General features: G+C 38.0%; 1 protein-coding gene across 1 annotated transcript; it reads left to right on the top strand.

Annotated features, from left to right (window-relative positions):
• Nucleotides 1–12,556: 12,556 nt before the first annotated feature.
• On the top strand, nucleotides 12,557–54,573 carry ABCB5 (ATP binding cassette subfamily B member 5; the record flags this gene model as incomplete). The annotated part of the gene is made up of 29 exons (XM_081970662.1): nucleotides 12,557–12,562; nucleotides 13,476–13,581; nucleotides 14,659–14,743; nucleotides 14,826–14,883; nucleotides 15,451–15,598; nucleotides 17,339–17,405; nucleotides 17,999–18,190; nucleotides 18,544–18,715; nucleotides 20,118–20,242; nucleotides 21,058–21,235; nucleotides 22,521–22,634; nucleotides 23,786–23,896; nucleotides 24,243–24,368; nucleotides 24,574–24,777; nucleotides 27,656–27,826; nucleotides 32,994–33,155; nucleotides 34,388–34,663; nucleotides 36,030–36,176; nucleotides 39,132–39,236; nucleotides 39,958–40,035; nucleotides 43,444–43,527; nucleotides 44,934–45,137; nucleotides 46,552–46,652; nucleotides 47,392–47,532; nucleotides 49,681–49,837; nucleotides 50,639–50,836; nucleotides 52,546–52,752; nucleotides 54,091–54,237; nucleotides 54,376–54,573. The coding sequence occupies 29 exons, from the start codon at nucleotides 12,557–12,559 to the stop codon at nucleotides 54,571–54,573; spliced, it is 4,068 nt and encodes a 1,355-aa protein (XP_081826788.1).
• Nucleotides 54,574–72,089: the final 17,516 nt, after the last annotated feature.

The raw sequence follows: 72,089 nt of genomic DNA, 5'->3' as shown, positions 1-72,089 counted from the left end.
TTGAAATGTCAAAGCAAGTGAAATTAATTTGATTTTAATGTCATTGGTTGTCTGACTGAATATCTGCTATCAAATTGACTGCTTAGATTTTCTGCAGGATGATGATCTGTTTCTTTTTGAGTCTCTCAATGATATACCCACTGTCTTTGTACAGTTAGTTCTCAATTTATGATTGGTTGTTTAGTGATCATTCAAGGTCAGTGATGCTAACCTTTTTCCCATCACGTGCCAAAAACAGAGGGAGCGCAGGGGGGACATGGATGGGCATGCCCCCACCCATAATCCGATGCACACAACCCCCCATGCATGTGACCCCCCACATGCATGCATGCCGGACCTCCCCGTGCATGCGACCCTCCCCCTCCCCCCACTTTTGGTGTGCGATGGACCCATTTTTTGCCTTTCCCAGGCTCTAGAGCAGTGGTTCTCAACCTGTGGGTTTGGACCCCTTTGGGGGTCGAACAACCCTTTCACAGGGGTCGCCTAAGACCATTGGAAAACACATATGTTCGAAAAAATATGGAAAACAGAAAATAATTTTATGGTTGGGGGTCACCACAACATCAGGAACTGTAATAAAGGGTCTCAGCATTAGGAAGGTTGAGATCCACTGCTCTAGAGGCTTTCTAGGAGCCTGGGCAGAGTGAAAACAGCTGAAAATGAAAGGCAAAGTCAGCTGGCCAGCAGGTGCATGTGCTTTGGAGCTGACAGGGTAATGCCTCACGTGCCATAGGTTCACCATCATGGTTCAAGGTTAAAATGGACTTCTACAAAGCTACTTATGATCTAACTTCAAAGTTCCAACATTTATCTCCCCTGTGGTCACATATTCACATTTTGTGTGTTTGGCAACGAGACTATATTTGCAGCTGTTTGCACTGTTCTGTAATCATATCATGTGATATAAGACTTTTTTTGCCGGAAACCAGTGTTTACTTCTGATTTCTCGCCCCACAAAAAAAGCCATTGTGGGCAATGGATTTGTTTAACAGCCCTAACATTCATTCAATGGCTGCTGCATTTGCTTAATGACCATGGTGTTGACTTAACCATCACTGCAAAAAGGGGGACAACATTGGACATGGTGATAAGATGATACATTTAGTGGCTGGTGTGACTTAAGACCATAATTCCAGATCAGAGATGGATTGCTCCTGGTTCGGCCTGGATCGGGCGAACTGGTAGTGGTGGCAGCAGGCTCTGCCCGCCTATCCAGACTATTCTGTGCATGCGCAGAAGCATCGCTCACATATACAAGCATGAGCGTCACCACGCGAGCATGAGTGAACCATAGTGCCAGGATTTGCAACCCACCTCTGTTCCAGACTGAATTTTGGTCATAAGTCAAAGACCACCTGTAGTGAGCTCATGTCTGCTTGCTCGTCACCCCCTTCTTGTCTTTCCTCTTCCTATTCCTTACATAATGGATTTTTCCAGAGAGTTGGTATGTTCAGACTTTGGTCATTTTGAATTTAGTCATTTATGCCTTGAGTATTTGTTTTCTGAATATTGATGGCAATTTCAGATGTTTTCTCCAATACCAAAACTCACAAAATTCTATCCTGCTTCTTCAAAATTCAACTTTTTTTAAAATAAAGCATCTTAATGAAAAAACATTGCCTCAATGATTCTGATCTTTGTAAGTAAAAATATATTTTGTTATCTGAATGCATTTTCCCAGACTTTTATTGCTATTTTACAGAGTGCTAATCTTCATCACATATATTGACTGCTGATTTCTTGATAGTTAATCTCGAAGAACAGACACTATTTACTACTAAAATGTCTTTGGAATATCAATTGAATAATCATACTTCCTTAAAATCCTCAATTCCTAGTCCAAATCAAAGAAAGTTTTGATTCACTTGGACATTTTTGGTGGGAAGAGATTAGCCATGTGAAGAGGGAGGAAAAAAAATTAATGGGGCTGCAATACAAGTATGTCAGGTTTCTCTGCTATTTTGCAAGCAAGAATGCAGAAAATCATTGAAGAGGGACCTTTGCATGCAATGTAATCATCTCATGATGATTACATGCTTTGTCTCATTTTGTGTTGGTCATTTCAAACAGAAGAAACATTTTGATTTTAGCTAAATGTGATGCTTCAAGAAAAGCCAGAGGAAAAAAAGAGACAAAGTCTTGCAAGTCTGCTACCTTGCCCAAAGGTACTGGGGAATAATCACTTTTCAGCACCTTTCAGAAAAGCATCAAAGTGGGAGCTATTCTGATGATTTCTGTCCTGCAATTATATTTAAACACAATATAAATAATTGTCATCTTAAAATACCAGTATTACTTTTCCTAGTCTTTTAATTTCACTTATCTTGGTGAGAGTGTCCTGTATGTCAGAAAGGGAAAAGATAATGACTTCAAAAATGATTTATTTTTATTTTTTTTGAAAATTGATGTAGTATAATATAATCTTCAAAAGTGCCTCTAAGAAGAGTAAATCCCAATTCCATACCTCCTAGATCATGGGATGCAGATTGTTTTTGGATTAAACATTCTATCTTGTATGGAATAGAATCAGCAAGTAAAACTAGTTTTTAGTTTACTTTTGATGTGATAGTCCAAATATTCCAGAACTGATTGTTATTGGATCCTTATCATGAACAGAGTACTGCCTGTGTCATGGAAATGACTGACACTGATAAATTAACACACTCTTTCTTTGTTTTTTTAAAAAGCATTATGTACCAACCAACACTATGATGGCAGTGGAGGGCAATATTCACAAGACCAACTAATGATTACAATACAATACAATACAATATAATGCAATGCAATGCAATGCAATGCAATACAATACAACACAACACAACACAATACAATACAATACAATACAATAGTAGAGTTGGAAGGGACCTTGGGGGTCTTCTAGTCCAACCCCCTGCCTAGGCAGGAAACTCTATACCGTTTCAGACAAATAGCTATCCAACAGCTTCTTAAAGACTTCCAGTGTTGGGGCATTCACAACTTCTGGAGGCAAGCTTTTCCACTGATTAATTGTTCTAACTGTCAGGAAATTTCTCCTCAGTTCTAAGTTGCTTCTCTCCTTGATTAGTTTCCACCCATTGCTTCTTGTTCTACCCTCAGGTGCCTTGGAGAATAGTTTGACTCCCTCTTCTTTGTGGCAACCCCTGAGATATTGGAACACTGCTATCATGTCTCCCCTAGTCCTTCTTTCTCTTAAGCTAAACATACCCAGTTCCTGCAACCGTTCTTCATATTACCATGGCATATGGAAGATTGAGAAGAGTGTATTGTGAAAAACATTAATTAATGACATGAAAAGGAAAGGAAAAGAAAGGAAAAAGAGATGTACATGTAGATCTGAGTGATGACGGAATGTCTTGTGGAGTTATGAGAATATCTGCTTTTGGTTGCTTACCCTCTCAACTACTGTTTTACTAATCTGAATATGCATTCTCCCTAGAATGGGAAGTACCATCAATTCCTTACTAACTCTTCTTCAGATGTAAACTCCTTTCTGTTTGCCTTTGTGACAAGGCAGTATTTACCCACTGAGAATATATTAAAGTAGTTCATATTTGGATTGAGAAATACACTACAGGGGTAATAATCTTGGAATGTTGAATCATTACACATATGTAATTGTTCTTGAAATGCATTCTGTTGGCATAGTCGCTAATTTGTTCAACAATGACTACACATAAAAATAGAATTATGTAAGTTGATGACAATTGAAAGCTGACTGGCTGACTTTTGGTCCAGCTACTCTTTCTCAACCCAATCCACCTCACAGAGTATAGTTGAAGGAAAATAGGATGCAGGAGCACTATTGGTGCTGCTCAGAGATGTAGAAAATAAAGATGGCATAACAGCAACAAAACTAACATTTCTATGAATTGTGATACTTAAGGATCCATAGATGTTTTGGGGGGAAAGTTATGCAACATTGAGAATGATGATGACTGAAGAGAAATCAGGTAATTTCAGTGACTGGTTGAGAATGAAAACCATAAATTTATAGAATGAATGAGAATGATGACTGTTTGGTGAATATCTATTTAGAAAAAAAACTAAGTCTTTCAAGTATGTGGTTTAATAGTATGCTATTCATGTTATTATATGACAAAAGAATGAACATAAAAGACAAATTAATTTAATATTTGATAATGAAAGATAGAAAGAATTAGTGGATATTGATTAGAGGTAGTCTTTGGGTTATCTTTGAGACCAAGATTGCCTTTGCCAAGCAATGTCATTTTAAAGCACACCATTAAATGACTACTTAATTTATCAACAACATTCTCTAGTGTGGAGTTAATTGGTTATTCAGTAGTTGGCAAACCACATTGACTAATCAGTCAAAGTCCATATTCCTTTCTCTTAATCCTTTTGCTTACAAGAAGAGATGATGGAATTTACACGTAGACATCACATTCCATGCAGCAAAATATTAGTAGAGAGTCACGTATCTATATCATGAAGTGATCATGAAGTGTCCATGAGGTGTCCATGAGAAAAAGCATGCATCTGTAAACCAATCAATAGTTGCCAAGTATATTTTCTGTCCAATGAACTTTTGCTATTCTGAGAAGGGAGCCCTGAACAATGCTCTGGGTGGGTGCCCTTCCCATCAGGGTGCCTTCCATCAGGTGGCCTTCCCAGCACAACCTTATTCCTGTCTACGCCTGCTTTTTCTACATCACCAACATCTAGCAGTCCCAGTTGTTCTTGTAACATGAAGACATGTGGGCTGTGTCAAATGGGAACTGGAAGAAGTCAGTGTTTGTAGACCCTATGGTTGATGAAGGATACTGTGAGGAATTTCTGGAAGCCTCAGGGAGGATTAAGTGTGAATTGTGGATGGCAGGGAGGGGGATGCTCTGGTAAAATGCAAGTGCAGCAGGAGCATAGGATGGAAGACATGGCATCATATAAGTGCAAAAAAGCCAGGTGGCTTACCAAAGCAACTTGCAATCTTCCCTGCTGTGTTCTGCATTAACTTTGCCTGACTTTGCTTGGAGGAAGCCAGCAAGAAAGATCATAAATGGCAATCAAGTGACTGAATCATCCTGCAAGTGCCCAGATCATGATCATATGGCTGACAGGGATGGTACAATAGCTGGAACTTCATTAATTGGCTGCATCTCTATTTTCCAGCATCACTGTAACTTTCAATAGATGCTGAATGAATGTACATAAGCCAAGGACCATCTATGAAGGATCTGAAAATAAAACAGAGGGGTTTTTATCCAGACATTATGAAAAGAGATTTCAGATGTAGAGCAACATTGTATATGCCATTCTGAGTGAGGATAATAATCACTGCAGTCTACTCAACTGTGATGAATTCAGGCTGATCTAGATATACCGTAATATTCCAAATCATTTCCAAAGGACTGTACTATAATTATAATTTCTACAAATGTTAGAACAGTCTTTCTATATTTATAATAGTTATCTTGATGCATCCATTTTTTGTCATATGCCTAAGAAACACAATCCTATATTATCACTACAATATGATATTCAACTCAGTGGCATTTAAATCTGCGTAAAAAAATTTTTGTCGAGATGTGCCAAAAATGTGGGGAACATGGGGGGAGGTCACATGTGCACATGCCCACACCCATAATACAATGCCCTCTCCCTGCACATGTGCGCACAACCCCCCCCCCATGCATGTGTGCAGGCCTCACTGAAGCCTCCAGATCTCTGGGAGGCATGTTGGGCCTTTTTTGGCCCCCTGCAGGCTTCAGGAAAGCCTCCTGAAGCCTCCAAAGGGGAAAAAACAGCCCCGTTGGACCATTTTTCACCCTACCCAGGCTTCAGGGAAGCCTTCTGAAGCCTCTGACGGGCAAAAAATGGTCCAACATGCAAACTGGAAGTTTGGGAATGGACTCCAGGTTGCCTGTTGGGTTTTTTTTTATTCCCTCCGACTATTCAGGAGGCTTGCCTGAAGCCTCCAGAGGGTGAAAAACAGCCCAATGGGCAAATTGGAAGTCCATCCCCAAACTTCTGGTTTCTACGTTTGGCAGTTTTTTGCCCTCCGGAGGCTTCAGGAGGCTACCCTGAAGCCTCTGGAGGTTGAAAAATGGCCAAAAATCAAGACTGAAAATCAGCTGGCCAGTGCGTGCATGTGTGCTGGAGCTGACAGGACAACGCCTCGCGTGCCCTCAGAAATGGCTCCACATGCCACCTGTGGCATGCGTGCCATAGGTTTGCCATCACAGGACTAGGTATAGTATATTATGCTTTCTCCTCTTCTCCTTTTATGGTATAAAGTAGACTTTACTGACCTAATAAAAAGTTGCAGAGCGTGTCTTGGTCTGAAATATGAACTGCCGTGACCTTACAGTTACAGACAAATTCATTTATTTTACCAGACTTTTTCCTAAAGTCTGTGTATTATATGCATCTACTCAAGGTCAATTAAGATGCATTTTCTAGTTTCTCAGAACCAAGTTAAATAATAATCTGCAACTGATTAATTTATTCAGCATGTATTAACACACTAATAATAAAGCCTATCTGGACTTGGTCAATTCCATACAATATAATTTCATGATGGAATATCTTTTAACTATTTCTCTACAATCTTCCACTAGTATGGAATCTATGAACTACAATGTCTACTTACTTCAACTAACAAAGGTCTATTTCTTTCCAACAAACTTCTTACTTTTTTAAGGTAATTTCCTCAGTATATTCCAGAAATCAGCTTCCTTCAACTCTTCATTTCTAATCAAGGATAAAGTGTAGTGTTTAATAGAAACTTTTCTTAATGTTCAATATATGTGAGGTTTTTTTTTTCATGATTCTTGAATATCCCAGAGTATGCAAAAAGCCAATAGTAGCTGAAGTAGAAGGACAAAAAAAATGCAAATGGAAAGAGAAAGATGTTCACATTTCCCCTATAGCTAGGGCAGCCTAATCCAGTATGTTTCTGATGAAAGAAATGTTATTCAAAATCAGTGTTTTAGAGAAATGACAAGGTGTACTTTGCAGAACACTCTGTTCTAAATTATCCAGGTATGAGAACATTAATTGTTCAATAATAAAACAATCATACCAACAAACATTTGCTATTTGAGATAAAACACATACACCAGTCTTAACATTGGCAACTAGGGGGAAAATCTTCATCCATTAGGGCAACCTTAGGCTAACTACAAAGCACAGGACTGCCTCCAAGCATTCAGTTCTGCCTTCCAGGGGAGAGGAATTGCCTTAGGACCCAGTACTCAGTGCTACTTGGTTGAAGATTATTTCATGCTATTTGGCTCTACAGTCAAACAGTCTGCAGAGATTTTAGTGCCAAGTAAAAGTGAGGGGGAAAGAAAGTAATAAAAGCTATTCAAATATGATACAATGCTATGTCTGCAGACATGCATGGTGTACTGGGAAACATGTAAAATTACAAAGTGGTTTGCTAAGGGAGGGTTGATTGTGAAGTGTGATTGGGCAGATGCTTGACAAAATTCTGATGGAAAGGGAGGAAAAGTTGACAATAAGCAACAGTTGAGAAGCATTCAGAGATGGCCTTAATAATCCGGGAATATTTATAAGGTAGCATTTGACATTGGTTGTACTTATTTTAACTTTTGAAAACTGACAAATAAGATTCAACAGTATTTGATAACGGACATGATTCCCTAATCAAATCCATAAACCTCTAGTCCTAAACACATTTAACAGAAAATAACCCAGAATGGAGAGGGGGGTGGGGAGAGAGACTGACTTTCACTGAATGGCAATTATAGCTAAGGGAAATTGTTCTGTATGATCCAGAAAATATCAAACCTTTACTTTCTTAATGGAATTCATGAAGGGAAAAAACCCCGGAGGCAAGTAAATCATTACTGAGATTATAAACTAAACTGCATTTCTCAAAAAGTCTGTTTCGTTATGATCGGCTACCTCTATACATTCTGGTTTGTTTTAAAAGACGAGTAAAGGGAGACAATGATTTTTCTCTCTCTGATCTTAGGAAGGCTTATTAAATGGAAGGGCTACTTTTGAAATCAAGCAGCTTTTTTGTCCCTTATTGAAACCCGATCCGGGAGGAGAAGTTGAGCTCTCTGGGCGTGACTCCCGAATAGCTTCGAGCGAAACCTTGCATTAACCTTGCTAGGCAAAAGGCAGGTACCTAAACCCACCTCATCACCAGGCGAGGGCATTTGCCAGCTTTCCTTTGACGCCGAAGGAGGATCCTCGCTTGGCTTAGTACTTGGAGTTTATAGCTGAACTACCCCGCGTGCGTTTCTCTAGAAGATCATAGGTGAGAAGATGCAGAATTGAAATCTGAGGCCGGGGAGGTGGTGGGTGAGAATGCAGACTTGATAAGTGAGGGCAAATTACAGAAGAGGATCTTCTTGCCACCGTGAATGGTTGTGAAAAAAAGGAAATTCGGTTAGGATATGGCACTCTCACCTCCTTTTCCTCGCTGGTAAAGGACAATTTTAATAACCTACTGTCCCTCGTACTTGTCCTCTTCGATAACTTTTGAGCAGAGAAAGAGCGTTGTCTAAAAGACTCGGAACCGTTTTGTGGATAGCGCATTCCCTACACGTCGGGTCTGTGTGTATTGAGTGCTGCTTTCCTCAATCTCGCGCTCTCCAATTGTGTTTTATTAATTCTCCCACAACTATACCTGCTGTATACTGTTGGTATTGTAATCACCATCAGGAAATCAAGGGGTTGGGTATTTGTGTCTGCTTAGAAGGCAATTAAATTCAGGATTCAGAGAGGGATATGCACAATTAAGGAAGAGAATGGCCACCCCAGTATTGTAGGAGGTTGCTGCCCCAACGAACTCAGCCAATGCCATGTTAGTTGGAGTTACAGCGTTTAATACTCAGCATCTGGAAGAGTCATATTTTAACAGCACAATATACGGATAAATAAATATGTATCTAAATAGCTTAACAATGAGTGTGTCCTCTGAGTGCTTACTCATTCTATGAAGATGCATCATTATGTTTAATTTTTTTAAAGTACACCCCTTCTCCTTTTCTGAACTTGAAACAAGAAGCTCCATATGTCTGCCTGCCTGCCTGCCTGCCTGCCTTTAAGTCAGCCTTGATTCTTGTCTGACTGCCTGGACAAGTATCTACAGTTTTCTTAGCAAGATTTCAGAAGTGGTTTGCCTTGTATGTTTTGTGGGACTGAGAGAGAGAATGACCCCAGGTCACCCACTTGACTTTGTGCCTAAGGCAGGACTAGAAGTTATGCTCTCCTAGATTCTAATCTGATGCTTTAACTCCTACAAAAACTGGCTCTCCAACTCAACTACAGTAAGTACTTTAAATTATGAATTTCTCAGCATTATTTGATTTGCAAATTTAATAATTGCTATGGACTACAATGACATTTGTACAATTTGGTTATAGATGGACAATGAGGTTATGGTCTATATGGAATGTATTATGTGAGCAATCCTATTTTTAAGAAGTACTACACATTTTGTCCTTGTTTAAATATATTAAATGGGAGTGATATGCTTAGCTTAAACAATAACTATTGAAACAGATTTGGATTTTGGACCACAAAGAAAGGAAGTAAAGATTATAGAAAGTTGTTTTGTGTCTTACTCTTTCCATGTTCTCTCTATACACATACACTGCAATCTGATTCATACTTAGTTCTGTAGTGGCTTGCTTTGTTTAGGTGAAGTTTATTGTAGGATTCAAGCCATTATGTTTGCAGTTTTGACGTCTGGAAAATGCATGGTTTATCTAAATCTTGAAAAACATGGTTTCCACTATTTCAGTCCATGTTAACTGGAAATGGTAACCAATCTGGGTTAAGCCAATATGCATAACATTAAGAGTACCATGGACCAATATTAAAGAACTACCTAGGTTGCGAAGTAGGATAGCCAGATAGCTATCTACATAGATGGAAGGATGGATGGATGGAGATGGATGGATAGATAGACAGCTAGAGAGACAGACAGAGACAGGCAGAAAGATGATAGATAGATGATAGATAGATAGATAGATAGATAGATAGATAGATAGATAGATAGATAGATAGATAGATAGATAGATAGATAATGGCTAGCTGGCTGGCTGGCTGGATGGCTGGCTGGATAGATATAGGTAGAGAGATAGTATTTTCACCATGTTATGAAAACCCAAGTTGATCATTTAGCAAACCATAATTTAGAAAAAAATATGCCTCAATTTAATGCATGATCCAAATCACTCTGTGTTGATATATAAATATGTACTGTATTTTTTGGAGTATGAGATGCACCAGAGCATAAGACGCACCAAGGTTTTGAAGAGGCAAATTTTTTAAAAAAAGTTTTTGCACTCTGCAGACTTCTCAAAAACGGCCTGTTTTTCACGGCCTGTGTTTTTTTTCCAAAAAAGGAAAAAAGGAGGCTTGTATAGTTCTCTTGGGGGATGCTCCCCACCAAATGAGCAAAAAGCAGCCCCCTCCTTTTTTTTTTTTTTTTTGCAAAAACGGGCCCATTTCTTGTCAAAAAGAAGCATGCATAGCCTTTAGGAGACTTATAGAGTGCTCCTGAGGAATGTGGGGAGGGCAAAATTGAGCAAAAAATGGCCCATTTTTCACACATTTCTGCCCTCCTCAGAACCCAGGAGCACTCTGAAAGCCTGTCTCCTAAAGGAGCACAGCAAATTTGATGAAGGGGGTAAGGTTTCAGGACGCAAAAAAATGCTGTATTAAGTTTATAAGATGCACCCAAATTTTCAGCCTCTTTTTTGAGGGGAAAAAGGTGTCTCTTATACCGAAAAATACGATAGTTTATATTTCATGAATTTCTGAACACATGTGTCAATAAATGTATTGGCCTTTCATAGACCTCAATTCTCAATTTTTTGCTACAATTAAAAGAACTGTCCCACAAAAAGTTACATTTTATCTGAGATGCTTTAGCAAAATCTTCTTGACATACTACCTTCAGAATTTTGAACTATAACTCTCATCTTTCCAAGAATGAGCTGGATGTGATCAGAGACTTTATCCAACAGATGTGGATTGCAGTTTGTGGATTGAAGCCATGAGTATGGTACTACTTAGCTAATGCCAGTATTTTAAGTGTAACGTCAGTGAAGAAAAATGCATAAAAAGAAAGTTGGAAGGAAGAGTAAGAATAACCTTTAAAAGTTGTGCGATCTCAGCCTCTAGCAGGTCCAGCCAATAAGATAAATGGGGGAAAACATACTGTGTTCATAAGTATCTCCTCATAAGATTTCCTGTGACACTTGATTTGTTTTTGTGTGAAAGAAGATACTGGAATAAGCAGGTTTTGAAATTGGAAAACAGCCTTATAAATTCATACGACATTTATCTGGTTTTTTTTATATATTTATTAACCATTATGTGTATGGAACATTAATACTTTTGTTTCAATTTGCTATTTTCATTATGTTAACTGAGAAATTATATTCAGTAATTTTAAGTACTGTAATAGAAAAAAAAAGTTTGGATGAGAAGAAATGACAAGGCAAGGAGAGGAGACAAGTCATGAAGCTAGTATCACCTATCACCCAAAATGAATTCTCATTCTTTCTGTGATTCATCATGTTTCGAAGTTTCTGTTGACTTAATAGGAAAGCAGGCTTTGGCTAACAAGGATTTAATTCAGGATGAAGAGTCTTATCTGTCATTACTAAGATTTGTTAAAGAAGACAGAAGGATTTGGCCTCAATTGTAATCTGTCTGGTATAATATTTATATTGATGTTTGAGGAGGAAGGTTCTGCTTGAATTCTATTTTCCACTTCCAAGGAAAAGAATATATATCTTTCAAGCTAAGATATACTGTATATTCATATCAGTGGTAGAATTCAATTTTTATATTACCAGTTCTGTGGGCGTGACTTGGTGAGTGTGGCATGGTTTGGTGGGCATGGTATGATGGGCATGACAGAGGAAGGATACTGTAAAATCTCCATTCCCACCCCACTCCAGGGGAAGGTTACTGCAAAATCCCTAATCCTTCCCAATCAACTGAGACTCGGGAGGCAGAGAATAGATGGGGGCAGGGCCAATCAGAGGTGGTATTTACCAGTTCTCCAAACTACTCAAAATTTCCACTACCAGTTTTCCAGATCTGGTCAGAACCTGCACCTCTGATTCATACGTATTATATCTTATAGCTTGAAAAGGGTGTTTGAAAAGCTGGTATCTTAAAAGAAGCTTCATTCTCATTTGCCTCAAAAGAAACAGCAAAAACCAGGGCTGCAGCTATGCAAAATATACTTCCCAACTTTCTCAAGGTCCAAACTAACTCCTGAGCTGGAATAGTACTGGTTGAGACCATGTACTAATAGGGTGCCTGGTCATCTGCTATTTAGATTTCAGTTGAACTTTGGCATTAAACATTGAACAGGAAGTGGACAGAAAGAGAAGACTAATCTGGAAAGTTGATAAGGAGTTTAGTAGAATCTCCAAAGATGATGTTTTCTTCTGAGAACTTGGCCTATTTCTTGAATATATATATATTTTAAATTAAGTGAGCAATCAATTAAATTATAGAGCTTTGGGGGAAGCAAATTCCTTAGCAAATCATTAGTTTTCAACAAGGCATGTCTTCCCTCCATAGAAACATAATGTGGGTAAGAACAAATAGTAGGAGAATGTTCTGCTATTACTTGAAAAAAACCATATGACTGGTTAAGGATTTGGTTATCTTGGTTATTGGGAAAAATATTCACAGAGATATCTTGCCTGAAGAATGTTTAGGAGACTTTCTTCTTTTCACACAAATTATCTAAATATGTTTATTAACAAACTAATTAAACAAATGTTTAAATGTTTTCCAAACCTGATATTCTGAAGTCACTGTTGTTTATGGTATCCCTAACTTTATGTTTAAAAAAAAGATGATCAATATAAATCACAAATGGTCAATATTTTAGGGACTGAGGACAAATGGGAAAACGTTTGAGGTTTTTCTATGTTATTATTTTAATTGAAATTTATATTTCTGGAAGTTTACACTACTTTTAAACTCTTTCCGCTCTCAAACTGGGAGGAAATTGGCCTATCAATTTCCAGAAATTACAAGCAAAAGGAGTACCAAAAAGAAAATGTTCTTGCAGGCTTGGAAGTCTTAGGTTGCCAATTCATGCTACCCAGATCAGGAAATATATTTTCAAAGTTTAAGTAAAATAATCAGATGATGCTTTGCTGAGACAAAAATATGGAGTATTTAGAACTACATGCAAATCAGAATGGAGTATGAAATTTGAGTTTCCTTGTCTCAAGATGAAGATGACATAAACCGTGGTAAAATGAATTTTTGGAAAACCTTGAGATTATGCTGAAGAAGATATACATTTTAATCCCTATTTTATGAAGGGAAATATGATAAGCAGTAGTTGAATTGTTGATTTCAACACTTTTCAGTATCTGGATTGTGAGAGGATATTTTCATTAAATTTCAACATTAAGAAAAATAATAAAAGTGTTTAATATGAACTTTAAAATGAGGATATTATTTCTGAAATATAATTTCTTTTGATGTAGATTTTGTTTTTGAAACTGATTGGTTCTTCAACTGAAATTGGGCCAGAGAACAAATCAATGAAGGATCATTCTAGAAGTTACACAGTAAATGATGTTTCTATACCTGGTAAATCTGATATTTCTAATTATTTATATTCACATATCCTTTTCTAGGCTATGCATAGTAAATATATCATTATATTATAACTGATCATTATTCAAGCAAACTACTATGTCTTTTGAAGTTAGAAATTTCACAAATTACAATGATCTTTCCTATACCTGAAAAAAATGGGGTTTTCCCTTTTAGAACAGAGTACTACAATAGTAAGATAATGTCCATAACTTAGACCTGTGGGATAGGAGTCCTTTGAAATTTACTCTAAGAAACATTTGATAAAGGCTAATTCCAGACATCATATTAGCTCATATCCATTAACATATTAAAGTTCTGTTTTAATAGCTGTGCTTTACATTATGAGGTCTTTAGCCTATAGTTTACACTTTGGGAAATAGAAACATTTAAACATTGTTGAAGTAATTTGAGATTAAAGCATTTTATTTAGTTCTAATTTGCATTCATATTCAGTAGATGTTAAATGAAATAGTCAGGAATTCTATCTTTTTTGCCTTATATATGAACAATTTCCTACTCTGCATAAATATCTTTTTAAAGTTTCATGTGAAAATTTTATAATGATGGATATATTTAATAGAAGAAAGCCAGTTAGTTTTGCCCTAGTAATTATTGCTGTATAACAATCCACTTTTAATCCATGCTTAATTTCTTAATGGCATTTACAACTGTAGTGAAATTCAAAATGTTTTATTACCGGTTCCATGGGCATGGCAGGGGAAGGATACTGTAAAATCTCTACTCCCACCGCACTCCAGGAGAAGGATACTGCAAAATCTCCATTCTCAACCCGCTCCTGGAGGAAGGATATTGCAAAATCCCCATTCCCACTCCACTCTGGGGCCAGCCAGAGGTGGTTTATGCCGGTTGTCCGAACTACTCAAATTTTCCGCTACAAGTCCGCTCCAGAACCTGTCAGAACCTGCTGGATTTTACCCCTGATTTACAAGGTTGCTTCATAAGCATGCCAATTCTACACCTTTACAGTAATTTTTGCAGCTTTATTTTTGTATGGGTAGGTAGATAAGATATTTGTAGGATGTTAAATGTAATCTGCTTTCCCATTAGAAATTTCAAGCAATGGCTGTGACAATCCTGCTTTCCAGCTGGATGAAACTTCTACACAAAAGGATGGTTTAAAAAATAAGAAAACGTAAGTTTAATTTAAGCACTTGCACATTTAATTTGCTAGGAATTGTTTCAGTTGACTTACTCTCCTGTTCAAATCTTTTTAGGAAGAACAATGAAAACTCCAAGAAGAAAGAAAAGCAGATGGTTGGATTTTTTGAACTGGTTAGTTTGTAATCCTATTGATATGAGTTCTCTTTTATTTATTTATTTATTTTTAAATAGTGGAGCAGATCAGTTAAATATATACATTTTTAACCTAGTTCCATTGTAACTTGCCTATTTCCCTCTTTTTAATCTAAAGGTTCTTTTAAAATAAAATGGGGTAGGGAAGAAGATATGTGGAATATCAAAATTAGGCACCTTCAGAACCAAATTGCCTAACAATGCAATGACAGTTGGTAAATGCTTGATGTTGAGCATATACATTAAATCTTCCAGTAAAAATAATGTGTAAATGCTTCTGTCTTATTATCATACAAATCTGTTACAAATTATTCAATTACTGGTTAGCAAATATGGAAACAAAATGGCCAGGATCAGAATACAGCTGAGTTTAGAGGTAAAAGATAAACATTTACCCTAAGTTTTTGTAATATGGCTTCCAAAATGTAAGTTGGATACAACTTAAGTAGGACTTAGACAGATAACTGCCATCAATGAGACAATCTTGTCTATAAAGCAACATGGAACCTTCTGTCACAATTTCATTTAAATTCTGTATCCATTTAGTTTAGTTTTGCAGATGCTCTAGATACTATTTTAATAATTGTGGGATCCATCGCAGCTGTTGCAACAGGAACTGGACAACCAATTATCATCATTATCTTTGGCCAGATGACAAACAGCTTTGTGGTTACTAGTTTAAATGTGTCTACAGGTAAGATCTGTGTATCACACTAAGTGATAATATATTGAATTATAGCACCAAACCAGCTAATTGTAGCTTATTAAATGTTTAGTGCAGGATGTGAATCCATTGACAGAGAAGTAAGCTGGGAAAAGAAGACTGAACACTAGTGAAAAATTGTTGAAATGTAGCAAGAAAAACATTGCCCCACATATTCAGAATTTAATATAAGAAATTAGTCATTAGGTACCCTAAAATCATTTTTGACTCTTAGGGACTGCATAGATAGATATTTACCCATGATTATCTATCCCTAACCTGTTATTTCATGTCCCCCAATGGTGCACTCTTTGCCACTATAACTGAATTAAAATGATAGTATATCCACTCTGATAGATGGCCATATCCAATTGACCACAGAAAATCCTGGTAAAGTTAGACCAAGTTCAGGATAAGAAATTATTATTAAATTTGAAGGCTATGAGTCAGATTGGAAAAAGCATCCTAAAGGAAAGCAATGGCAATCCCTTTTCTGTTTTTGCCAAAACAAAGCAAGAACCCTGGTGTGGATATATCTATATAATGCTCAAGAATCTGGGATTTTTGTTATTGTATATAACAGTCAATTTGCAATCTGGTATTGCTTGATTTTGGGATCAGATCTAGAAAGTAACAATTTATCTTTAAGAAATAAATACTATTTTTCTTGGACATAGGACTTTAACTATATGTCTGTGGAGATTCTCAATCAGCCTAGGCAGGGGTTTGGACTAGAAGACCTCCAAGCTCCCTCCCAACTCTGTTATCCTATTCTATTCTATCCAAGTCATAATTGTCTCAAAGGTACTTTTTTTCCCTTCAAAAGACATCTGGACTGGTGGGTTTTTCCTTGAGGAAGAACAATAAAACATTTTGCTCCTCATCCAAGAAGCTTCATCAGTTCTGATGGCTGGGGGATGGAAGCAGTGGTGGGTTCCTACCTGTTCGGACCGGGTCAGCCAAACCGGTAGTGGTTTGGTGGCATGGGTCACTGGAACTGGCAGTGACCCAGGCCTGCCACACCTCCGAACCGGTTCTCTGGGTGGCATCGTAGGCACTGCCATCTTGTTTTTTGCTTCTGTGAGTGCACGGCCACGAGTAAACTGGCAGTAGTGACTGCAGGAACCCACACCTGGATGGAAAGATAGGTTCTGACAGGATGGGAGGGTAATGGAAGGATTGTATTTCTTTGCAGGCAAATGGTTGTTAGCACTTTAAAAGAGGGGTAAAATAATCCATCTATGTTGAAATTGAATACCTCTCCTTCTTCAGAAGGGGAGAAATATGACATCACTTATCTCCAGTTTAATAACTAGCCCTTGCAGCAATTCTAATAAGATTCCACAACTAATTGCACCCAGGTATTCTTGAAGGTACAAATAAACGCTCAAATGATCTCAACAGGTTTCAGAGAGTGCTAATGACCAGATAACAGCAAAGAAATACAATCCTTCCATCTCCCACTCCATCCTATGAAAACCTATCCTTCTACCCACTACCCGCCACCTAGTCTCAACTGTCAATACCTATCTTTTCATCTCCCCATTTATCAGAACTGATGAAGCTTCCTGAATGAGAAGCTAAATGTTTTCTTTTTCTTCCTCAAGGAAAAAAACAATCCAATTGCCTTTTGAAGAAAAAAAAATCTTATAAAAAATAATTGGACTGCATTGCTGTTTAATATCTATAAATTATCTTCTAATACTACTGTTGTTATAATCTTCCTTATAGGAAGTGCAGAAATGAATAATTCAGCATGTCCTCAGGCTGCTTCAGATATAGAAAATCAAATGGCCTCGTATGTACCAATACAGCTTTGTTCCTCTTCTTATTAGTAACTGACAAATTGTAACTTATATTCAATTTTATGGTTAACCTATCTGATATTGAATTACATTGAATTTACTATTCTGTTATAAATATAATATGCCTGGTGGTGCAGTGGTTAGAATGCAGTACTGCAGGCTATTTCTACTGACTGCCAGCTGCTGGAAGTTTTGCATTTCAATGCTCAGGGGCTCAAGCCTTCCATCTCAGGTAAAATGAGGACACAGATTGTTGGGGACAATATGCTGATTCTGTAAACCACTTAGAGAAGACTGTAAAGCACTGTGAGGGGGTATATAAATCTAAGTGCTATTGCTGTGTAGCAATTTAATAGTGTCCTTTTGTTATATAATAAATGTTTGATTTTATATTCATTATCACTGATTGACTTTATTGATGGTTTGCATGACTATTAGCTTTCTATGAGTATGCAAATCAGTTTCTATTTCCCCTTTTTTGTCCACAATAATATACTTTGCATTTTTAAATTGGGAGCTATATTTGGGGGCTGAAAAAGTAGAAAACATAAATGACAAATGTATTGACTCTTCATTTGTTCCACAGTCATGCATACTACTTCGTTGGAATTGGCTTTGCTGTACTGCTCTGTAGTTTTGTTGAAATCTGGACCTTTGTGACTGCTTCTGCAAGACAAACATCAAGGATACGGGATAAATTCTTTTTTGCTGTTCTTCACCAAGAAATGGCCTGGTTTGATACCACACCAATTGGAACATTGAATACGAGACTGACAGAGTAAGGAGGATTTTTTTAAAATGTGAAATTTGGGGAAGACATTCACTGCTATGGACCAAAAGAGGACCAATTTCCATGGTTGCTTTACTTGTATTTCCATATCATCAATTAGCCACATTCACTAGTTATATTTACTTATTTGTTTTTAAATGTTTTCCAGCCTTAGAGCAGAATTTTCAGAGGGATGCTTATAATGGAACTTGCAAACACCCTCACCCCATCCCTATATGCATGCATGCATGCATGCATGCATGACACCCCCATGCTCCCCTCCCTCCCACATGAGCTGATTTTTAAAAATATGTGAATAAAGGTAATTGACAGTAACTTTTCATCCTCTGTTTACATTGCAGGGATATAAACACCATTCACAAAGGTATCGGAGACAAGATTGGTATAATAATCCAAGATTTTTCAACATTTCTGACGGGAGTTATAATAGGATTTGTATATGGATGGAAACTGACCCTGGTGATATTGTCTGTTACTCCTCTTGTTGCTGTTTCTGGGGGCTTATGGTCATATGTAAGTTTCTGGGAATACACATATTAGCATAACAGAGCTGAACAATTCTTTCCTGATGTAGGAAATTCACTACTGCAAATTTTCAAATGAACAATACCATCCTATGCTGAAACATTTCTAGTGAAGCAAAGACTACAATCTTTTAAAACAATTTATTTTACTGTCAGTTAGGTTCTGCCAACACAATTCCTCCTCCATCCAATATTCAATTAACTGGGGAGGGGGGTGTTGTAGGCTAATTCTGCCAACTGCCAGCTGTTCATCTCCCATCAGACCAAAGTTGGCTAAGCCTTCCATCTTTCCAAGGTGGGTAAAATGAGGATCCAGATTGTTGGAAGCAATATTCTGACTTTGAAGCCACTTAGAGAGAGCTGTAAAGCACTCTGAAGCAGTATATAAGGCTAAGATCTATTGCTGTTTAATTTGAATAATTTTCCTTAGGATTTGAGCGATTGGCTCTTATTTTAGACCATGGAAACAAAATTGTTTTTCTTTTTCTTTTTGTTTAAAAAAAGATTTATAAATGAAATATATATGGCAAGGGAAAAATGTGGGTGCAACTATCATCATGCACAAAAGTATCTTTCTTTTTCAACATGGTTCTAAAATAGCCTTCTTTAAATTGTCCCGAAGTTAGGAAGGCTGGACCTTCAGAACTCCCTAAAGGATATTTCCTAAAGTAAGGACATGAAGGGAACATTCTCTTGCAGATCTTAGAAAAGGATTTCCCAACCTTGGCAACTTTTAGATAGATGGACTTCAACTCCCAGATTTCTCCAGCTAGCATAACCTGAAATCCACAAGTCTTAAAGTTGCCAAGGTTGGGTAACCCAGTCTTAGAGGATAGGACTTGAGTGGTCCCATAGATATCCAGATTCAAACAAATAAGGGCTTTAAATATGATAACAGTATTCTAAATTGCACACAGAAACATAGAGGTAGCTGGTGCAGCCCAAAAAGCAGACATATTCCATTGGCAAATCCTCCTCCTCCCATAGTTGCTTAAAGCATTGTGTTTTGGTTCAACTATAATTTATTTGTACAATGTTACAAATTAAAACAAAAATAGCTAAAATCAGCTTCAGCAAGAGAGCCTTTATAAAATGGGTGGCTTATAAATTTTGTATATATTCACATTGAGAAATAAAACATATAAACACTCTTCAGTTTTTCTGTTAGATTACATAAAATCAGTTTCTCCAGTCTGATGCTCTTCCAATGTCTTTCCAACAGTAATGACCAGTGCTCATCCTGCCTAAAGAAGAATGGCAGTATTTTCCAACATATTTAGAGGGAAATAGACAGGAAAAGCTATGTAAAATTATTATACTATTGTAATCATGAATAGAATAGAATAGAATAGAATTCTAGAAATTGAGTTTAATTGTATTTTTTTAACCAGATACTATCAGTATTGACTACAAAGGAGCTACTGGCTTATGCCAAGGCGGGGTCTGTGGCAGAAGAAATTTTGACAGCCATCAGGACAGTTATTGCTTTCAATGGACAGAAGAAAGCTATAGCAAGGTAAGATGACATTTAAATATTCATGGGGCGGTGACTTATGCCAAGATACCAATCAGTTTATCTGAGATTCATTTTTATCTTAAAGTTGCCTATGTTAAATAGTAGTGCTTCTGCAATTTTCCCCAGATCTTTATGAGCTAGAACAGGATCAAAGGATCAAAAACAGGTACACTCACATTAAGCCTTTTCCAAACCTTAAATTTCCAGTCACCAACCTGTTTGATCCTTCTATAAATAATTATTCTTTGGACATGAGAAATTGTATATAAATCCCCCCCCCCCTATCTCTTTCCAAAAGCCAAACGGAAGCAAAAAAGATCAAGAATAAAAGCAATTCTCCAATGTAGTATACAAATATACTTCACCTACTTAGATTAATGTACCCAATAGTTCTCAGAATCAGGATGGCAACTTGCATTATGTATCCCCTCTTGTTTATACAGTTAATACATAAAACTATCTCCTAATGTTTAAATTACCATGCAAGATAAATATTTTCTAGAAAATTCTGGAGATTAAATGTACTCACCCGACATTAAGATTCATAATGTGATCTGGCTTGTTCCTTTAATTTGTACCAAATTTCAACCAATGTATAACATCAACTTCTTCAATGGAACCTGGATAGAATGTCCCTGTTTTTCTCAGGGAAATATATTGTAAAAAGAGAGAGATCCAAGGAAACATCAGTGAGATTTCAATAGCCTCAAAAAGTGAATATTTTTAAAGGAATTATTAAAAGGTACAAATATTTGCTTACAGGAAAAACATATCATGAAACTGTTCTAAGTCTAACATGCTGGATCTGTTATCAGGTATGATAAAAACCTAGAAGAGGCTCAGTCTATTGGAACAAAAAAGACTATCACCACCAATATTTCAACTGGTGTATCCCAGTTTTTGATGTATGGATGTTATGCCCTCGCCTTCTGGTATGGAACCAAGCTCACAGTAGATGAAAGGGATAATTATGATATTGGAACAGTATTAATTGTAAGTGTACATTTTCTATTGAACATTAATGTTTAAAATAACTATCTATCTAATAAATCTATTAGATAAATCTAATAAATCCAACATCTAATAAATCAAAAAGTTCTTTCACGCCTTGTCGGCTCAAGAAAAAGAAAACCATTGTCAGATGATTTTAATAGAATGATTCTAATAAAATCAGATACACACCTGTCTTGAGACTCTGGTTGTAGCTAAAATGCATAAGGCAGGGATGCAAAATATTTTCTAAGACAAAGAACACCTTCCTCAAAACATAGTGGATGAAGTTATCTGAATTAATTCTGTTGGCATTAAAAGTAGTGAAAAACAGATTAAATCTATGTATAAACATACAGATATATAGATAATCCTATACTCAAGTACCAATTAAAGCTAATTAATGTTAGGTTGCCAAATGAATGATCTAAGAGATTTAAACCATTCACAGCTTTACAAAGCTGCTAGTATTTACACCATTTACTTTGATTCCTAATTAAAGAGACTATTATTTTACTTCTAATCTGTTGATCATAGTAAACCAGTTAATGAAAATGTACATAAGAGATGTGATTAAGTATTTGAGACACCCAGAATCCCAACACTTGATACTAAAAGTGCTGTCAGAAGCATCTGAAGAGATAAAAATAGACTATGCAACCAAGCCCCACATTTTTGCCTTGTGTCATGCATGTGATGCACATGAGAATGAACTGGTTTTTACAGACATACAGTACACACAAAAAGAAATACAATTGTATTTCTCTATATTCTGCACTGGCTGGCCCACAAATTGTTACCCGTAGCATTCGGTTGCTTTTCTTTTCCAAGCAAAATATTAATAATAATAATCTCAAGATGGTGGAGGTGCCAATAGTTAAAGGAATTCATTGTAGAGCATATAAACATGATCATTTATTTGCAGCATATACTCAGCAAGATTATCTGTGCTGGAAATCATATTATTAATCTTAAATTATTCTTGGTGGAAAAATTACTTTTGAATTAATGTAGCATTCATCAAAACAGATAAATAGAACATCGGTGCTGACTGATTATATGAAACAATCATATTATGAATTGTTATTATTGTAATACTATTTTAAAATCAAGCTATGAGTACTATAATAATATTGTGGATATAGAGACCATGCACTGCCAGAGTTGCTGAGCTATAACTCTAGGCACCCTGTACCCTCACACTGTCTGTTATTACTCTGCGGGTTTATTAATTGAATCCACAGAATTGACCACTTGTATTAACTATTTTACCTCTTTTACTTGACAGGTTTTCTTTGCTGTGCTTATTGGTGCATTTGCCCTTGGACAGACTTCCCCCAATTTGGAGAATGTGGCCAATGCTCGTGGAGCAGCCTACCACGTCTTTAAAATAATCAAAAAGGTATCTACGGGCTATGATATATAAATATACTTACGGCTATTTGAGCACTTCATTTCTGTATTTCTTTGCATTTTCTTAAATAAGAGAAAAAACCCCATGGCATATTCACTTGAAAGATTTAATACCATGTCAATTCCTTGTTAGAGAATTTAGAATCTAATTGTAAATAAATCTAAGTTTGAGTTGTTCAAATTTGACAACTTTAAGATTGGGAATTCTGGGAGCTGAAGCCCATATATCTTAAAGTTGTTAAATTTTAAAAAATACTTAACTAAATTATATGAGAATATCCTGCTTTGGAAAGAAAAGCTTTTGGCAATAGTGGCATGAGAATAATGGAATTTCAGAGGTTCCTAGAAACCTAGAATCCCACTGCCTTTCTTAGCACATTCACATGAATAAAATAAGAATATAGCTTGTAAACTATTTCAGCATTTCAAATAGTGGATGAACTGAACTTAAAGATTTTTTTTTCTTATTCTATTCTATTTTATTTTCTTTATTTACTATTATAACTTCAAAGCAGCAAATTGTCTATTGGGTAGTTATGAATGAAAGTATATGAATTGAAGGTGAGAACAGAATTGTTTCCTATCTTTGTTTCAACCCTTGGTTAAGTCTTAGAATACTTAATTTGTTGGTTTTTGATGTAGTGGAATTACTGGCAGAAGGAGAGGAGACCCCTCTAGGAGGAGTAAAGAATTGGTTAGGAGGAGAAAATGTCTGAGGTCAAATCCTTAGGTCTAGATATGCCATTTCCCAAGGGAAGGCAGAAATCTGGTAAGATTCTTGTAAGTAGGTGTTCTGCAGTAAAATATCTACTTGAACCTATTCACAAGTAGTTGCTTTCCCATGACAATTATATGAATATAACAGGATGCACAAATGACATTCTTAATATGGATATTTCTAATTAGTCTTAATTGGTATTGATTCACATATAGTCAAACCCCGGCTTTGAAATTTATAGGAAATCTATTTCTTATTTGAAAAAGCAGCTATAGTTCCCAGAAATGCATTTCTGTAAGAAGAAAAGCAATGCATCATTTCCCATACTTTACATCTCATACTTATTTAACATTGGACAAAAAAATTCCTGTGTTATATTGTATTTATAAAAATTATAGATTTCTTTCTAATTATTTTTCCAGCCTCGTCCCATAGATAGCAGTTCCACTGATGGATTCAAGCTGGATAAACTCAGAGGAGAAATTGAATTCAAAAATATCTATTTCAGTTACCCTTCTAGACCAAATATTCAGGTAAGACAGATTCTTTTTTCTTCCTCTTTTTATCCATTTAAAAGAAATGTTTAAAGCGGTTTTCTCTATGATCAGGGAAAGGGCCTAAGAATGTTTTGTTACAAGTTTCATTGCAAAATAAAAACACTCTAGCAATAATAAAAATGTGTAATTATAGAAGATAAAGGATCTTTCTTAGATATCTTAAACGAGTCCTTCATTTTTAGAATGTTTAACTGACTAAAAATATTAAATAAAATATTAGATAATCTTCAAGAATATTTTTCCTGTATTGCAGGCATGATTTATAGTACTGTATTAAGCCTAAAATATTTTAAATATATATTTATATTTTGAATAATTCCAGATTCTTAAAGGTCTGAATTTAAAAATACAACCCGGACAAACCATTGCTCTTGTTGGTTCCAGTGGTTGTGGGAAAAGCACTACTATTCAACTCTTGCAAAGATTTTATGATCCACCACAAGGACAGGTTCGTTTTAATCCAAGGGCAACTGTGATATCTTCTATTGGGGCTTCTGGATTTGCCTTTCCAATTTAAAAAGCCCTAAATCAGGGCTGACATGCAGCATCTAAAAACTGTATTATTATATTAGTAATAAATATCTACTTGATTACTCTAGTAAGCAAACATCTACACTGATGGCTCTTACAAACCTCTATTTTCTTTCCTTCAGATTACCATAGATGGGCATGATGTTCGAACCCTTAACATCAAGTGGATGAGAGAAAACATTGGCATTGTAAGCCAAGAACCAGTTTTGTTTGCTACCACAATTGCAGGCAATATTCGTTATGGCAGAGAGGATATTACTGATGCTGAAATTGAAGAAGCAGCCAAAGAAGCAAATGCTTATGACTTCATAATGAAGCTTCCTGATGTAAGTAGCACAATTTTCATATTCTTGTAAGGATGACCCTCTAGCAAAGATGGAATAATCTGTTTTCCCTCCCTCATTTATGTGCTCTACCACACATTTTTTCTTTAAGCACAGCATACTTTATCCAACTAACCTTAACACTTGACACTTCATTATGTAGATGATTTATTTGTATCTAATATCTATAGCCAATCAGACGTTGTTAAGCTAATAATTCTCATTATTACTCACTGTAGGAATGTCTGTAATGATTAAAACAACAACAATCCTGGAACAGAGATCTCTGCAAAAAGCTTAAAAATGCAGAATGTTGGGATCAAAGACCCACCCTGTTTATCCACATGAGAAAACATACAAAAGGGAGAAGGCTTCAATTGCTATTTTGCCTGTTTTCACAAGGGCATCAGAGATGGGTTGCTCTCAATTTGGCCTGGATTGGGCAAACTGGTTGTAGCGACAGCAGGAACCTCCGCCCACCTGCCCAGATGCTTCTGTGCATGCACAGAAGCATCATGCATGCAAGCACGCTCAGGAGGCAAGAGGCAAAGATGAATTTTTTAAAAGTACCAAATAAATATATTCAGAAATTAAAGTTACATTTTATAATTAATATTGAAGTCAAACTGAACTTCGTAAATCAAAACTATATATTAAGTTGCCACAGCTATTGAAATTTCATAGGTCATCACACTTTTATTTTTATGGATGTATGAAGTGAATCTTGGCAGTCATGAAAAAAGGCAAGTTAATTCCTTGATTAAAATTAAAATATAATTGCAGTTCTTCAATTCTGTTATTAAATTTTTCTTTTTTCTGGGGATTTGAGGTTATGTTTTTCTTTAAATTAGACACATTGTTTCTACCAGGAGTTCCTACTGACTTTTGACAGTATTGCTTTGGATAACTTAGTTACAAAAAGAGGAGGAGGGAGAAGAGGAGGTGCCATGTATTCTGTTGACTGTCCTTCTGGAACTCTGAAACAGTAACTGATATTGTAAATCAGAATTTGAGCTATTAATCTTTACAACATTATACTACATTCATTCAAAGTTATATATTTGCGTATGTTGTATATCCCTTTGAGTGTTTCAATATATCTCATCATCAAGATTGTGAAAAATATTTAATATCATGCTCGTCAGGTATTAGAAGCTTCTAATAAAGTTTCTGTTTCTGAGGTCTATTTTGTTCTGTAATAAGGCCTAATTCCCCAAATAGTCCCAAATGCAAAATACATCCAAGTAAAAATTCTGAACCTTGTTTTGTGTTCTACAGCAGAATAACATTCATGACCCTTGCATACAAATTCTGTTTTTTCACTCAACTGTCAAAATTAGAGTGGATATTATGGGCAATCAATTTTTTTTCTATAGTGTTTAGCCAATCATGTCAGAAATCTTTACTCTTTTTTCTGCAAATCTCCCAGAGATAATCTATTATATTAAATGTTTTGCTTTTGAAAATAATATGGAAACCTCAGAGGATGCAAAGTGTAATTTTAAGCCACATGAAGAAATGCAAAATGTCTTTGTAGTGACGGTCAGACTAGTAAATATACAGAGGTCCCAGAAACAAGAATCTCACTGCACCTTCTTCTTTCCTCAAGCTCACCTTCTCTTCTAAGCCTTGATATTTTGAAATTAGGTCAATTTTTAAAGGGTTATTATATAATTTTCTTTGGTTTTCTTGCTAAAATAACCCTCAGATCACATACCTTTCACGGTAGACTCTTAAATTAATGTGAAATCAAAGGCATTCTCATTCATCTTACATGGGTGTTTCCAAAACTTTTCTTGAATGAGATTATTAGCTGCTATGTCTTCTGAATATTCAATCATCATAGTATGATATGTTGTTGTTGTAATGAAGATTGAACTAGCAGTCTCAATTGTGCAGCTCTTACAGTCAATAGGTAATTATATTTAATGACTGACTTTGTTTAATTATGGTTAATTATAAGGTGGGTTTGTGCATCTGTGTATACTCTGAGTAGACACACTCTCTTTTGAGAAATGGCAATTTTTAATCACACTGGAAACATTAAGTATCAATGCAGTAGCTCAGAAGTAGAATAATGAAGTGTTGTATTTATATCACATTCATACAAATGAATTAATGTTATTCAGTACATGCCAGTGGTGGGATTCAAATAATTGAACAACCCGTTCTCTGCCCTAATGACCAGCTGGGTAGGCGGGGCTTGGTGGTAATGTGTCTGGGTGGGCGTGGCCAACTCAATGTCATTCACGTCGATGGGCACTTCGCCTTAGCTGTTACAATGTAATAAGGGTTAACTGGAGAGGCAGTTTCTGTAAGCAGGGCAATAAAGTTTAGGCTAGAAACAACACCAGAATGTTTCCTTCCTGCCTTCCTTACAGGATTAGCCCTGTAAAATGGAAAAAAAAACAAAATAAGATTTCTTCCAACAACCGGTTCTCCGAACTGCTTAGAAAGTTAACAACCGGTTCTCCCGAATAGGTGCGAACTGGCTGAATCCCACCACTGGTACATGCCAACATGGGATTTCCTTTTTTTTTCTTTAAGAATCTTCCTTGTCTTTCATATCAAGCTATACCTGAGATTTTGAGAGAAAAACTATTGGCACAGTTCATCTGATCAAAATGTCAAGAGAGCAACAAAGCCATTCCTATATTCAAGAGAAAAAGTCTGCAGATAGAAAGTGTTCTGTTTGCTTTAAAACTGTGTGTGTGTGTGTGTGTGTGTGTGTGTGTGTGTGTGTCCCATGTGCACTTGTAGGCACCTATTGTGTGTTTGGCTAATATATTCAATATGCTTGCTTGAATACTAATAATCTTTTTTCACTTAGAAATACCTATGAGCATACACAGTGTTCATTTCTATATTTTGAATATCCTAGAAATTTAATACCATGGTTGGAGAAAGAGGCGCCCAGCTCAGTGGGGGTCAGAAACAGCGTATTGCTATTGCTCGTGCCCTGGCCAGAAACCCCAAGATCTTGCTGCTGGATGAGGCCACCTCTGCTTTAGATAATCAGAGTGAATCTATAGTCCAAGCAGCACTTGATAAGGTAAACATGCCTGGTTAAATATGATTGGGTAGCGCTTCAGCTATACATAAAGAATGACTTTAAGGAATTAAAAGTATGTTGGTGAATAAATGCAAGTAAACACATCCACAGGTGATCAAATTATTTTCAAAAAAGAAAAATTTTACTCAAATATGTATTATTTAGTAAAAGATGTATTCAATAATGAGACTGTGTGATAGTTGAATTGAAACAATAAATGAAATGAAGCAGTGAAGTACAAATAAAACAAGGAAAACGAAACAGAGACACACCATTGTTTTCAGGGCACAGATAAATATATATTCAGTTATGTTGGTGTACACTTCAGGCAATCAATTAAAGGAAAAAGTATGTTGAAGAGCATATATAGCTTCCTCAATAGTACGAAGATCTTCTGCATTCTAAGAGAAAGTGTAGTATTGGGGTAGGGTGAAATTCAGCAGGTTCTGACATGTTCTGGAGAACCGGTAGCAGAAATTTTGAGTAGTTCAGAGAACCAGCAAATACCACCTCTGGCTGGACTTGGGGATTTTTCAGTATCCTTCCCCTACCATGCACACCAAGCCATACCCACAGAACCGATAATTTTAAAAAATTGAATTTCACCACTGCATAAGGATCTAACAAAGTTTGCAGGATGGGAAAAAACTGAAGATTTGTTTAAAAGAAGTCCAAAGTGGGAAACAGTTAGTGTTTTTTAAACAAATGTTTTTGCCAGTTGCTTATATGATAAAGCATATCTGAAATGCTATGTCTATTGTAATAGTAAAATAAGAATCACCTAACAGTAAAAGTGCTAAAATATATCAATCTTTCAGTGTTTCAGAATGGAGAATGATAGGCACAGCACTTATTACAACTTTTTACCAGACTCAACATTGTTTGGATTTAAAGATTATGGATTTACAGATTATGTACAAATAAAACCTATATCCTGCCTATATTGGATGGCTTTTTTTAAAAAAAAAATCCATTTTACACTAATACCTTAAAGATACTAATGATATTTTTAACCTTATAAAATAAAAAGCAATAACATACCTAAAGCTTATCATTTCATTTAAGAGCTTCCAACCATTTTACAAGGCTCAAAACTGAATTTCTAAAAAGTATTATTAATGGATAGTGCACAGATGGGTGTGCTTTTATTAGTGCTTGTATTTGTGTGTCTATGCGTGTTTTCCTGTAACATAATTCAGTATTAGTCATTTTTGACAAGGTGATTCATTAACCATTCATCTTGTGGTTATTCTGTTAATACCAATGAACTTTCCAGTGAAAAGAGTCAGTAATTTCCCTTTAGCATTCCAGTTCTTGCTTTCTTTTATGAATCAGGATATTGTTTCCGTTTCTAAAAGGACTCATTGCAAAGAGAAAGTTAGCAGGCTTAACTGAAGCTACACTACCCAAAATTATCCCATGATTAATCTATCAAATCTACCGAACCAGGACCTTTGTTTAATCAGATCCAGATGATGATGTCTCCCATTATAGTGAAATCTGCATGATGTAGACAATATTTCCATTATTTTAATAAGCCCTAACTATAGAATGATCTAAAATATAAAAATGAATGATAATGAGTATTTTCATCATTCTTGGAATGTGAGCAGATCAAAATCCAATCTAGACATAAAATCAAAAATCTAAGATGATAAATTCAGGAAAGCCTGAAAATTTGGAAAGTGACTCCTTTATTTATTTGATAGCTACTTAGATATTTTGAATGCTCCCAAGTAGTTTTCAATTAAGAAATAGTGAATTATTTACATAACCCATATTAATAATTAATATTATTAATAAATTATTAAATAATATAATTATAATAAATTACTAATTAATTAATAGTAATAAGTTAGAACAATTAATTGTCTCCAGAAATTGTAAATGTTTTTAAGAAGAGATTGGATAACCATTTGTCTGAAGGTGTGTAGAGTTTCTTGCCTAAACAGGGGTTTGGAGTAGAAGACATCCAAGGTTCCTTCCAAGTCTTGTTTTTCTAAATTCTAAACCACACAATAAATACATATTATAAGATTACAATGAAACCATAATACTCTCCCCAACAAAAAGTTGCAATCATTTCCACAAAACAGAAAGTGTATGTCTGTTGAATTTCTCTGGTCCCAGTGCTGGGGTCAGGAACAATATGCACTAGACAAATATATACTAAACAAAGTGGAGAGACAAGGGATTTCTTTTTTTTTGAAACACTGTAAGCCAGAGTGAATAGCTAAATGTCTATGATTCTCAGTCATCAAAATCATGGTTCTCCCAAAGGTGGTTTTTTCAAAAGGCAACTGCACTTTCTTGGTTTTACCTTAAAGGTGTTTCACTCCTCATCCAAGAAACTTCTTCCATTCTTGGATAGAAGCAAAACATTTTCAAGGAAAACCAAAGGAGGTCCAGTTGCCTTTTGAAAAAAAACATCTTCGGAATTGTTAACTAGAGATCTTGAAAGCAGTCATCTTCTGTTGCCAAATGGCAAACCAAAAACTGTATGGGTCTTTTACAGTTGTCCCATACTAAACCTAAATTGGTGTGAAGGAATAGCCATGATTTAAAGCACTCTATCAGTGATGAAAAGTATAGCATGATATTAACCAGGTTAGTTTAGCTATGTGAATTTTAAATTTGCATTATATGATCAACCATATCTAAACAACTATGGATTGCAATACAATACAATACAATACAATTGTAGAGTTGGAAGGGACCTTGGAGGTCTTCTAGTCGAACCCCCTGCCTAGGCAGGAAACCCTATACCATTTCAGACAAATAGCTATCCAACATCTTCTTAAAGACTTCCAGTGTTGGGGCATTCACAACTTCTGGAGGCAAGCTGTTCCACTGATTAATTGTTCTAACTGTCAGGAAATTTCTCCTCAGTTCTAAGTTGCTTCTCTCTGCAAATTTGATGAGTTCCCCATTTATTCCCTCATCCAAATCATTGATGAAGATGTTGAAGAGTACTGGGCCTAAAACAGAGCCTTGGGGTACTCCACTGCATACTTCCCTCCATGTAGATGCAGTTCCATTGAGGACTACACATTGAGTGTGAATGGTCAGCCAGTAACGAATCCATCTGGTCATGATGCTGTCTAACCCACATTCTTCTACTTTATCTAGTAGTAGGTTATGGTCTACCTTATCGAAAGCCTTACTAAAGTCCAAGTAAACTATATCGAGGGCATTCCTCTGGTCCACTAATTTTGTCACATTATCAATGAATGCAATAAGATTAGTCTGGCATGATCTGTTTTTGACATATCCATGTTGGCTTTTGGCTATTACTTTGTTTGCTTCTAGGTGTTCGCAAATTCGTTGCTTGATTATTTTTTCCAGAATCTTTCCTGGTATTGAGGTCAGGCTGATAGGTCTGTAGTTTCCTGGATCTAATTTTTTCCCTTTTTTGAAGATGGGAACCACATCAGCTCTTTTCCAGTCCTTTGGTAGTTCCCCGGTGTTCCAGGATCTCTGAAAGATATAATTCAGTGGTTCTGAGATCTCGTCTGCTAGTTCCTTCAGAACCCTGGGGTGTAATCCATCCGGTCCTGGTGATTTGAACTCGTCTAGGGTAGACAGGTGCTCACTTACCATTTTCTTCCCTATTTCAATTTGTGTTCCTAATCTGATTTTTGTGGTGCTGCTTTTGATAGGTTGGACTGTTTTATCCCTTTGTGTAAAGACAGATGCAAAACATGAGTTAAATGGTTCTGCTTTCTCCCTGTTGCTTGTCACCTTCTTGCCACTTTCTCCTAGCAATGGACCAATTGTTTCCTTAACCTTTTTCTTGTTTTTAACATGTTGGAAGAAGCTTTTTTTGTTAATTTTTACTTTTGTGGCAAGCCTTTCTTCATTGTGAGCCTTAGCTTTCCTCAGTTCATCTTTACAGGCTCGGGCTATTTGCTGATATTCTGCCTTAGTTATGTCCCCCTCCTTCCACTTTTTATACTTACCTTTTTTGTCTTTCAGTTTGTCAGATAGTTCTTTATGCAGCCATGCTGGTTTCTTTTGGGAGTGTTATTTTTCTTCTTCATTGGTATTGTGCTAGATTGGGCTTTTGTAATCTCATTTTTCAAAATTTCCCAAGCTTCTTGAGTTGTTTTCCCCTTGAGGATTCTCATCCATGGAATTTTTCCCAAGCTCTCTCTAAGTTTATTGAAATTAGCTTTCTTAAAGTCCAAGACTCTAGTTTGACTTTGTTCTACTACTTGTGTTTGCATAATGTTGAATTCCAATATTGCATGGTCACTTGCCCCCAGGGTTCCTATGGCTTCAACACCTTCTATCATTTCCTCTCTGTTAGTGAGAATTAAGTCCAATATGGCTGATCTCCTTGTTCCCTTCTCTACTTTTTGGAAAACAAAGTTGTTTGCTAGGTTTGTTAGGAACCTGTTGGATCTTCCACTTGGTGCAGTTTGTTTCCCAGTTGATGTCAGGGTACTTAAAATCTCCCATTACTATTGTGGTGTGCTTCCTACATACCTTAGTTAGCTGACTAGCAAAAAGTTCATCTACTTCCTCTGCTTGGTTGGGTGGCTTGTAGTATAGACCTATGGCAATGTCATTTCCCCCACAACCTTTAATATTGACCCAAATGCATTCAAGATAGTTCTCATCATTGTTGTGCTCTATTTCTGTAGAGACGTAGTTATTTCTTCTATATAGTGCAACTCCACCTCCTCTTTTATTTGGTCTATTTCTTTTAAATAATTTAAATCCTTCTAGCTGTATATTCCATTTGTCGGTTTCATCCCACCAAGTTTCTGTAATGGCAATAATATCGTATCTGCCTTCTTTTACTTGAATTTCTAATTCGTCCTGTTTATTCCTCATACTCTGTGCATTGGTGTATAGACATTTGAGTCCATTTTGATTGACCTTGTGTTTACATATACTATATATACTATAATAAATATACCATATGTTGACCGAAAATATGAAATATAAATAACCACTAGAATGTTTGGTTAAACCAACTAAGTGGGTTAACAGCAAAATATTTGAGAAATATAAATCATTTATATCATAAGCTAAAATTTTAATAGATCTGATCTCTATACATGAAGAAATATAGGATGGTATTATGAAAAAGAATAATATTTTTTTTGATAAGGTGCTCGTTCTTTTTTTGCATTTCTTTTTCTTTTATCCCTCTTTGAAGGCCAGGGCTGGGCGCACCACCATTGTAATTGCTCACAGACTCTCTACAATCAGGACAGCTGATGTTATTGCTGGCTTTGAGAAGGGTGTTCTCATCGAACAGGGGACACATAGTGAACTCATGGCACATAAAGGAGTTTACTATGCCCTTGTAATGCAGCAGGTAATGAAATTCAGTAGCTTGGTTTAAATGTGATACTATATGCTTTATGAGGATAATTCCCAGGTGTGCTCTTTCTGCCCTTTCCCACATCCTAACTATGAGAGTCTGGAATTGTCCATTTTGGGTAAAATGCAATGTAGCATTAACCACACAGCGGGAACATTCCACCTTTATAAATGATGTTTTAAAACTATCTTGTTTCAAGAGAAGCTATTATTTGTCCAGGTTTACATATTGATAACTGTGCTTTGACTAAATGTGGAGACAAATGTTATAGCTATTCAAAATAGGGTACAGGAACATATAAACCCACTGTTCCGTAATACTGAATAATAGTCAAGCAAAGTTAATGAGATGTTATTGGCTGCCTCCATAGGTCAAAGAAATATTACCCTTAAGCTACATGTACACCTGAAGAATTTATGTTTATGGTTGTTGTTTTTTAATTTAAACTCTGAATGTTTACCAGTTGTTTGGACCTGGCATATTACAGAGTATTAACATTCACCTCCAGAGTAATCTCTTTTTCCAGGGGTGGTTTTCACTTACCTTCCCTACCAGTTTGCAAATGTGTGCGCTTGTACACAAAATGTCCCTAAATAGGATGAAATAGAGCCAGGGTGGATGGGCAGACTGACCCGCAATTTGCCCTACCGGTTCGGGCAAACTGGTCCAAACTGGTAGAACATCACCTTTGTCTTTTTCCCAAGAATGTCACTGGATTCTGTATGGATCCAGATATGTTAGAAAATGAACAGACATGGGTAAATGCAGTTAAGATTCTGTTACCATAGCCCAGTATTTCTCAATCTTGATTGCTTTAAGGTAGATGGATTTAAGTCCCAGAAATACCCAGCCAACCATGACTTTTTTTTGTGTGCTATAGTCATTAAGGAAATCACACAATTGTTAAGTGAATCCAAGTTCCTCCATTGACTTTGCTCGTTGGAAGCCAACTGGCAAAGATGTAACCCTGGGATGCTGGATTATTGTAAATTCATTTCTGGTTGCCAAGTGCCCAAATCACAATCTAGTGACCATGGAAATACTGCGATAGTTGTAAATGTGAGGCTCAATCATAAGTCATTTTTTTCATTGCCATTGAACTTCCAACAGTCACTAAAGCAATGGTTGTAGGTCAAGGACTATCTGTAGATTTAATTCTCATAAGTTGTAATTAGAAAAATGATAATTTATTTTTTCTAAGTTGTTTTCTTTTTATAAATGTTTAGAATTACCAGGAAGAAGAACCAGAGAGTGAAACATCAAATGAAGAGACAGAATTTGAGACTGAGGATGAAAATAGTGACATTTCACAGAAAGAAGATTTATATGAAACAGCAGATCTAAATGATTTGGGGAGTTCTAATGGTGGCACAGAAGTAGCTAAGTATGGAAGTTTACGAAGAGTATCTAACAGACCTTCACTCAGTAGGGCTTCTACTAAAAGATTTTCTGAAAGAAAAAGGAGAAGAAAACAGAAGAAGAAAGCAAAGAAAGTCCGTGTGGTTAGTATTAAAATTATTTCTAAAATAACTTATTTGTTAAAAACATGACTCCTCTGTAAGTATTTGGTGGAAATTGGTATCCTTGCCTTTTGGTTCTAGTAACAAACCAGAGTTATAAGAAAAGCTTTGTTCTAAATGCCTTGTATTTATCCATGCACTTGATTTTATTTTTAGATAAATTCATGAGCAAAGAAACACCAGTTGTTAGAAAAAATTGACATTGAATTTCATTTATCCCTGCCCTGTGTTTGGTAATTATGATAATGTATATATCAAACAATATGAACAACTTGAGAAAACCAGTTAGGAAATGTGTTTCACTTCTAGATTTTGGAATTATATTATATTTCAAATATGCTACATTAAAATTTCATCTGAAACATATGACACTAAAATAATAAGCACTGGAAGTTAATGTACAGTTAACAAGATCCTAAGGCCATGATGGCGAACTTATGGCACGCGTGCCATAGGTGGCATGGAGAGCTCTCTCTGTGGACACGCAATCCATCACCCAAGTTCAGCTTCCACCACATATGCACGTGCACCTCCCTCTGGTCAGTTGATTTTTAGATCTCTGTTGTGCATGCGTGGGGGCAGGGTGCATGTGTTAGACATGTGCACATGTGCAAGAGATGGGGGAGTGGGGGTTGTGCGTGCATGCGTGGGTGAGCAGGTGTGCAAGGGGGATTGCACTATGGGTTATAAATGCAGGGAAGCCTATGTGGACCAAAACGGGGCACAGGTTTGCGGTACAGGCTCCCTGTGGACCATCTTTGCTCCCAGGGGATTGCAGGGAGGACTACTAGGCACAAAATGGGGCGCAGGAGGCAGAGCGACCCCCTATAGGCCGGTTTTGCTTCCATGAGGCTTCAGGGAAGCTACTAGGCCCAAAACGGGGCACGCGGGGAATGCGAGGGGATTGTGTATGCATGCACAGGGGGAGGGGGAGCAAAGGGGGGTTACACATGCATTGTAGGGAGTGGGACATGGGGAGAGAGTGCACATGCATTGCATTCTGAGTGCAGGTGTGCACAGGTGCTGTTATAACAACAAAAAGGTTAGCAGTCACTGTTCTAAGGCATACAGATTAGTAGCATAAAAGAATGATTCATGCAGAAATGTTGCCATTCATGAGGGCTTTCTCTTACTTTTAGTGACAGATTTTCAGATAAATTGAGTTTTTGTTCTTTTTTTTAACACTTGTATTCATTGTCTGACATCATAGAAATGATTGGGCTTGAACACAGATGTCGGTTTCCTTTCTGTGCTGTACAGTTTGAGTAATTCTTAGTGACAGTTCACCCATCAATTGCATTACTGCTTGCAATCTTGTTGTGATAAGGGGAACTTTTTCTCTTTACAGAAAGAGACTCTCCCAGATGTTCCCTATTCCAGGATCCTGGCTCTGAATAAACCTGAATTCTGCTACATAGCAGTTGGGGTCGTTGCTGCTGCCATTGCTGGAGGTGTTACTCCTGCCTTTGCAGTTCTGTTTGGTAAAATCATTGGGGTATGTTTAGAACCATTCAATGCTTCTATTTCCTTTTTCTCTTTGTAAGGCTTTACCAATGGCATTTCAATTTTCTCATCATCCCAGTTCAACTATCTTTCCAAAAATACATTCTAAATCATTCCTCCCAAATGAAATTAATAATCTTAAATCCATGTGATTGAAGTATCCTCCAAGATGGTATAAAACAGGAGAGAGTAGTCCAGAACATAATATTACTGAACTCTCTCTTGTTTTATCTGGTTTGCATTTTGAATTTTATTCTGATATGGTCATCATACAAACAGATATATAAATTGAATTCTAATAGAACAATAAAATGCCTTACATAACTCATTTCAAAAGCCACTGGCAAGGAAGCCACTGGCAAGGAAGCTGAGAAAGAGAGAGAAGAAAGGGAAATATACAGAAAGAGAGAGCAAGAATGGAATCCCCACTTCCTTTTAATTTGGCCTTGCAGAATACATCTGCCCCAGGTAGTCCTTGATTTATAACCATTTGTTTAGCAATCATTCAAAATTATGATAGTGCTGAAAAAAAGTGACTTGCAATCATTCCTCACACGTTATGTGATTGTGATTCAGGCACTTCGATACAGGGGGTTTTCAACAAGCAAAATCAATTGGCAGATTATGTGATTTGCTTAAAAACTACAATAAAAAATATCATAATTTGGATGGAAATCACAACGACTGTGAAGTTCCAGAATCCAATTCTGGTTATAACTTGAGGATTACTTGTGGATTATTCTTCTGTAAATGCAGTCTTGGGGATGGGGGAGTATTGCCCATGCACTATAAGATGAATGAATAGCAGTTTGCCAAGTTGATGATACTTGATTAGCTTTAATAATACGCCACAATTCCAGCCCAGTTCCAATATGTTTAAATATATTAAATATATTCAACTTTAAATCTAAATCAGTAAAATAATCTTTTTCTCAAAAATGGTCTAGAACAGTCCTTTGGTCAAGTGTCCCTTTCTTGAAACTTTAGAGCACCCCTGTCTCTGGAAAAGATCAGAGGTATACACAGGAGATGATAAAAAAAGTCAAGATGGCAACCTAGGCAGTGCAATTGAAGATTCATATATAAAAATAGGTGTTAATTACACTTCTCAGCTGCCATCTTGACCATTTTTCAGCATATCTTGGGGAAAACTCTGATCTTCTCATCAGGATCTCCCAATGATAGAGTGCTTTCTCTACATAAGAAACAAAAACATTAATCTGGTTCAGCCAACAAATTATATATCAGTATTTTATTTCCCACACTGAACATTATTTTTCATGGGAAAGGAGATATAAATTAAAAATAGAATTGATTGAACAATTTTATTCACCAACGGATGCAGTATGCCATAGTTCATGAAAGCCTATGCTTCTAAGTAAATATTGTTAGCTGGAAAAAGTGCTTACCATACTTCTAAATTTCTCCTGCTAGGTTAATGTGGTTCTCCTCCTACAGTTATTTGGTATGTTGGTTCTATCCATATCACAAACACCTTCGGGGAAACTGTCATCTACAGATATTTCAAATAAATAAAATTATTTGTAACTTTTTATTCTTATAGTAATCTTTTCCAATCTTCTACTTTGCCCTAATTAATTTCTACCTTTGAATTTAATGATTTTTTAAACATAATCTTCAAGGAATGAACATGACCCAGACTTCTATTTTTAGAAAGTCATGAGATTCAGCTACAAATTCTGTTCTGATGGGGAGCTGTTCTGACCCCCCTTCCTCTGTTGCCCAAACAGAATACACTCCGGAACAGTACAAGGGAACAAGGTTTATTGCACAAACAAACAAGAGGTTCCGTGGCAGCAAGCCTCCAAGACAAAACTCACAGGAACAGAACACAAAAGCAGCTATCCAGCTTGCTAGAATTCCAGACTAGAACTTCTGGCTTAAGTCTTCTGTTGACTGCTGCAAAGGGCGTATGCACAGTCAACCCTTTTATAACCTGGAAAGGGAGCCTCCCAAACAGCAGCTGAGAGCTCTTTACCGCCTATAATTACACCCATGCTCCTTGTGTCTATGGGCACGGCGGTAACGGGCGTCCAGAAACTCCCTGCTGAGTTCTGACTCACTGTCTCGTGAGTCTTCCCCGCTGCTCCAAGGCATGGCATCGGGAGCCCCCCTCCTCTGGCTCTCACCGCTGCTCCATGCCTCAGGCACCTCCTGGTGGCCGACCAGACTCTCGGATCCCTGCTCAGCATCCGAATCCTGTCCAGGGTCGCCCATCTCCTCTGGAGCTGACTCGTAGGGACCCTCACTCTCGGAGTCTGGTGGCAGCGGCAACGGCACCTGCTGGGCCACAACGGAGCTATCCAGAGGTGGGTTGCTGAGGGTAAGGCCCGGTATGGCCATACCGGTAGTGGCCAGTAGTGGCCAGGAGCAACTGAGAGCGTACAGGTACGGTGGCTCATTTGAACATTCTATAGCTGTTTTTATGGGAAACAGCAAAGTATGCATGCAAGCACAGTGCGCGGTGCCTGCACAAGCCCCAACAAGCAGCTGGTTGTCAAAGGTGAGGTGGATTACACATGTGTGCAGTGCACATCAGGCACATGAGCAGCACACATGCAGGCGCATGCACGAACAGACCGTGATCAACGTACTGGTAGCAACGGTAAGAGCAACCCACCACTGGAGCTTGCAAAACTCCATGCAATCACTAGACAGCGGTAAAGATGTCAACTTTTTAATATCACACTGCTGCTATGTAACGGTTATTTCTTATAATCTGAATTAGAGATTAGTGGTCATTGAATTAGAATTGGTTTTAAATTCTTCATGTAAAATATAGTCTACTGTTCAGAATAGCTGATGGTAACATACAGGGAAATCGGGAAAATTAATTTGCAGGAAATGGTCATAATTTGAACTAAATAGAAAGTTTAACTGCAATGGCTTCTTGTGCTGATGATTAAAACTATGCTTTGCCACTCAGGCTTTCCAAGAACAAGATGATGTAAAGAAGAGTCAGAATACAGTCCTATATTCTATCATGTTTCTGGTGTTGGGAGTGATCAGCTTAATAACTTATACAATCCAGGTAAGTAAGACCTACTTAATAAGAAATTATCACAAAGGAGCATCCTATAAGAAAGAGAGGAGTGTATACAGTACAAAATTAATCATATGAAAAAGACTTTTAATTTTAAAGACATGGACCTTTGACGCTATGCTTTATTAGATGGAATCCCATAAATCATTCCAATCCCATAAATAACATGTACATCATTCTTGCTGCTTTGGCTATCTTAATATATGCATCCAGGTCGTCTTAACATTGAATGTGTTTCTTTGTTTATCTTTTTATTCTAATTTCATCAGACTGTTCCTCGGCAGAACAGTAGCATTTAGATTTATATGCTGCTTCACAGTGCTTTACAGCCTTTTCTAAACAGTTTACCAAATCAGTATATTGCCCCAACAATCTGGGTCCCCATTTTATTGACCTCAGAAGGAGGAAGGCTGAGTCAACCTTGAGCCTGTCAGGATTGAACTCCTATCAGTGGACAAAGTTAGCCTGCAATACTTCATTCTAACCACTGTGCCATCACACGCAATCATTACTATAATTAGTGATTTCCTCACCCCCTTAATCTTTGATATGGTTCTGCCTTTATTTCTTGAATTTGTAGTTAAGTTCTGCATTAATAAATACATGAAACTGCCAACCCCTCATTTAATGGATATTCGCCCTTCAGATCATAATGGTCCTTTTCTAAAAAAAAATAAGAAGCTAAAAGTTTTGTCTTTATCTTTTGCAGGGATTCACTTTTGGGAAGTCTGGAGAAGCTCTCACAATGCGGTTGCGCTCTCTTTCTTTCAAAGCCTTGCTGCAGCAGGTAACAAAACGGAGCAGGAAAGGGAAAGAAAGAACATTTGGGGACAGGTTTGGATCACCAATAAAAGATACTGTATTTTTTGGAGTATAAGATGCACCAGAGTATAAGATGCACCAAGATTTTGAAGAGGCAAATTAAAAAAGTTTTGCACTCTGCAGATCTCCCCAAAATGGCTCATTTTTCATGAAAGCAGACCCGTTTTTTTTTTCAAAAAAGGGCATGAATGGCCTTTAGGAGGCTTGCAGAGTGCTCCTGGAGGGTTGCCCCCCCCCGCCCCAAAATGAGCAAAAAAACCAGCCCAATTTTTGTGAAAATGGGCCCATTTTCATTAAAAAAAAATCTTCATGCATAGCCTTTAGAGGGCTTATAGAGTGCTGCTGGGGGCTCAGGGGGCAAAACTGAGCAAAAAATGAGCCATTTTCTGCTCATTTCTGTCCTCCCCAGCCTCCAGGAGCACTCTAAAAGCCTCCTAAAGGCTATGCATGGCCATTTTGGGGACAGGGTTTCGGGAAGCAAAAAAAAATGCTATATGCGGTGTATAAGACACACCCAGATTTTTTGAGGGAAAAGGGTCCGTCTTATACTCCAAAAATACGGTAATATTTGTAGTTCAGGGTTGAAAAGAGGGGTCCTTGGTTCTCTCTGAGATTGACTGATTTCTTGCAGATATCTCATTACCCAAACTAAGTAACATCATCATTGCTAGGATCCATTTACATTATCAAAGGACTACTAATGAATGAAAATAGTAAATATTATAAAAATAAAAGGGGAATCTCAAGTGAAGCTGGTGAATTTAGGTGACATAAGAATGTTCTTTTCTTTTCTTAGCAAGAATATGAAGCCCATTTAAGGGATGTTATTAAGAATTCTAAGTTGACCTAAGCCCTAAGATTGTCTGATGCTTTATCATCTAAGTACTAAACAAGTCCACTTGTATTTTGATTTTTCAATTCTGCCAAGATTGGTTAGGAACTGCCTCCTGCAGTCCAAAATAGTGATTTGTGGAATAAATAGCTAATGCTTAAGAAGCTATCAGCACTCCATATAGTCTAGAATTGTCTATAAAGATTTAGGAATATAACAAACCACTGCATCCTTGTAGATTCCAATGGAGTTATATTGCTAAAAACACTTATTCATTAACCCACAGAACTTTTGCATATCCCTAGAAGCACTAAATATAACATATCTTTTAATAGTGGAAAATAACATTTGAAGGCCCAAGAACTAATTTCATCATTATGAATCACTAGTAGGAGGAAAGCAGCACTTTTATACAATAGCAGAGTTGGAAGGGACATTGGAGGTATTCTAGCCCAATTCCCTGCCTAGGCAGGAAACCCTATACCATTTCAGACAAATGGCTATCCAACATCTTCTTTAAAACTTCAAGTGTTGGGGCATTCACAACTTCTGGAGGCAAGCTGTTCCACTGATTCATTGTTCTAACTGTCAGGAAATTTCTCCTCAGTTCTAAGTTGCTTCTCTCCTTGATTAGCTTCCACCCATTGCTTCTTGTTCTACCCTCAGGTGTCTCGGAGAATAGTTTGACACTCTCTTCTTTGTGGCAACCCCTTAGATATTGGAATACTGCTATCATGTCTCCCCTAGTCCTTCTTTTCATTAAACTAGACATACCCAGTTCCTGCAATCGTTCTTCATATGTTTTAGTCTCCAGTCCCCTAATCATCTTTGTTGCTCTTCTCTGCACTCTTTCTAGAGTCTCCACATATTTTTTACATCATGGCGACCAAAACTGAATGCAGTATTCCAAGTGTGGCCTTAGCAAGGCATTATAAAGTGATATTAACACTTCACGTGATCTTGATTCTATCCCTCTGTTTATGTAGCCTAGAACTGTGTTGGCTATTTTGGCAGCTGCTGCACACTGCTGGCTCATATTTAAATGGTTGTCCACTAAGACTTCAAGATCCCTCTCACAGTTACTACTATTGAGGAAGGTACCACCTATACTGTACCTGTGCATTTCATTTTTCTTGCCTAAATGTAGAACCTTACTCTTTTCACCATTGAATTTCATTTTATTAGATAGTGCCCAAGGTTCAAGTTTGTCAAGATCCTTCTGTATCTTAAGCCTATCTTCTGGAGCGTTGGCTATTCCTGCCAGCTTGGTGTCATCTGCAAATTTGATGAGTTCCCCATTTATTCCCTCATCCAAATCATTAATGAAGATGTTGAAGAGTACTGGGTCTAAAACAGAGCCTTGGGATACTCCACTGCATACTTCCCTCCATGCAGATGCAGTTCCATTGAGGACTACACATTGGGTGTGGTTGGTCAGCCAGTTACGAATCCATCTGGTGGTGATGCTGTCTAACCCATATTTTTCTACTTTATCTAGTAGTAAGTTATGGTCTACTTTATCAAATGCCTTACTAAAGTCCAAATAAATTTTAATGCAGATGTCTCTAACTGCACGCCTTCCCTATTTTTGAAAGTAGACACAACAAATGCTGACTTCCAGAGATCATTATTTGGGAAATAATGTTGAATAAACAGCTGGTCCTATCATTTCAGTATTAAACTATTCCAGCCTATTACACTTTTTCACTGTCCCACCACTCTATTGTTGTATTTGGGTGCACCATGGGAAGAGGTAGTAATGGATAAAATATCAAGTTGGCAACTTTGACTATATGATTGAAGCCCTGTCCTTTTTAAAGTAAAAATAGGGCATGTGTCAATCATGCAGTTGCAGCTATCACTTTTTGACACCCTGTGTGGACACATATTGTTTTGTTACATCAACCTTAAACTAAATTGATAAAATAAAATCAACATTGAGAGCAGATGGCTGAACACTTTAGAGTTGCTACCTTGATGTCACTCAAGAGTGATCACCTGATTTTGATACCAGTGTAGTGGATGACAAAATGTAACAGACTTTACATGTTTTGTGACCAGAGGTTGGTTACTCCCAGTTTTACTACCGGTTCGCTTCGTGTGCTGTGCATGCATGCACAGGTCAATGTAAATTGTTCTTTGCACATGCGCAGAACAATTACAGTGAACTGTGCATGCGCACGCACTACTAAACAACATGCCAGCAATGGCAGCAGTCACCAGGGAACCATGGCCAGCCTGGGTCACTACCAGTTCTGCGACCCATGCCAAAATACTCCTACTGGTTCGGCCAAACTGGGCCGAACCGGGAGCAACCATTCAGGACTACAGTAGGAAAGGATTCAACTAAGAGTGACATATCTGATCCATTAATGGACTGGGAATTAAATGAAGACAATTTCAGGGAGTCATAGCAGAAAAAAAGTTATGTTACCAAGATATGTTTATACCATAATTCAATACAAGAGGAAAGATTCCAAGTTTTAACAAGAGTAATAGTTAATTTCACTTATTATTTCAGTTTGTTCATTTTGATTTTAGGAAATTGGATGGTTTGATGATCACAATAATGCTATTGGAGTTTTGTTAACTAGACTTTCAACAGATGCTTCCCAAGTTAAAGGAGTAAGTTTTTTGCTTATTATTTTTATATATTTATTGGTATTATAATTATCTTGGTGTCAATAAGAGACTGCTGCAGGAAACAGCTGAATGAATCCATTATTTGAATCATTTTCACATTCTAAATACATCAGGGTCTGTCTTTGTTTTGTGTCTTCAGACAATTATTCTACTTGTATTTTCTAAAATAGTCTGCTTGGGAATGATACATTCTACAAGACTCCAAGTTCCTATGAATCAGTGTGGCATTGAAGCTATAACTTTGTCAACTAATTTACTGGCTTTGCAGTTTTGCCAGATGATATCATATATGCTTAAAGACTCTGCATCAATTCCATAGTACATAGTATACAAATCCCAATGGGCAGTTTCAACTAATATAGAGAAGCTATGTAAAAAATGTTTTCAAGAAAGTTAGCAACATGACTTGGAAAAGCAGGGAACAAATATTAATCATGCCACCTGGAGTCAACTTTCCATGCATATACCTTTATAGCTTAGCAAGACATAGATACATTGTGTTTTCACAGAAAATGAAAGGCTGTGAGCCTTCAGATGTGCTAAACCAGTGGTCGGCAAGCCACGGTTCGTGAGCCACATGCGGCTCTTTACACATTTTAATGTGGCTGTGTGCCGGGCGCCCGCTCCCCTCCCTCCTCTCGGGCACTTCAAAACAAGCGCCCCTTTCCCTTTTTTCTTTTCGACCCACAATGATTAGGGAGGATCCTGAAGTCGGGCGGGGATGAGAAGCGAGGAGGCAGAAAAAGAAACGGAGGCTAAGGAGCTTCCCCCCCGCCCCCTCCCAGCAAAAATCTAACCGGGGAGCCGGGCGGGCAGTAGCAAATTAGCCAATCACGCCATTTGTCCACCAGTCTTAAGAGCCAATTTTGCAGATCCCTGGGCTAATATGATTGATGCCCTTGGTGGACTTCAATTCTCAGAATTCTGAGAGTTGAAGTCCACAAGTCTTAAAGCTGTCAGGTTTGAACACCCCTGGGGTTTTTTTTCCTAAAGGGTTAGGGATGCAAGGATCTTGTAACTTGACAGCTTTAAGACTTGCGTGCTTCAAATGCCAGAGTTTATTGAAACTAAAAACAGTGTACCATCCTATGTATTTTCGGTTTTAAAAATGTGGCTCTCAAAATAAATTTCAATCGTGGTTTTGGCGAGATTTGGCTCAGTTGAAAAAAAAGGTTGCCCACCATTGTGCTAAACCATCTGAATATTTACATATACACATATAAAATCAAATTGATACTATATGGTATTAATCAACTATTACAGAATCTAATAGTTCTGGTTGAGATACCATGAAGCCTTCTCCCAGAAGATAGTCTTATTATGAATGTTATAAAAAGAATGCTTTATTGCTGAAAAGGTATAATTTGTTTTTCTTGTTTATTTTCAAGGCTACTGGAAGTCGACTGGCCTTAATGACCATGACTTTCTTCACACTCGTGACAGCTCTTATCATTGCTTTTGCACATGGTTGGCATTTAACGCTGCTCATCCTAGCTTGTATTCCTTTCATCATTGTTGCAAATGCTTTTCAAACGAAATCAATGGAAGGTCATGCAGCTCAGGATCAAAAAGCCCTTGAAGAAGCTGGAAGGGTATATTCTACATATATAAACCCATAGATAAAATTAAGGGTATAATGGTGACAAGCAGACAGGAAATGTCCTATGATTTGAACTTTCAGTAGAGTTACATCCATTCACTATTTCAGCAACATCATGGTCTACTTTAGTATGGTCTTTAGCAGTGGTGGGATTCAAATAATTTAACAACCAGTTTGCCCAGGGTCAGGTTGGCTGTCGTGGGAGGCATGGCCCATCCCTGTATTCCAGCTCCACCACACATGTGGGACAAACCTCCTGTGACAGTCAACCTGACCTTGGGGGAACCGGTTGTTAAATTAACCCCCCCTCCCTCAATCAAAGTGGATCCTGGGTGCTGCACTCCAATGGAGAAATGGGTAATGGAGTGTCCAGCACAAGGGAAGTAGGAGGGAAAGCAGCCTTCTCCTTCCCTCACACCAGCCACTCTGTTGCCCATTTCTCCATTGCAGCGCAGTGCCCAGGATCAACTTTGACAGCTGGGGGTAGGTAATTTAATAAGTGGTTAACCTAACCAGCTGAATCCCACAGTTGGTCCTTAAATCTTCATTTTTCTCAGTAGTGCTTCTCTAGGAAAACATAGTCTGTTTATAGACATGCCACCCTTTCTCAGAATGTACTTCAGGCAGTGCAATGTGAAATCACTTAACTCAAACTCAAAAACTTCTGTATACTGAAGCAAATAATCTGGGGAGAAGCACAATTTGAAAACTCAAATTAAACAAGTGTGCAGGAACCTGGCTCTCTGGATGTTGTGCAATTGAAATGCCTATCCTCCTTTTTGTATACCGACTAGAGCTACTGAGAGTTGTTCTTTAAAATAATTTGACAAGCACGGGTTCCCCTTGACCTCCATTGCAAGATTCTTTTGTTCTCCATTGCAAGATTCATTGCACAAAACTAAAAAATGCCTTCTCACGGTGGGAGTCACCAATTCACCAATGCTTAACATTCTTTGCTCAGCAGAATGGGAAAACAAAGAAGCACTTTATCTCATATTTTCTGTTTTGCTTTCTGGAGAGGAAGAAAAACATCCTGATTTCTTATCCCCCCCCCCTTCCCTTCATCATGAAGAACATAGGGCAAGAGTGAAGAGATTTCAGAAAGTTAACTAATTAATAGAAGATTTCTTCAAAAAGGAATGGCAGAGATTTAACTTGCTGGTCTGCATTGCCTTTGGAGATAAACCAAATAATAAATATAATTGTCTAAACTCTAGTTTATTTAACAATAGTTTAATAAATCACAATTGTCTGGATTTACGCATGATAAATTATGAGCCATTCATTATAAAAACATGTTTTATAGTATGCTATCCCATGGGTTTTGTACTTTAGGTAGATATTGCTACACATCACATTTATAGGTCAGTGAATGCCTTATATTTTCCCTTTCCCCCCAAATCTAGATTTCAACAGAAGTTGTAGAAAATATAAGAACTGTTGTGTCATTAACAAGAGAAGACAGATTTTTTGAGAACTACAAAGCAAGCTTATGTAAACCACACAAGTAAGATTTTTATTTCTTAATACTTTTTGTATGTGAGTTTGTGTGTATATGTATATTTTGTATGCATATTCCTCATTGCAGTCACTACTTTAAATTGCTTTTTTTTAAAAACAATTTCTTTAAAAAAGCATCAATAAAAATGAATGAACCTAAACATACACATACACATACTTGTACTGTTACATATTGAGACTGAAGCAATAGGTTCCACCAAGGTCTTCCATTCCGGTGGGAAAATACTCAAAGCCGATTGGCTGAGCCATCTGATAGCTCCCTATAAAAGGGCTGGTTGTCAGACAGGCCACTGCTGGCTTTGTAAATAGTTGTCTAATAAAGAGCTTTTCGTTGTCATTGAAGCCTGAGACCTGTCTCATCCGTTCACCCGATCTAACACGTACATATAAATACACTCATACTTATATATTGCATACATAGCAGTAATCTATCTCACCCAAAGACACAAATGAAATTGTAACATAAACATTTTAACATTTACATTTAATGTTTCTATCCAGAATATTTGGACAAATAAGATGATCTGCTGGGGAAGGTATTATTAACATAACTCAGTGTTTCTCAACTTCAGCAACTTTAAGAGATTGTATTTCAACCTCCCAGAATTTGGGAGTTGAAGTCCACACCTCTTGATAAAGCCAATCAACATTATAGTTAATAAATGGTGGTCAGTTTTGAATTTTATGATTGATAGTGAATTATATAAATTATTTTCTTTTATTAGGGACACACTAAAGAAAGCTCCTATTAATGGATTATCCTATGCCATAGGGCAGAGTTTCAACTTTTTTATAAATGCTGCTGTCTTCAGATTTGGAGCATGGCTTATTGCCCATTGTTTTATGAACTTCGAACAACTGTTTATGTGAGTATATTCACTTTTATATAGGGTAATGAAAATACGAACTGAGGTTATCAATTTTGATATGTCGATATGTGGTTATACGTGTACTTTTAAAGCAAAAACACTCACTGAAGTGAAGGAAAAGTTCATATTATTAATGCCTTAGCCACGTCAATAAACTGTTTAAGGAAAGGCTTACACAGTGAGCACATAAATATGCCATTTTCTAGGCTGCCTTTTGTTGTTTTTCTTACAACGTAAAAATAATTAACATAATTTTAAAATGTAAAATTTGAATTTGAAGAATTTGAAATATCAATAGTTTTTTGTATTCTCTCAGATAATTTTTCAAGATTTTGTACAAAAACCTGGAAATTCTTCAAAATAAGAGACATCAAGATCTCTGAGATGAGATTGCTACATCTCATGAATGACTATGGAGATTCTCAATCTTCTGAGTCATGGTTGTCCCAAAGGTGCTTTTTCAAGAGGCAACTGGACTTTCTGCTTTTTCTCTGAAAACGTTTTGCTTCTCATCCAAGATGCTACTTCAGCTCTGACTAGATGGTGGGCAATCGAAGGATGTATAAAGAAGCTGAAGAAGCTTCTTGGATGATAAACAAAATGTCTTCAAAAAAACCCCCAGAAAGTCCAGTTGCCACTTGAAAAAGCACCTTTGGGACAAATCTCATGAGATTTCCTTCCCCCCACCACACACCCAAAAAGTTGGAGGATTTCCATTTCTATGGTATTATTTCTTTATTAGTTTATTGGCATTTGTGTCATTGTATGACATCACGGAATGACGCACCAGCTGAAACGTTATTGGTGTTATACACAAGGAATTAGGAATACATACTTCTATATAAGTCTCACATGGCCTGGGCAGCTTACAATTAAATCATAAACAAAACAAACAAAAAAACACAGAATAAAATAGCTATACAAGCAATAAGAAATGTTAAAACAATTAAAAGCAATTAAAACCATGCAATGCAGTCACTGGGAAAGCATATGAACAGTACAGCCACTTTATGGGCTCCTCACCACTTTCCAGTTCCCAGGTCAAATAGCAATGCCAGTCTTCATGCCCTTCTAGAAGGCAATCAAGGTTAGGGTGAGCTGAACCTTTTGGGGAATAATGGTTTATATAGCACAGGGAGAAGCAGAAAAGGTCCTTCTCCTGGGTCCTGTCAGATGACACTATCTAGTGGACAGAATGTATAACAAACTACTTTTGTCAGATCTGATGGGATGGGTCGATGTCACTTAGGAAATGCAGTCCCTCAATAGCCCTGCCAGCTACATATAAGATTAAAATGACAGCTTCTGATAGTTTGTGGGAATCACCAGATTCTACAAACCTTTTTTGCTGAAGAGCAACAAAGAGGAAGGATTGTTCTTTTCATTTTTTGTTTAAGTTACAGTGATAATTGGGGCATAATTTCAGTATCTGCCTTAACTCAATAGCTTTTACTATATCTATCAAGACTTGTGAAAAGCTAAAATTTTGTGATACAGTATTTAAGTGTAAGTGTATCACTGAGAAGGGAAAGATATACACTTTTTCTTAAGTTATCCATTATAAACTTTGATCTTGACAAAAGATCATTTTGAATTCCAAATTCTCTCTTTTGCAACATAACAACTTAGCTTTTGTATGTTCTTGTTTTGATTGATTGATTGATGGATAGTTAGCTTGCCCGATAGGATAATCTTTGAGTTATGAAGAACATTGTCATAAGGCACATTTATATGTACCTTTCTAAAATTCCTTGCAATTTCTCCAACAAAATACAAAGAGAATTACTGCCACAAAAACAAGCTCTTGATTTAAATTATCTTCTTGAATAGTATGAAATCCTTTTTCTTCAATTTTTCAAATTAGATTGCACTGCAAGCTCTAGCTTTTATTCAAAATTTCAATGCATATTATACCCAAAGCTACAGACAAAATGTTTTACTTGATCTTATTTAATACATAGTATGCTCTATTTCCAAGATATAAAACTCAGTAAATTGTTCTGTTTAAAGAGACTGACATTATAAAATTCAAGTTGCAAAATCAGTGCCATTTACAGATGGCTTCAACAAAGTTTGTTACTTAAACGTTTACCTTTATATCCTTTTCTGATACACCTCTTTCATATTTTTGTTTTATATTTCCAGCGTTTTTTCATCAGTGATTTTTGCTGCAATGAATGCTGGCCAGGCTAATTCTCTTGCACCTGATTTTAGCAAGTCAAAAGTTTCTGCCCAAAGAATATTTCACCTTTTGGATCGAAAGCCTGTAATTGACAGCTATAGTGAAGAAGGAGATAAATTAGTAAGATCTTACAGCTTATGCTGTCTTTAATATATTGAGTTGACATATTTTAATAGTATGATGGCAACTAACAATACTAACTTAGGAACTTTGGTTTCTGCAAATTTGATTATGCATTTGTATAATTATCTAGTAAATGAATAAAACAATGTTACATTCAATACTATGCAATACATATCATTTTAAAATCCTGGGACTTATTTCTGAAAAAAGCTACTTCTATAAGAGTTTTCCTCCAGTCTCTTTGTTTCAATGGGAAATTTAAAGTCATTCTTAAATTAAAGTTCACTTTCATTGAATTGTCCCCTCATATTTTAATGCATTTAAAATATTTACTGCATTGTATATTGTAAACAATAAAAGGAGTAACAGAAAAGAGAGCCATTCATCATGTGTGGAAATGACCAAGAAAATATATATTGCCAAGTAGAATAGCCATTTAAAAAATGGGGTAATTCCTATATTTCATTTTTTTTCTTTATTTAAGTTAATTTAAAATAATGTTAGACTGCTTATGTAAAAGTCAAATAACCGAAGTTGTTTTGATATACTATTTTAGTTCATAAGATCTGGAGAATAAAAGTTTGAAAAACTATTCTAGTCCATATAAATTTTTTTATTTCTATAAATATGTACAGAAGGGAACTACATTATTGTTATTGCTGCAGCCATTCCACCACTAATTATATTATTGCAATTAGTACCACGGGAGAAGTACAGGGGGGGAAAACACAGAACATTGTGCAAAATCATAGCATTTTATGTTTGTTCTCATTATTTCTTCATCTCTGCCTGCTATAGGAGAAATTTGAAGGCAACATTGAATTTAAAAATATCCATTTTGCATATCCAACCAGACCAGAAGTTCAGGTTTTGCAAGGGCTCAGTGTAAAGATTAACAAGGGCCAGACCCTGGCTCTCGTGGGTAGCAGTGGCTGTGGCAAGAGCACTTCTATTCAACTTCTAGAGCGATTCTATGACCCAGCATCAGGACAAGTGGTAAGTGGATCTTGGTTCTACTGAAAACATTTCTGTGGCACATGAAGAGATATAATAGTTCTTCTCTGTCAGTAAAATTGATTATGAACCTTTATAATATCCAGGCCAGACAGACAGTTTGATAAAAGAATGTGAACATTTTGGACATCTTGACTACTATTTTAATATGATTTGTGATAAAGCTGAAGTGTGGGGGAAAGTGTGTCAGAGATCTGTACTGGAGTAACAGTGATATCTGAAATAATGGAATTGGGAAAAGTACTACAAATGTTAGCATTCCAGAGAAAACAAAAGACAGGAACTTGTACAGTAAATCCTGTAAGAATGTAGAAGTGCAGATCAGATGCAAGTGTAGTCAGTGTAATTAAAAAAATGTTAAAATGTAAGGTTTGCCTACAGAGTACATCTGTGGCTTTCTTACCTTAGCTGTTTCTGTGCCCAACAACTGAAGGATATAGTTATTGTGTCTTTATAAAATGGCAAAATAAAACAATGGTGAATTTAACAACTATAGGAGGATTAGTTCATTTAATGTGCGAGGGAAGATGTTTGACAAGTACAAGAGATTATGATGAGCAAAATTTGGGGAGTACAGGTTGGTTTTACTGCAAGTAGATGATGTCCCTAGAGTAGGATTTCACTATTTAGATGGTCATTTGTAAGCATTTGCCTGAGAATCTAAATAATGTGCAGCAAATTTTCATAGATTGCATCAACATAATGATCATTATCATCATCATTATCATCATCATCACCATCATTTTAGCCATTGTCTATCCCCTCAGGATGAAGGTCTCTTCTGCATGCAAAGTGAAATGTCTGTGGGAAAGAGCATGCTTTTGCTAACTGTGTTACAATGAAAGCGAAAAATATGTAATTGAGAAGAAACGAAAGATTTGAATGCACTGCCAATATGATATTTAAGAAATTGGGCAGTTAAATAAGAACAAGTGGATTAAGAATGTATGAATTCTGAATTAATGTGGAAGACAAAAGCATCACAAAAGAAGTATTCTACGGTTATTTGTTTATATAGAGAGAATGAAAGAGAATAGAATCCCCAAAACCTATATGAAAGAAAGCAAGAATGGGTAGAGAAGAAAGAGAAAATAAGTAAGTTATGGTTGGACAGGCTTGATGGAATCTCAAAAAGGAAGTGAAATGTACAGAAGAAAAAGTAATGTATTAGGCAGGGTGTGTAAGCAAGTGAGTCTGTTTGATATAATAGTCAATGTCCTTGGCTAGAAACAGGAAAACCAAGAGTTTTAGTCCTGCCTTAGATACAAAGTCAGCTGGGTGATCTTGGGCAAATCACTCTCAGCTCTTGGAAGAAGATAATGGCAACCAACTTCTAAAATCTTGCAAGAAGACTGCCGGGAGTAGTCTAGGCAGTTGCCAGGATTCAACACTGACTGGAAGCCCCACCTCTCAAAAAAAGTAATATACAGTGGAAACAAGGACAATTTCCAAGGATATAAAAGTATGAAGAATAAGAAGATACCATGAATTATATTGGTGAAAACTAAATTTAGTTATATATATATATATATTTCTTACAACACTTTATTTTGCTTACTATTACCTTTTTTCATTTGCTTTGCATCATGTTGCTTATTCCAGAGGAGAACAGTGCACAGGTATGCCTACTTGTAAGGAGTATAGTTTTAACTTTACAATGAAATGTGTCATGCTTTCCTTTCTATTTCCAGATTGCAGATGGTGTAGATACCAAATCTCTACATATACAGTGGCTAAGATCCAGACTGGGCCTTGTACAACAAGAACCTATTCTGTTTGACTGCAGTATTGCAGAGAATATCCAGTATGGAGATAACAGCAGAGTTGTTAGCCAGGAAGAAGTTGAAGAAGCAGCCAAAGCAGCCAATATTCACAATTTTATAGAAAATCTTCCAGAGGTATCTAGCATATTTTTTTCTGCATGACATTAATTATTGCAGCTGGTATAGATATTAAATTAATGGCCAGCAAAACAAAGAAGTAAATAAATAAAAACAAGGCTATTTCTTGAAATTCAACTGATAATTTTACAGGTAATGCAGGTACCATAACCTCATTTGAAATCTATAACTTGGAATTTAGAAAAAGTGAGGGAACTTATGCCAAATGTAGGGTTACCAAACAACCACCAAGAGGAGGATATATTCTTCTTTGTGTCCTCTTGTTCTCTGTTTGACAGGCATAACCTTAAAATCAATGTTAGCTGGGTTTTTGAGTGTCTGGGTTTTTTGGACTGTGTTCACAATAGTCATTGACATTTTTGTGTATCACAACCATGTAAATTTTCACTTGCTCCCTAGTTTGTCGAGTGATTTAAAGAGTCTAGTTTTTAATTATTTATTTTGTGGTGCCAGGAGTGAGCTTCAGTCTGGCCCCTTCAAATCTATTATCATTGTAATCTGAGGATCATATGATTCATCATGTGTTTCTAGGTTGAAATTTGAAAATTGTCATCACTGATTCTATATTCATTTCATTCATTTATTCATTTTATTAGATTTCTAGACCGCCCCCTCTCCCCGGAGGGACTCGGGGCGGTGTACAGGTATAAATTTAAAAAACCCATCCAGACAATAATATACATAATTAAAATTAAATTAAATAACCCCTGTACAATTTATAAAAATTAAAAACTAGCCCATAAAACCAATCATAAAATTTAAAAACCAAAACTGAGGTGGGAAGGCTGGAATTAGGCCAGGCCGGCTAGCTGGAAGAGGTGGGTTTTTAGCTTCTTACGGAAGGAGCGGAAGTCCGTGGTTGTTCTAATGTCAGGGGGAAGGTCATTCCAGAGGGTCAGGCCCATCACAGAGAAGGCTCTTCCCCTAGGCGTCGCCCGCTGGCACAGCCTAGTGGACGGCACCTGGAGGAGTCCCTATCATTATCATTAGCATATATATAAAGATTTGTTGAAAAAATATTGTGACTGAATAAATAATCTTTCTGATGCTGAAAAAAGTCATTTTTTAAAAAATGCCAATCAAGAATTTGCTACACAATTAGTGTGGCACCAAATTGCAGAAATTTCTATTCCTGTGAAAAATGACAAAATTGTATTTTAAAGATTAGGAAACTGATTTGTTATCATCCAAATCATTATCATTTGTTAATGGTATTTACATTCATTTTTCTTTCTTCCTAATTTACAAACATTACTTGATATTAGAATTATGAAAACTATCTTTGGATTCTTGACTCTCTTACAATACCGACATTGTTCTATTTTTAAAAACCAGAAATACAATACTCGAGTGGGGGATAAAGGAGCACAGCTTTCAGGAGGACAGAAGCAAAGAATAGCTATTGCTCGTGCCCTTGTCCGAAAACCAGCAGTTCTTCTTCTAGACGAGGCCACGTCAGCTCTGGATACAGAGAGCGAAAAGGTGAGTGAACTAGCCATAGCTGACTTCCTACTTCATGGGTAAGCAATTTGCCATTGTTTGAGAAATGACCTAAACTGGGGGGGAAAGTGTACCTCTAGTGCTTTTATAAGGATATTTCTCTTTTGTCTTTGAGTACAGGTTGTCCAGAAAGCATTAGATGAAGCTCGAAAAGGCCGAACCTGCATTGTTATTGCTCATCGATTGTCAACAATCCAGAATTCTGATATCATAGCAGTCATCCAAAATGGCAGTGTAGTGGAACAAGGAACTCACAATCAGCTACTAGCATTGGAGGGATTTTATTATGCACTTGTCAATGCCCAAGTATCCCATTAGTTGTATTTATTAAACCAGGAACAGAAGTTTGTAGAAGTTAGACCAAAATGTGATATGAAAAACCACTATTCACCAATCCAAAGCAGGTTTGGGTTTTCAAACAGCAATCCATTTTGCTACATTGAAAGATAAGTACTAATAATGTGGTGTAAGTGGATCTCTTGTTCAAAATTTATACTTTTCATTCTTATTTCATATTTTTTTTTGCACAACCCCTTTAGCACACCAAAAATTATTCATTGAATCCCAGTCAACATGAAGAATGACTGTTGCATGTTCCATTATCAAGGAATTCTCAGGTGCCTGCAAATGCAAAGTTCAGATAGTTGGGCTACTTATGTGAAGAAAAAGAAAAATACTTATTTATATACTGCTGTGTTACAATTTGTTTTTTATTATGATGCTGATGATAATTTATGTAGAAGTAATAAAACGTTACAAAGCTCCATAATGTTCAACTGCATAATGAAATTCAATGAGGTGATAAAGCATATCTGAAAGTTGTCAGTCCAGTCCAACTAAAAATATCTTCTATAAGATATAGGACAAGATATAAGTTAATATAAATTTCCAAAAACAATTAAATTTAGAAAATCAAATTTTCTGGAAATCCTGGAAGCAGAAAGTAAGTTATTGACTCTAGTAGAGGTTCCAGTGGAAGACATATCAAACTTTTAACTTCAAGAAATAATATACAGAAAAGATCTAAGAAATACGTAATGAACCAGGAAATAAAAAAAACATTTTTAATTGGCTTTATGGAAAACAAATTGGTATAATTTTGCTATACAATAGACAAATTAGTATCAGAATAATATATCAGCTAATATAATTTTGCAATCATTGAGGAATGCTTCAGAATCTCACCAGCATACTAACTTTATGTGTTTGTTTTGTATTCCTAAGTATACAACTTCTGTAAGTATGATTTTCTCTTCCATATTAACTTTTCAGCTGCTATTAGAAGTCAGGAGAATATCTAGTGCAGTTTCATTAAATTACAGTTTTTGATTGTTGTCTTTAACTAATTTATTTTATTTAGCATTTGGCAATGTAACTATAGCTTGCAGATGTTAGCACAGAATAGTAGGTTTTGGCTGCCTGAGACTGCTAATCCATTTTGTTCATGCTTGCGCACTATCCATAGTGCATCACAGAGGATGAGCTAGATTCACACCAGAAAGAAAGATGCACAGCATCCAGCAGCAGCATCTGGGCTCTTCTTCCTCCACCAAAGTCATCTTACAAACAAGTGTTGCATCTCGGAAGGTCCATCACCAGTTGGGTTCTGACCATCCACACGAAGCACCTGGTTGTTTTCCCTCTGAAGTGGTACCTATTTATCTACTTGCAAATAACATGCTTTCAAAATGCTAGGTTGGCCAAAGCTGAGGAATGTAATAGGGGCTCACTTTGCCATGCAGTGCTGGGACTCAAATCACCAGAGCAGATTTCCAGTATCATTAAGACACTGAGCCACAGCACCTCCTGTTAATAATTTAACTAATTAGGGCATTCCACAAACATTTTGCAAATTAGTATTTTGCTAAATAATGCACATTGTAGGTTTGTGGTATCACAACAGATAGAAAAGAATATCTGTAGCTCAGGATTGAACTGTGGGGTCCTTGATGCTCTTTGAGCTTGGTTGTTTTCTTGCAAATGTTTTATTATCAAACTATGTAACATTGTCAGTGCTAATGGGAAATGGGATTTGCTCTCATTTTATACAGTAATACAATAGCACTTAGACTTATATACCGCTTCACAGTGCTTTTACAGCCCTCTCTAAGTGGTTTATAGAGTCAGCATATTGTTTCCAACAATCTGGGTCCTCATTTTACCAACCTCGGACCTATGTAAGGCTGAGTCAATCTTGAGTCAGTCAGGATCGAACTCTTGGCAGTGAACAGTGAGTTAGCCTGCAATACTGCATCCTAACTACTGCATCATCACGGCTCTAATATACTGATGACTTGCCTTGTCAATGTTGGTGGGAGTGGTCTTGGTGGCTCTTTGATTGATTCCTGTTGATTATTGTCTGTCAGTGTTGATGCCATTTAGTTGTAATACGGATAGTCCTCAGTCCACAACAGTTAATTTCGAGACTATTCAAAATTACAACATGGTTGAAAAAAGTGATTTATGACTATTTTTCACATTTACAACCATTGCAGCATTCCAAAGGTCAGGTGGTCAAAATTCAGATGCTTGACAACTGACTCATACTTATGGTTGCAATGTCCCATGGTCATGTAATCACCTTTTGTGTTTTTCTGTCAAGCAAAGTCAATGGGAAAGCGAGATTCACTTAACAAACACATTACTAACTTAACAACTGCAGTGATTCACTTAACACCTGTGGCAAAAATGTTGTAAAATGGAGCAAAATTCACATATGTCTCACTTAGCAACAGAAACTTTGGGCTCAATTGAGGTCGTAGATTGAAGCGTACCAATAGTCTGTTGGTGGTTTCTGAACAATTTCACCCACAATATCCAGGTAGCTTCATCAAAAAGTACCTGAGCACTCAACCCAATATAGCACAACCAAAACAAGCAGTTGAAAGGATAACACTGCCATACATTGAAACATCCCAGAAACCATCAACAGACTATTACAACTATGAGGCATCACTATAGCACACAAATCAAATAAGTTCTGCAAAACATCCTAAGTAAAATAAAAGATCCAGCAATTCCAGAAGAAAAAATGGGAACCATATACAACATACAATTTAAGGGCTACAATAGCCAAACAGGCAGAAGACTAACAAAAGGCATCCATGGACTCCAACAAGCAAGCAGAAGACATGATGAAAATTCCTTAATTTCACATGAACAGACTTAACCATAGTTAATTACCAACCTACATACAAAATTGGAAGACCCTTGAAGATTCAAAAGCTCTCCTAATTTTAAAGGGACATAACAATAAAAAAGAGTTCATCTTTCAACCGGCATGCAAATTAACTTACTACTTGGTGTATCTGCATTTCATCCAATCTCAACCTATCCATTGTGAATTTTCTCTTCTTCATGCAATACCCATCACAACTACTGCAGCTGAAACACAAGTTTTCTCCATGCCACCACTCTCCCACAAAGAAATCTCCTATTTAGAAAAATAATGCAATGCTGACTGTGACAGGCAGACTGCAAAGTAAATGGGCACAAATGATCAAGCAATAGAATGTGGTAGTTCATCTTATAAAAGTCTATCAGCCAAGTGAAACTGAGGAAGAAGCATTTCAAATGATTCAAAAAGACTCTATCTTGACAAACCTAGTATAAATGAGAGTTGGAAATTCCTCTTGTAATTTCCATTACTCTCTATCTTCCCCCAAGACTAGCATTAAACATACCTTAGTCACGTCTCTGTAATTTTTGTTTCTTGATATTGTAGGAATCTTTGTGGGGCTTGATAATTACTATATTTGCAAAGGTGCTTCAACACAGGAAAATTAATTGTTGAATTGAGTATATGTAACAGCTGTTAATCAAACCTACAAAAATGTTTTGTTCATGGTATATATTGACATTCTTGAACTTTAGATGTTTGTGATTATGTAGTATATCTCCAAACTCAGCAGTGACAGGGGTATGAAAATGGGAAGCCCCTCAGTTGCCACCACCACTCTGCACTTTGCCCACTCGCTCATGCAGCTGGCTGGGTCTCCCTCTGGATACCGGCAGTGAGTTGTCCCTACAGCGAGTTGGCTCTGTGGAGTTATCCTGTAGTGACTTGATGGTGAGTTGGCATAGGTGACTTGGGGGTGGTTGGCAGTGGTAAGCTGGCCATGCCAAACTGGCTTTGCCAAGTTGTTGTAGACTCACAACCAGAAGGCTTCCGGATGAAACTGTGCCTTCTTTTGGGTTTAATGGAAAAAGACTTGGGGGGGGGGGGATGGAATGTCGATGGCAGCAAGGTTACTTTGTGAAGCAAAATAAAAGGACTCTTTGATTCCCATAATGGATGAATGGCTGCAAATGTTAATGGTGTTAGCATAGATGGCTAAATTGAGTGTTTTTATTAAAGAAAAAGACACAATTGCTTTTGTTTCTACTTGGAAACCACATCTGACCTTTATGCTTGAGGTCGGCGAAAAATGAAATTTTGATTTTGGGTTTCACTGATTAGATAGGATTGTTATTACGGAAATAGCTAGTTTATACTACTATGTAAAAATAAAAAGTTCATGTTTGATGCTATTATCCTATTTTACTGTACCAAAGGGAGTTGGAAGTCAACATCTTTTTTTTCTTTTTTCCCTTTTCCCTACACTTTTCCCTTCCCTTCTCCCTCCCTTATTTTACAATACTTTCTTTTGTATTTTTGCATTTTATATTATAATCTAATTAAAAAAATATGAAATTGTGCTTTGCCACTCATCTCTAGCTTTTTATAATGGTCATTATCAATATCAAATTATTCTTTTTTAATCTGGATGTATTTATAAAATCACAGTATAGTAACCACTAACAATCTTTCTTTTCTAAAAGTGGCTATAGGAGTGAGGTGGAATTCAAGAATAAATAAAGTGGAAATAAAAATGATCCTGCAAGCTATTGCAGCCAAAGCTACAAAGATTGCAATTGCCATCTTGACTTATTTTAATACTACAATATCCAGTCTGAAAAAAGAATAATGTAGATTTTAAAGTAAAAGTAATAAAAGGAATCTTTCCAATTGTAAAAATTTCATGTGGAGAAAAATGGGATTGAAAGTTACATCTGTAACCCTAAATCAAAGCATGTTCATTTCAATATAGTGAAGAAAAAATAGTGCCAAGCCTGTTTGTTGCTTCTTCTTTATTTCCTCTAACCCTAACCTTCATTTGTTCCCCATGTTTGCAAAATTAAGAAGATCAGAGAAGTAATTATAGATTAAGACCAATATTATGAAACAATGTGCTTTTGGTCCTAAGGGTTTGGCATGCAAGCTTTTAATACATTTTAGATCCTAAACTTTCCATGAAGGCAACAATTATTTTGCTGACCAGCAGCTATCAGATGCGCTATTACTTTTGCATATAGTATAGGGCAGTCGTCGGCAAGCCGCGGCTTTTTTCTTTTCGACCCACAATGATTAGGGAGGATCCTGAAGTCGGGCGGGGACGAGAAGCGAGGAGGCAGAAAAAGAAACGGAGGGTAAGGAGCTTCCCCCCCGCCCCCTCCCAGCAAAAATCTAACCGGGGAGCCCGGCGGACAGTAGCAAATTAGCCGATCACACCGCGTGATCGGCTAATTTGCTACTGCCCGCCCGGCTCCCCGATTAGATTTTTGCTGGGAGGGGGCGGGGGGGAAGCTCCTTGGCCTCCGTCTCTTTTTCTCCCTCCTCGCTTCTTGGGGCTCCACCAATGGGGGAGCAAGGCCCGCCCAGCGCCAGGCTTTGGGCTAACACAGAGGTCTGCAAAGTTGGCTGTTTTAAGACTGGTGGACTTCAATTCTCAGAATTCTGGGAGTTGAAGTCCACCAGTCTTAAGAGCCAATTTTGCAGATCCCTGGGCTAATATGACTGATGCCCTTGGTGGACTTCAATTCTCAGAATTCTGGGAGTTGAAGTCCACAAGTCTTCAAGCTGTCAGGTTTGAAGACCCTGGGTTTTTTTTCTAAAGGGTTAGGGGTGCAAGGGTCTTTCAACTTGACAGCTTTAAGACTTGCATGCTTCAATGCCAGAGTTTCTGAGCCAACATGGCTGGAGGAGGAATTCTGGGAGTTGAAGTCCACAAGTCTTAAAGCTGTCAGGTTTGAAGACCCCTTGGGGTTTTTTTCCTAAAGGGTTAGGGAAGCAAGGATCTTGTAACTTGACAGCTTTAAGACTTGCGTGCTTCAAATGCCAGAGTTTATTGAAACTAAAAACAGTGTACCATCCTATGTATTTACGGTTTTAAAAATGTGGCTCTCAAAATAAATTTCAATCGTGGTTTTGGCGAGATTTGGCTCAGTTGAAAAAAAAGGTTGCCCACCACTGGTATAGGGCATACTATAGGGGTATGTATGCCCTATACTATATGCAAACTGGAGGCCTGCAGACCAGATGCATCACATGCAGGCCACGCCTACCTAACTCCACAAATGGCAAAAATACTGAGAAATGTCATGTGATGGCAATGTGACGCCAAGAGTTTGACACCTGTGCTATAGCAGTTAAGAAATTTTGTCTATTTTTCACTGTGTTCCCCAAGATGCTGTATTTCATTCAGTACAGAATGAGTTTCCACTTTCTGTTTTATTGCATAGAAGTATAATTTCTCATCACTCAAGCAATGCAACTCTTCATGAATATAAGTAAAGCAAGATTTATTTGTAATAAAATATGAATTAAAGAATATATTTATATGGTTTGATTTTTTTAAAATAGAAGTTTGTAAATCAATTCCCCTTGGAATAGGCAGCATTTGTATTTCTAGTAATTGGCTAATATGTAGAACTATTATTTGACTTCTAAGTTGCCATACTCTTTTTTATACGTTGTGTATGTGGGCATGACCTTGGAATAGTGGCGGGAAGAGATGCTGCCTAAGCAAAAATTAGATAAGATGGGAAAGACCACAGCTGCGTAACGGGAAGAGATTTAGCCAATTTATCGGGCTGTAAAAAGAGATGGTGAGAGATTTGTACTTTTAGATTTGCAAAAGTGGGGCAAATGGGATTGCAATGAAGAAGAAGAATCAATTATCCCTAAGTCTTTCATACTTCATATGATCTGCTATACATTTGTTGTTGGGTAGACTCAAAAGAAGACAATGTCTCTCTTTAAGAACAGAGGTGACATATTAATAAGTATGATCCCTATTTTTCAGGTACATAAATTCTCTAGTAAAAGTGGAGTGTAATACATATAAGAATGCAAAAATTTCCAAATATAATACATCAATAAAAGCCATGCTATAAAGTGTGTATAAAGTGGAAGAAATAAAACTGAGTCTTTGAAGAAAATATCTTATCTGTGCTGCTGGAAAATGTTTTTTGTCCAAATGGCAATATTGACCATTATCTTTAGATATCTAGAATTATGTAAAATTGTCTGACTAAAATAGAGTTGTTTGATTAAAACCCTCCAGCTATATAGATATCTGGGGTTTTAATAGCCACAGAAAATTAGAGCTTTTGATCTGCGGCAGAGCAGCACAGCCTCAAAGACAGCTTTCTAGATCTGAAGCTTTTCTCACACAACACTGACCTCTTATGGCTCAAAGGGATACACACTAGAAACCTTTTATCTCAGCAAAGCAGATCCGAGGCATCACATCTGAGAGAAGAAATTTTGGAAGTCTAAAATAAAATTGGATTAAAAAAAGAAAGAAACAAAAGCAAAATGTTGGTAAAATGCCTCCAAAATTAAGCAAGTAATTTCAGCTCTCCTAAGGAACTTCCATTTGCTCTGCTTTGGGTGAATAATGTTAATTGTATATTGAGTTTAGGGGGGACCCACTGTTGTCCCAGCTTCTGCCAATCTAGCAGTTCGAAAGGATGTAAAAATGCAAGTAGAGAAATAGGAACCACTTTGGTGGGAAGGTAACTGTTGGATCTGGGTAACGAGAGACAGACTGCGGACACGAAGTGACTTAATAGCTCTTTATTAGTGATAGTAGTGATCCAGCTTACTCTGTGGTCGGAGGGTTCCCCTTTTATAGGGATGAGGCACGCCCATTGACCAATCAGAGGAATACCTGTTTCCCGCTGTAGGAGCGGACCTGAGGGAAGACTTATCCCGATATATGCTAATATCTAACACCCCTCCCCTCCTAGATGGGACGTTGCGGTAGGTGACATAGTCCTTTAGGTAGGTGGGTGTTTGTCTTGCTCGGGAGGAACGTCGGAGTTCAGGTTGTGTTGAAGTACTTGCAGGATTGGTTTCCTGTTGGTTTGAAGTAGTTGCAGGATCGGGTGCTTTTTCTGTTTCTGGAGGTCTTGCGTTTTCGATGCTCTTTTCCCTGGTATCTTGTTCGGCTGCGATGACGGGGGTTTGCTCAGCGGCTGTGATGACGGGGGGTTGCTCCGCTGCGTGCGTGATGTCCTGTCCCCCGCTTAGCTCGCCGGTGTCGTCGTTTCCTGGGATGAAGTTTCCCTGCGGTTGTCTTTCTGTGGACAGGAAACTTTCGCCCTCATCCCTTAAGTTGGAGTGTGCTAGGCGACCTCGAAGCTGATCGATGTGCCTTCTCCAATTCCGCCCATCTTCAAGCTCTAACAAATACGATCGAGGGCCCATGATGCCAATGACCCTTGCCGGTATCCACAATGTCCCCCCTGTGTAATTTTGAGCATAAACAGTGTCTCCTTCTCTAAAAGATCTGACCTTACTTGTAGAGTCTGGGGGAGCCGAGGTAGAATAATTCGGGTGGAGCCTGTCCAGGTGAGATCGTAGGCGGCGACCCATTAGTAGTTCAGCGGGGCTTCTACCCGTCGTTGCGCTCGGGGTAATGTGTTGAATGAGGAGGTAATGGTCAATGCGTGTTTGCCAATCCCCCGGGCCCATCCTGGCGAGGGCCTCTTTCGCGAACCGCACCATTCTTTCTGCCTGACCATTGGACGCTGGATGGAATGGCGCGATGAGGGCGTGTCTGATTCCCAACCCTGCTAAAAATGTTTCGAACTGCATGGCCGTGAATTGGGGCCCGTTGTCCGATACTAACAGATCTGGTAGACCATGGGTGGCGAAAAGCCGCCTAAGAACCTTTATAACTGCCTCTGCCGTGGTTGATGTCATTAGGACTACATCCAACCATTTAGAATAAGCATCTACAACTATGAGGAAGGTTTGACCCTGGAATGGCCCTGCAAAATCAATATGAATGCGTGACCAGGGTGCCTTGGGTTTCTCCCATTCTGTGGCGGGCGCTTCCGGGGGTGCTGGTCTCGACTCCTGGCATGGATCGCAAGTGGCCACCCACTCCTCTATTTCTTTGTCCATATTGGGCCACCACACATAACTTCTCGCTAACGCTTTCATTCTCACGATCCCCGGATGCCCCATATGTAAAGCATTCAATACCTTTTTTCGTAGCGCAAAAGGAATAACAACTCGATCCCCCCACAACAAACATCCCTGTAACACGGAGAGTTCGTCCCGTTTAGACCAAAACATTTTGAATTCCGGGCCCACATTTCCCTTTGGCCACCCCCTCCATACCCAAGTTTGCACTTGTTTTATTAAATTGTCCTTCGAGGAGAACCTTGCAACGTCGTAAGAAGAAACCGGTCCCGAATCCAAACAGTCAATGAGCAATACCGGTACTTCTGGAGTGGGGTCTGGCAAAATGTCTGGTAATGGGCAACGGCTTAGCGCATCTGCGTGCCCTAGAGTGGAGCCCGGTCGATGAATTAACTTGTAAGAGTACGCAGCCAGGAAAACAGTCCACCTGGTCATACGTGGAGAAAGGGAGACCGGAGTGGGGCGATTCCCCGCCAAAAGTCCTAACAGCGGTTTGTGATCAGTAATGAGTTCAAAATCGCGGCCGTAGAGGTATTCATGGAAACGTTTCACACCTGCAACGGCAGCCAATGCTTCTCTGTCCATTTGGCTGTAGTTCCTTTCGGCCGATGAAAGAGTTCTGGAGTAGAAAGCAATGGGTGCTTCTTTCCCGTCGGGCATCCTGTGGCTGAGGACTGCTCCAACCCCGAACGGCGATGCGTCGCAGGTCAATACCAGCGGGAGGGTCTGACTGTATTGTACAAGTAGTGAGTCAGTGGTGAGCAGGCGCTTTACCCCGGCGAATGCTGCAGCTTCTGCTCGTCCCCATCTCCATGGTGCGTTCCTCTGGAGTAGACGGTGTAGTGGCTCAGCAACGGTCGCCTTCTGTCTCAGAAAAACGCTGTAGAAATTAAGTAATCCGAGGAAGGCCTGCAACTCGGTTTGATTTCGTGGTGTGGGGGCGTCCTGGATCGCCTTAATTTTCTTTTCAGTGGGGTGAATTCCCTGACCATCAATTCTATAACCCAGGAATTCTACGCTAGGCACGTTAATTTGGCATTTTTCTTTTTTCAGGCGGAGACCCTTCTCTCTGATTCTGGCCAAAACCGATCTGACTCTTTTGTTTAGTTGCTCCTCGTTTGCAGCGGACACCAAGATATCGTCAAAATATGGGACGACTCCCGGTATCCCTTGCAACAGTCGTTCCATGACGCTCTGGAACAATCCTGGAGCAATACTTACGCCGAATTGTAGCCGGTTGCATTTAAACGCTCCTCTGTGCGTCACTATAGTCTGGGCCTCCGCTGTGGCGCTATCTACTGGCAGTTGCTGGTAAGCTTGTGCCATATCTAATTTAGCGAAAACTTTTCCTGGCCCCAATGAGTGCAATAGGTGCTGTACTACGGGCACCGGATATGCGCTCTGTTGTAGCGCGACATTAATTGTGCATTTATAGTCTGCGCACAAGCGGACTGATCCGTCTGGCTTGACTGGGGTCACGATGGGCGTTTCCCAGCGCGCGTGATCTACCGGCTCAAGGATTCCTTGCTCCACTAACTTATCTATCTCTTTGTCTATTTTAGGGCGGAGTGCAAAAGGCACTCGTCTTGGTTTAAGTCGGATTGGCGCCACTTTAGGGTCTAAATTGAATGATATTGGTTTACCCACATACTTACCAAGACCGGGGCTGAACACATCCTCGAATTCCTTAAAAATCTGTTCAGCGCTGCTGTTTCTTACGGCGTTGATCCCGGTGACTTCTAACCCCAGGGCTTCAAACCAATCAAGCCCCAGAAGGTTCTGCAATGGCGCGCTGGCGATGGTCACGGGCAGCTGGGCTTCGATGTCCTTGAAACGGATGTGGAATGTGCCTTGGCCCACGATGGGGACTTGGTTCCCCTGGTAGTCTCGTAGCAGGACGTCTGGGGCGTGTAGTTGGCTCTTTCTGAGGCTAGGGATAGCCTGCTTCATGGATGCCCATGAAATGATCGTCAGGGTTGATCCTGTGTCAACTTCTAGCTCGCAGGGTGAGCCCTCCAAGAGGACTGTGACTCTCAGCCTTTTTGGCCGCTTAGGGCGGACCTGATGTATTGTGGTGAGATACGTTCGCAACTCCTCTCTCTGGGTCAACTCTATCTCACCGTCAACATCCTGAAAATACTCTCGTTGAGCGTCTTGATAGAACGCTCTTTCAGCTCTTTGTGTGTATTCTCTCTGGGGATACGCTCGCTCACTTTCTTGTGAGTAATCTCTCTGGGAATACGCTCGTTCAGCTCTTTGGAAATTTTCTCTCTGGGTAAACACTTGTGGATTTCTCTCTGGGCGCCCTTTTTGGTTCCGCCAAGCCCCTGGGTTGGGCTTCTGTTGGCGGTACATGGGTGGCTGCCGTGAGGCAGGGACTCCGCTCCGGCACACTCGTGCGATGTGCCCAAGTTTGTTGCAGTGCGAACAAACAACGTTCCTGAACCTGCAAGTAGACCTGGGGTGATTCCCTCCGCAGCTTGCGCAGGGCGGCAAACGGGATCCGGGTCTCCCCCCAGGCCTCAAGTGACTGCTCTGCATTAGGTGACTGTCCTCGAACTCGGGATCCTCGTAGTCGGGGCTTGTGTCCTCATAGTGAACTCTGGTTTGTCTCGGTGCTGGCTGGTATGCGCTGGCCCCTCGTTGTATGGTCACCGCTGATTTCTCCGCTGATTCTGACGCTCTTGCTTCGTTTAACGCTGCCTGTAGGGTTAAATTCGGGTTTGCCAACATCTTCTTTTGCAACGAAATGTCTCTTACCCCACAGATGAGCCGCTCTAAGATGTGCTCTTCCAAATCTCTGTATTCGCAGTGAGCTGCTGCTTTTCGTAGGGCTGCAACATATTGATTGATTGATTCTCCCGCCTTCTGAGTCCTCATGTTGAATTCCTTGCGGCAGACATGGCGGGAAGGTTTTGGCGCGTAATGAGTTTGCAGAGTTTGTTGCAACGTCGTCCACGATACTGCCTGTATTGGAGTAGGCGCAGTGAGGTCTCTGGCCGTATTGAAGACTTCCTTTCCGCAGTAGCCGAGGAAGATGTTTTTCTTCCTCGCATCGGTGATCCCCGTGTATTCGTTTGCTTCGAGGAAACACTCGAAACGAATCATGAAAGCTTCCCATTCGTCGTTTTCTGGGTCGAAAGGAGCGGGGGGAGCATGCATCGCCATCTTCTCAGTTTGAATTTGCCGCGCTGCGGTGATCTGAGATGGCTGTCGGAATTGCTGCCGAATTCCTGGGCTGGATCAAATCCGGAGATTCTGGAGTAGCGTTCTTCGTCCTATCTGACTCTCAATCCCACCTTCGTCGCCAATGTTGGATCTGGGTAACGAGAGACAGACTGCGGACACGAAGTGACTTAATAGCTCTTTATTAGTGATAGTAGTGATCCAGCTTACTCTGTGGTCGGAGGGTTCCCCTTTTATAGGGATGAGGCACGCCCATTGACCAATCAGAGGAATACCTGTTTCCCGCTGTAGGAGCGGACCTGAGGGAAGACTTATCCCGATATATGCTAATATCTAACAGTAACAGTGTTCTGTGCACCTTCGGCATTTAGTCATGCCAGCTACATGACCATGGAGACGTCTTTGGACAGCGCTGGCTCTTCGGCTTTGAAACGGAGATGAGCACCACCACCCTAGAATTGGGAACGACTAGCACATTTGTGCGAAGGGAACCTTTATCTTTTTAATCTTGAAAATTGTCTTCAAGTATCTAAGTGCCTGCATCAAACAGACATTTGGTAGATTTCTCAGTTGCATTGGACACTTAAGATGAAAGTTGACCCTCTATAGAGGAACTCTGTGACATATAACCTGGATAGCTGAAGACCAATTGTTTCTGTCTGCCCAATACATTCCAGCAAACTGAGCCTCAGCGCTGGCTCTTCCGCTTCCACTCCAGGTCATCTCAATTAAACACTGCCCTCTTGTGGGACTTAGGAAGCATGGCTTTTCCCTCGCTCATCACTTCATTTTTGAGTTGGCAAGAGATCTATTTTAAAATCATGACTTGGGGATCTTTCAATACTTGATCTATGGGAAAGTTTGTTTTATCTTTATCTGAGCTTCAGTACCTTACAACAGGTACTACAATGCCTGGGGAATCAGCTAGCTGACAATCAGGTTTTGACAGAGGAACAGACTCCACTAAAGTCATAAGACAAGAACTATCTCTAGTCTACCCCAGTAGAATTTTTATAGAACTATAAATTTTATAGTGGCAAAATTAGAGATAACATCTTTTTCATTTAGCATCATGGGTGGGTCACAGTGGATCTATATCTTAGTTCTCAAATTCATATTTCATTGATTAATTGATTCATATGATATATATTTAAACCCATTTTTGGAACTCATGTTTTTCCACAACCTTGTTGTAGTCACTGTCTCCTCAGAACAACAGGCATAATTGTTAAGTATCGCATTCACCTCAGAATTAATTCAATCAATTCAGGAAATTACATCAAGGTACATTTTTATCTGCCAGCCCATAATTGTTTGATGCTATTGCTTAGCTTTTCTGACTTCTCTTGTTTCCTGTTATACCCACCATTACTTTAATTACGATGAAATGAAAACTCTTGGCACTGTTTAAAAAGCTAGGCTTGGAACTGAATGAATTTTTAATTGAGTAATTAATAAAATGAGACTTATTAAAGTGGATTAAAAATGATCTTCCCATTTTCTTTTCATTTTACCCTGAAATGAACTTAAATTAGACATTGTATTAGGGCAGTTACATAGATTCAGAGGTGGGTATTCAGCCGGTTTTTTTTTTTTTTGCTTCCCCCCCTTTTTTTTTATTAAAGGTTTTAACAAATTTTACAAATATTACCCCTTCCCCTTCCCACCCTCTGACCCTCCCTCCTCCCAACCTCCCAGAGCAAAATACAGGGTATAAACATTTAACAATCATACGCTAACATAAGCTAACTGATTTTAACATCCTACCTCTTCTTGTGCTTTAATTCCCCTTTTGTTAAGCTAACTTTAGGTAAATTGTAACATTCTTTGTGCCTTCATTCATAAGCTAATTGAAATTTTTTAGTCCGATATTTATTTTGAATATAGTCAATCCATCTTCTCCATTCCAACTTACATTTCTCATACGAATGGTCCTTCAAATATGCTGTAATTTTGGCCATCTCTGCTAGATTTACTACTTTTAGCATCCATTCTTGAATAGTAGGTAATTCTTCCCTCTTCCAGTACTGCGCCACCAACAATCTGGCTGCCGTTGTTAAGTTCAAAATCAAATTAGTCTCTATAATTGTACAGTCTGTAATTATACCTAATAAAAACAACTGGGGTGAACTTTATCCTTTTTTTAAGTATATTTTGAATAACCCACCATATTTTTATCCAAAATGCTTTGACTTTTTTGCAGGTCCACCATATATGGTAATACGTAGCATCAGCACAATCACATCTCCAACATTTAGGTTATAAATTCGGATACATACAAGATAATTTTGAGGGATCTAAATGCCATCTATACATCATCTTATAAAAATTCTCTCTCAAATTCTGAGCTTGCGTAAATTTTGCATTTCTTACCCAAATCTTTTCCCATGTTTCCATCATTATTGGCTCTTCGAAATTTTGTGCCCATTTTATCATACAGTCTTTAACTAACTGTTTCAGAATCTATTTCTATCAGTATATTATACAACCTTTTTATATGCATTTGACTCTGGTCCCTAATTTGTTTTACCAAACTATCCTCATTTTGCGTGATACCAATTGTCTGATCTTTTTTCCATATAGCTTGTAACTGTCCATACTAGAACCAGGTTTGAATTACCCTTTCCTCTCTTAATACGTTCAAAGGCTTTAACTGTAGTACACCTCTCTATATATAAAGAAGTTCTCTATATGTAATTACTTCCTGTTTTTGTTCTATACTTAGATTCTCTATCGCATGTCTGGTACTACCCACATAGGTATCTTATCACTTAACCTATATTGGTATTTTTTCCAGACACGCAATAGAGCATTCCTTAATATATGGCTTTTAAAAATCTTATACACCTTCTTAGCATATATTAAATAAGCGTGCCAACCATATACCAAATCATATCCCTCAATATTCAGTATTCTATCCTCTGTTAGATTAATCCAATCACTAATTGTTGATAAAACTACTGCTTCATAGTATAATTTTAAATTGGGCATTTTCAAACATCCTCTTTCCCATATATCTTGCATTATTTTAAGTTTTACTCTTGGTTTCTTCCCCACCCAGACAAAGTTATTAATACATTTCTGCCATTCTTCCAAATTTGCATCTTTTTAAAGTAATTGGTATCATTTGAAAAAGAAATAGAAACTTAGGCAAAACATTCATTTTTACTGCTGCTATCCTTCCCAACAATGACAATTGTAATTTTTTCCATTTATTCATCTCTAACTGTATTTTATGTCATAATGGTTCATAATTATACTTATATAATTTCTCATTTGAGATTGCAATGTAAACTCCTAAATATTTAACCTTTTCTACTATCTCGCATCCTATTACTCTTTCTAGTTCTTCTTTTTGATTTGTAGTCATATTTTTAACTATCATCTTTGTTTTTCCTAGGTTTATTTTGAACCCAGATACTTGACCGTATTGATCAATTATGTTCATTAAATCTATAGCTGATTTCCCCGGTTGGGTTAAAGTTACAACCAAGTCATCCGCAAATGCCCGTACTCTATATTCTTAATGCCTAATCTTAATTCCCTGTAGGTCATCTGACCCACGTATTCTATTCAACAATAACTCCAAGGTTAAGAGCCAGTTGTTAATTTTTTGCGCAGTTCGGAGAACTGGATAATCGCACCACTGGCTGGCCACGCCTGCCATGCCTGCTCCTCTCAGTCACTCCTTATCTCATCTTTCCTGCTTTGGTTGCAGCATAGCAGCTGCTGTTTTCTGGCTCCTGCGCTTGCTAGCTCACTTGCCTTGACCAGGCCACTTGCCTGCCTTCACCACATCCTCCTACGCAACCCAGCTCCATGCCGAGCCTTCCTTCACCATTCTCCATTGCCTCCCACATGGTCCAGCTACCTGCCTGCCTTGTGGTCCTTCCTTTGCCTCTTTGCTGGCATGAACAGCCTGTTAGTGGCCAAAATGAAGGGTCCCTGGGCCTGATCCAACCCTCCCTACTCCATTTCCCATGGCTTTAATGTATTTACTTTTTGAAGACCTGAAAAAGAGACTGACCCACATGGCAGAGAAGCCAAAGTCTTTTATTCAGAAGCCAGTGAAGATGTAAGAACATGAGATGTAAGAAAAACAGCTTTCCCCACCTGAATAAAGGGCAATAGCATCACATCATTTCCTTGCTGAATATATTACTTATGTAACAAGTCACATTTTGCAATTGAGCCATGTGTAAGTGTAGTGAATTGCCATTGGGTTTCCCAGCATTTGTGTGAACATTTCCTAGTGGAATGTGACATTTATGTGTGAAATTGACTTAGCATTTGTCTGCACTGTCAGATTGCCATAAGGGCCTGCAGGCTTAGTTTGGACTCAGTCTGGTCAGGCTTAGTTTTGCTCCAGTCTGCTTGCTGCTGACTAGCTAATTCGAATGAGCAGCTTCAGGGATTGGGCCACGCCAGCCAATCAACAAGGGGCTTGCAGTTCAGCTCAATGAGACAAAGGAAGAAAGCTGCTCATTGATTGCCTGTTTTTGCTACCTCAATTCCTGCAGTTGGCCCCAAGCAAAAAGTATTTTACTCAGAAGCTGGTGAAAATGTTTTCCTTAGATTTCACGTTCTTACAGCTTTGCCATCATCTGAATCAAGCACTGGCTTCTCTGCCAGTGGGCCAGCCTCTTCTGGCCCTCTGGAGATCTTCAAAAAATAAGTATGTGGGAAATGGGGTGGGGAGGAATAACTGGAGTCTGAGATGCTAGCAAAGCAGGCCCTGTCTGTGGAGACCCAGTGGGGCAGGATGGGGGGAAAGCAATTGTGGGGACCCCATGGGAGCAGGAGGTATCTCAGTAGATTGGGGGAGGCCTTGGATGGTCTGTTCCCCAGCCTGAGATACCTCGTGCATTTAAAGACCTGCGCATTCGGTTAACAAATGCATTGGGGAAAGCAGGGAGTGATCATATTCATTTAACGTGATTCAATCAAATGAAGGTTGATTGTTACAAATGTAATTGGCAGTCTCTATTACATTTGTAACTGGAGGACTATCTGTATAATGAGAGTGAGAGAGGGTCTCAGGGAAGTCCTGCCTTAGCACCACATGTGTCCTGTGTCATGCCCACCCAGTCACATGACCACCCAGCTAAGCCTACCCAGCCAGTTATTAGGGCAGAGAACCGGTTGTTAAATTATTTGAATCCCACCACTGCATAGATTTAAATTAAACTGAATAAACTTAATCTATGTTTTTATCCAGTGCAGGGGGAAAGCCTTGTGTGAGCAGCTTTTGAGGAAGTCTTTCATTTTTAAGAAAAGAAAATTCTAGCAGCTGTGTTTTTTAAGCTTTAGAGTAACTCGAAGACCATCTTTAAAACTCCTTTTCTAGGTAGCTCTACCCTATGGGTGACTATAAGACAAATACCCACCAAGA

This window comes from Natrix helvetica (genome assembly GCF_964273705.1).
Source record: "Natrix helvetica genome assembly, chromosome: Z".
NCBI lineage: Eukaryota > Metazoa > Chordata > Lepidosauria > Squamata > Natricidae > Natrix > Natrix helvetica.
The sequence above is the reverse complement of the archived record's forward strand: the minus strand, read 5'-3'. Positions and strand labels throughout refer to the sequence as shown.